Below are 72,089 nucleotides of genomic sequence, written 5' to 3' on the forward strand. Positions count from 1 at the left end.
TCGCCTCCTAACTGCCACCGTCCTCTTCTGCATACTGAACCTTGTGATCGGCCCAATATTCATCACTTCAAACTCCAAAACCCAAAACAAACATCAATATCAACAATTCGGTGAAAGCCACTCACCCCAACTCGTCCGAGTCCTGTCTCTATTAGATCGAGTCAGGTCATTCTATTTCTCTCTTTACAGAGCCTAAGACAATCATCATCATCATCAACAACAACAACAATTTGGTAAATGCGACTCACCCCAACTTGTCTCTCTACAAATCTAAACAGCCCTAACCATCATCGCTCTCCGTGGGCATAGTCGGAGAGGGCGGCGACGGTGTTCTTGAGAGCCATGGTGTAGGCCGAGTGTACCACCGTGAAGGCGTTGAGGATGATGGCGATGAAGTGGTGGGAGAAGGAGTGGAAGGGTAGAGGCTGAGGTCTTCTGCATTTAGAGAGAGAAAAGAGAAGCGGGTTTAACCCGCAAAAATGGGTATGACCCATTTTTATTATTGGACACATGTCATAACCACATGTGGCCACGTCATCAGGGAGGATGAACTTCATACTCCCTGCGTAGGATAGAAGTATTTTCCTTCCTAAGGTTGCGGAGGTTAGCGATGGTTATCATTATTCCTGTGAGGATTGGGTAATCTAAGGTTGATCACCTATTTCTATCGTACGGAGGACGTGGCGGTGGACGTGATCGGACAGAGGCGAGCCTCCATTCAGCAGCTAACATAGTTATGTTATTCTTCTTCGATGTCAGTAGAGCTCCACCAATGGAGGATGCAATAAGCCTGAGCACTGAGGACTGCGATGATGGGGTAAGTCTGTAAAGCCTACTGTTCCTTTCTTGAAAATGTTATAGACCAAAACAGTGATGACCGTTTTACAGAGCTGGATTATAGGACTATTGTTTATCCAACGTTGGCTTGTCCAGATAATGAATTGGGGCCGACTGTCACAACGGGGTATAAAATCTGCATATGTCTTGCATAAATCTCCAAATTGGTGTAGTGAATTCACAATTGAAGAAGAGATGAGGGTGGGATTCTGGTTTGGAAGAGCAGAGAGTGTAGGTAGTTTACATTGTATGGAAATCCATTGTATCAGCTTCTGCCGTGGAATGACAAGTGAATTCCAAACTAGGTTGTGCCAGTAGACAACTGGGGATGGTGGTGACAGTGTAAGCAGGGTGTGCTTAATTCATTGATTATTTCGCACTGGCTCCAGCATTCCAAACAATTTTGTCATCCATTGACGGTTGAGGTTGGAGGAAAGCAAGCTCAGGAATAACAGCAACAATTTGATGTGGGAATGCCCAGGAGTTGTCCTGTATGTAGTGGCTGACTCTGGTGTCCATTGAAGAACCCAGTGACTGAATGGTATAATCATTGAATTGATCAACTAGAGGTCCTCCATTGAGCCAATTGTCGGTCCAGAAGAAAGTTGAAGAACCATTGTTCACCTGATGTGTTACTAGCATCCTAGCTAGGGGACGCAATTGGGGTATTTTCCTCCAACTCCAGGAGCATGATTGGGGCACCTTCATAGTCCAAAAGCTGCAATCCTTAAAGAGATATGCCCTGCACCATTGAACCCATATCCGTTGATTGCATCCCATTTTCACTGGGAGAGGTATCAAGCTCGACATACTTTTAGGTACTAAAGACTCTCTGTCCACAAGGTCACACCATCAATGACCGTGGTTGGTACCATCAATGAAGTTACACAAAAAAAATTAGCCTGAAACCGACAAATTGAATCCACATTTTGGTTGGATTTTTGTTATTGCCCGTCTGGAGACATGTTCATAGAGCACCGCAAGTTTGTTACTTCATTTTCAGTTATATTTATTTGAAAGGTAAAGAGAATTCATTAAGTCTTTCACCATTGGATTTCAAATTAGCTTGCAACAGAATGTGTGCACTTTTTCCATCAAGTGAGAAATTATTGGCTAGTATGATGGATCTCTCCGGCATTAAGGAGAATTTTTTTTTAATTATTATTCACATTAAAAACAAGAAGAGCCAACATAAAAACAGAAACAAATATTGAGAAACTGACCAATAACTGTGGGAATTTGACAGGCAATCAGAAGCAAACATTTTAATACTGCAAACTCGAGATAGTTAGTTGAGGCTTCCAATAAACAAAACCTGAGAAGAGACTTTTACATTAAAAGTCATGAAAAAGTCCTTACAACACAATGTCCTTTGATTCGATGATCGATCGAGACTGCCTTCCATTATTGTATAAAGTTTTCTGTAGCATCAGAAGGTTATATACCACTCACTGTGCAAATTATTAAGATCAAAGGTTATGACCATGCATAGAACTATGCTTAGCTTAGTTCATCCCTTTCAGTACTCTCATTCAAAGTCAGGCTCAGTGGTGGAACGGATGACATTCTATTTTCTTCTTTGATTAGCATGGAAAATTAGAGAAAAATATAAGTAATATATATATATATAATATACAGCTGTCATGTTTTGACATATACCATGATCAACTTTAAAGCATGATATAATTTTATCTTTCCAATTCTACTCTGAACAAAGTTGTGTGATAAGGAAAAGTCGTGATAACATGGACTTGTTGGAATTGCTTTAAAATTCTACTATTTCATCGAATATTAGGCTACTTTTTTTCTTTTTCCTTTTTTTTTTTTTTTTTTTTTTTTTTTTTTTTTTTTTTTTAAACACCCTTTTTAGTTAACTAATAAAGGTTGAATAAGGTAGCAATCCAATCACCAAGCACTAAACAGTGCTGATTATATTCTCTTTTCATAATTAAAAAAACAAAAAAAAAACAAAAAACAAAAAAAAACAAAACAGTGGGACTGAAAATGGACTCTCCTTTGTTTTTTTCATGACATGCCACCACATCTTATTTTATATACAGCTGTCATGTTTTGACATATACCATGTGCGAGATGTATATATGGTAATGTTTTCAATTTTTACCATTTTATTTTTTCTGGAATTTTCAGAATTTCGAGGGTATTTTCATCTTTCCTCATTCTGTGTGCCGGATACCGTGGGGTGTACCAGGTGTGTCCCAGAGTTGATTGGGACATTTCTTTGAGTTCAGGACTCTTAGAAATGCAATGATTGTCATTTTTATAATTTTTTTCCGTTTTTTGGATCGGACGGTCCTGTGTGGGACCCGCTACTGGAATTGTCGCGTACGGGGGTATTGGTTGAGCCCATTTGCATCTTAAATATTTTATTTAATATGTTATATGTGGTTGGGAATTATTAAGTGTAAATATATATATTAGTGGTTGAAATTAAAAAGGAAAAAGATAATTTAAATGGTGGGACCCACTTTATTTTCAGAAAAAGGGTCAAAAGCCATTTTTGGCCACATTTTTTTCTCATTTCTCTCTCTCTCCACGGATTGCTCTCTCTCCCACTCTTTTCTTCTTTCTTTCTTTTTTCCTTTTGCTTTAAAGCTTTAAACTTTGATTTCTCCTTAACCTTTTGGAGTTTTTGGATGCCGTTTGTGGCAAATTGTAGAGCGCATCGTGATCTTTGATTTAATCGAAGCAAATGTGGTTTTGGTACACCCTAGGAATTTTGAATTCTAGGGCTTGGATTAGGCAATTTGGGGATTTTTGCAATTCTTGAGGTAGGGGTCTCTAATTCATGTTTTCTTGTACCTTTGTGAGTTAATTCCTTGTTAATTGTTGCTAGCATGTTTAATTGGTGTTGATTACCCCTAAAATGATTTAATTGTGGTGTACAAAGTTCATGATTATGTGTATAAGTTGATTTGTGTGAAAAACATGTTTAAGTATTGATTTTATATGCCTACTATGCCAAATTATGATCGTGTAAAATCATGTTATAATTTCCTTGGAATTTCTTGTAGAACATGCTATATAATTTAAGTTTGAATTAGTTGTAGAATAATGAATATTGACATGGCATGATGCATTTATGCACATGCATTGGGAAGGAAATGGGAATGATGTGATTTGAAATGAAAAAGGGGCTTTGGGAAAAAGATTTTGACAAAGTGATTTTGTGAAAATCCGGACACCAAGGGGGACCGAGGGTCCGTGACATTAACGTAGCCTAGAAGGAACTAGGGAAATCACCCTAGCGTGGTAGAGCTATTTGGGCCACAAATAACGCCGCGGGGTTACCAAGGGTTAGGGACAATAGGCAATCCTTCTCTCGTGTCGCTAAGGGGTCACCGAGGGATGGGTTATGTTAACGGTTTGAAAAGTGATGGATGGATGGTTTTGAAAATGGGGAGCGACATACATGGCATTGCATTTATGGTACGACATTGTTTGTTTTAAACTTGAAAATTTATGTTGTATCCTTTCCCGGTATAACATGACCCATATCCTCTATTCCTCCTTGTTTGGATTCACGGGGTCACAAGAGGTGTGTCTTAGACACCACATACTGAGCAATTTTGCTCACCCCTTATTTAACATTTTTCAGGGCTCGAAAAGAAAGTAGTGGACGCAGACCCTTCACAAGGCTAAGGAGGATTAGAAATCCATTTTTGCTACCTTTTATGTATTTTTGGATACCTTTTATTTATTTATTTATTTTTTTTTGTAAAGTCTCAAACCTTAGTAAAGTGTATTCATTTTGCGAACCATAGCCATGTATTGTAACTATAACTCCTGATGGTATTTTGAAGTAAAGTGAGACTGTGTAATTAATTCATGATGAATGAGAAATGAAGTATATTTTAACCAATTATAGATGCCTTTAAGTTGTATTACGTTATAAATTATTGACGTGAATTTGGAATTTGATTGCATAACAGGTCCAGTATAGGTTTGGTTCATAATGTGCACAGTTGGAGGCCATTCCAGAGAGTTCAGGGGTTTGAAGCCTTGTTTCGACCGGCTGAACCTTACCATCAGCCGACCGAAACCCCAAGTTCGGCAGACCGAACCCCCTTCACCAACCGACCGACAGGCTATTTTGGAGAGTCCTGTAATACCCTTAATTTAACAAGGATAATTCTGGAATTTATTTAATTATTTAAATTGTGTTTTATTGATTTAGTTGTGAATTTGTTGATTTCATTATGAATTATTTAAATGACTTGTTTTTGTTTGATTATTTTATTTAATTGTTTATTTAATTGGGTTTTAATTATTGGATGTAATTGTTTTCTTTAAATAGAATTATTATTTTTCTTGAAATTGATTTAATTGTTAAATGATTTAATTTAGTATAAATGGATTTTCTATAAATAGAGTTTTATGTTAGTAGGATTAATTAAGTGTTTTGGTTTTAGAAGTTATGTATGTAGCCGACATAATTAAGCTTTAATTAGGGTTCATATGGGCCGACTAAGGATTTAGTTTATGGTTTAAATTAAACTAGGGTTTTGTGTAAACTTATAAACCTATAAATATATCTGTATAAGGCTGTCAAGGGTTTAGAACCCTAACCACGTTGTGGAGACAGAAGAAACAGAGAGGAGGAAAACCAAAGGGGCGCCGGGAAAACTTAGAAGAAAGACGTTGAGATTTCTGAACTGAGTCTCATAGGCAAGTTTTATAACTAGCTCTACCTCTTTGACCTGTGTTCTTTGCATCCCTAACACAATCTCAGGATGAAATAAGGATTAAAACAAATCTGGTTCGCATGCTTGCATTGTTTAATAAACATATGTTTATGATTTGTTAAATTGTTTGTTTTACAGTGTTGTTGTTTTACTATTTTGTTTTACTTAATTCATGATTTTAATGATGTCAATTGATGGATTATGAATTTTAATAGTTCTAAAATATAATGGAAAATCTTAAAATTAATCTGGGACGCAGGGCTAGATACCTGAAACAGTATGTGTTCTTGTATGGATTTTAATCCACTTAGGAGCTGTTTTGTGTAACTCTTGTTCCAATTGAATTCAATTAATGAATGATGAATTTAAATTACTCTGGAATACCCTAGGACTTAGTTTTAAATCAACAAGAAACTTGGGTTGGAGGAACAAAGTTGCCGGAGTTGGAGAAGAAGTTGAACAGTATGTTTTCTTTTAGGTGGATGTTAATCGTTTTTAAATTATTTTGTTTAATTCTTGTTTCCACTGAATGTGATTATTAATCAAGGAAGTTAATTAACTTTTGAACACCCAAGGACTTAATTTTAATCAGCAAGGAATTTGGTTTGGAGGATCAACACAGCCGGACACCGCCGAAATTGGAAAAACGACGCACAGGGGAAGGAGCCTGCTGTATTTCAAGTAGAGCAGGCTCAATTAAAAAGTGGAGCAGGCTCTACTTGGTGATGGAGGTGGCTCCACTTTAGGTGGAGCCGGCTCCTTTGTGGGTTTTCATTTTTTTTGGTTTTCTGCGAGACTGCTAGCTACTGTGCTTGGGTTAATGGGTTTCCAGGGGCAACTGAGAGTGTAATTAGAGGTTCTCAGTGATGTTTAAATTCTACTAAAACTTCAGAAGGCATGAAAATACATATTATACTATAGAAGGTTAGTAGAAGGGACGTTATGAAACTGTTAAGAAAGTTTACATGGTTGCCTTGTGCGGATGATTCAAGTTGTTTAATTTTAATTTAGCAATTGAATTAGGAGTTTGATATGTAAATCATAGAACAGGGGTATGGGATTAAGCCTATTAACTAATATAAATTCAGTTAATACTTAATAAGGAACTAGTTGATGGTTACCAAAACAATTGTTTATGTCAACTTGTGGGATGTTGTGGAGTAATTACAAGTAAGCATGTAGATACTGTTAATGTTATTATTATGCTTATTGTGGGTTACAGGATGGTTATATTGATTCTCTGCATTTAAAATTTGTTAGAGAATCAGGTACTGGATGTATTGAACAAGCATGCTAGTTAAACATTCTTGTTATGCTTAAGATTGGGTATGTTGATATTGATATGTTATGTTGTCATATATATATTATCAATTCTGGATGGATGTTTTGTATGCACCGGTATGGGACGGTGACATACTAGGGGGATTAGCTTAAAAATGCTAAGTCCTACCTACTCTGGAATAAGGGATGGATTAACTACAAAAGTTAAGTCCTACCTGTCTTCTGTGTCAGATCAATAAATAATTGAGTGACACTTTGGTTTGGAATGGAATTTAAATATATTTTTATGATGCCACGATATGAGCCTGAGTCTCAGAGTCATTGGTTAGGGAGCGTATATGCATTGGGATGCATAGCTGGCTATGATGGTTGGATGTGTACCCTGCTAGGACTAGGTAGTCATGCCCACCTTTGGGTGCGTTTTCGCATGGTGCCTACTAGTCAGGTTGAGACGGGCCTGTAGTCCAGTGAGAGTCCTGTAGTGTGATTATATATATATATTTATCTACGGACTATTAGCTATTGTTGGATTGGTTAGGATGTACATGCGTATCAGGTCTTTGCTTGGGTAGTAGTAGTATAGAACTTGCATGTGGGCCTGACCCACTCATCATTTTTCAGGTATCGGACATTTCCAATTTAGAGCTTTTTCGTGCTGAGCAGAGACGATCTTTCATTCCACCGACGACGTAGGACTTCTTTCCAAATATTAGATCTGGATTTTATTTTCAGTTTTTACTTTCATTCAGTTTGGGATTTTTATTAGGGGTCCACTAGAGATGGATTCCCGAGTTGTTAAACCGATGGAGTTTTGGATTATCAGATTCTAAGTATTTAATTATAAAGGATTTTACTTTTAGTTTCTTCCAACTTAAACTTTATTTATTAAATTCATTTTGTCATCTGTGTTCGCTTTAAAATACTTTAATTGTTTTGATATTCCCTCGGGTTTGGGCCTGGGCCTGATCAACCCGTGTCTCGGATCCGAGGGGTATCACAAGTCCCGAGAGTAACCATTTTTCACAATTGTTTTAGTCGGCCGACCATGTAGGTCAGCCGACCGAAACTGCCTTGTCAGCCAGCCGACCAAGGGCCACCAGCCGGCTAACCCTTCCCTTTTGAACCTGTACACTTGCTCACTCTGTAACACTGTGTTTTTTGGAGTATTTTGGACCCTAGATTGACTCATGTGTCACGCATTGATGTAGAAAATGGCAATGTTGTCCTTAGTTGACCTCAGTTAATAGTTCAGACCCATAGGTCCGAGTCATTACAGAATTGGTATTAGAGCGTTTGGTTCGAATACCTTTCGGACAATGGGTAACGGCTTGCCTAGTAAGGTAGAGGGTTGACTTGTATTGATTACGTGTTTGTGTTTATGTATTTACCGTTTTATGAAGCATGTTTACTTGCTACTTGTTTATATGTTTACAGTTTTGAAGACATGCCTATTTGTTAAGTACTTACGTGATTTAAATGTTGAAACTTGTGTTACATGGCGATGCATGTAAAAGTATTTGAAAGTATGTTATACACGATAAGGTGAAAAGTATGTGATACATGATGATGGCAAGCAGTAGGCACGGTTGGTGTAATTTTCTTTTATAATAATGTGACAAGTAATGAACATGGTATTGTGGGCTCCATTAATTTTGTATGCATATATACATTTATATTCTTATGTATATATATACGGTTGGGCAGTGGGATGGTTGCTAGTATGGTAGAGTACTTGTCACGGTATAGATGGTTGTGTAAATTTTTTACTTGAGTAGATGTAACACCCCTATTTTCCAAAAGAATAAAATTTAAATTTAAAGTTTATTTTTGTGCCTTTTTTATTTATTTATTTTTTGTGTCTATTTGCTTAATTGATTTTGTGTCTATTTGTGTATGTGTTTAATTTTTTTTTTTATTTGATTTAATTGTTCATTGTGTATTTGAATTTGTCTTATTTGATTAATTAGTCCATTTAATTTAATTGAGGTTAGTTGCTTTATTTTTATTTTATCCGATTGGATGGGTTGGATTTCATGGGTACGGTTAATACTCATGATTTTATATTCATGTATTTATGGGGATATAAGTATTTTTGGGTTAATTTAATTATTAGGAATTATTAATAATTAAATTAGAATTAATTATTATTAAAAGAATATTATAATTTTAAGGTTTCACTTAATCTCACAAGTTAGCCGACTCAGTATGATTTTATTTTTCCCGTCTCCTCTCAGAATTAGAATTAGGTTTTCTTTAAGCCTATATAAATACAACAATAGGTCATCTTAGGGTTTTGAAAAATAAACACAAACCCTATTCATGTATATAAGGGTTTATTTTACAGAGAGCTTTTAGAGTGAAAACAGATAGAGGGTTTGAGGAAAACAGAGTAACCTAGGTGAGGGTTTCGGCTGCAGATTTGGGGTTGGACTTAGGGGAAGGGAAGGCAGAGCAGTAGGAGGTGGAGTTGACAGTACTCGGACGTCGTCGGAAAGCTTAGGAAGATGGCGACATGGATTTGAATCCAAAACTGTAAAGGCAAGTTTTATTCTGTCTCTCTCCCTTTGGCCCGTGTTCTGTGCATTCTTAGATATTCTCTAGGATCTTAAACGGATTATGCATGCTTAGTATAGATTAAATTAATTATCTGTATTTGTTGAAATTAAACTGAAATCGTTCTTGCAAGTTTGGTTTCACTTTTAAATCTTTGAGCATGTTGAAACTGTAATTGTTTTGATTGTTCTGTTAATACAAATTATGGTAAACAAAGGACTAGGTTAATAATTGGATATTAATGGAATATTACATGCTTAACAAATGATTAATTACTCGTCTATATGTCTTTAGCTTAAACTGTAATGGTTTCTGGAAGTTGAAATATGTTGCCGGTTGTTAAAATGTAATTAAATCAACAAGGGTTTTGTGGTTCTTTTTGATGCAAACTGGTTGGAATGAATAACTGGGATATTACTGGATGCATATTAGACTCTTAAGGTTAATATAAATGAAGAATGGAGGGGTTGGAATCAGCCGAAAACGAAGAAGACGAAGCAGAAACGGAACAAGGCTCAGAGAGGGAGAGCACCGGCTCCATAAAAGAGGGAGCCAGTTCTCTCAAAGTGCAGAGCCGGCTCTCGGGAGTCAAGAGTCAGCTCCAGCTCTCAAGAGCCTGCTCTCCCATGCAGGGAGGTGGCTCCAAGCACAAAGAGCCTGCTTCCAAAGTTTGGAGTAGGCTCTCTCTCAATTATAGTTTTCTGGATTTTTTTTTTTACGAACAATTTTGAGACTGTAGAAGTTGTGAACTGTTTGGATTAAGTCTGGGACTTCATAGAGTGATTAAAAATTTAATCTTGAGTGTTAATAAGACATTTAATTGATTAAAGTTTACTTCTAAGTCAACGGGACAAACAATATAAAATTATTGAACTTTCTAAGCTGCTAAAGGATAAGAAAGACTAAATTGCTAAATCTTGTTTTAAAATTTTAACGGGTAGTAGCGTGGACTCCAAACATGAGATTATGCTATATTAGAGCTGCATTTAATAAATTAAGGTCTTAGTACCCATGGATTTAATCGTAGGAAAGTATACAATGGTACAGTCGGTTAACGGATGAAAGGAGTTTAATTGCCTAATTTAATTTTAGCAATTTAACGGAATATGTATATATTTATAAATCTTATTTTGGTTGCATTCAAGGATCATTTAATTAACAAGCTTGATCTATGCATACCTTGGATGTTAATTGTTGAAATACTATATTCTTTTTCGCAATACATGGATTGGAGCTTGGGTGTTAATTGCTGTAATATTAAGCACTACCCTGAAATTATTTGGATTATGGTTTGGACTTAAATTGCCGAATTAATACTTAAGTTCTGTCAATCTAATTGGATGTTGGCCTGGAATTAATTATATATTTTCTGTCAATTACCTGGATGGATGCTGGACTTTAACTTGATGAACTATTAAACTTTGTCTCGTTAAGTTACGTGAATGGATTCTGGATTTGTAGTTGATGAACTGTTTACATTCTGCATTTATCAACTATTTGGATTATATGAACCTTGTATGATGTACTGTATAAAATGTTGCATCATTTACGGATCATTTGCATGTATGCACCAGTATGGGACGGTGGCATATGGAGGGACGTATTAGGTCACAACGCTAATTCCTACCCATTCATACATATGGAATGGATTAACTAAAACAGTTAAATCCTACATGGTTTCATGTCGTGTCAACTAAAACAGTTGAATGACATATTGGATGGTTGTTTATATTTCTGTAATAGGAAGGTTAGGGATTTTTATGACTGTAGAAGTCAGGTGTACGAGTGAGGGTTTCGAGGGGGAAAGGTATGACCTTAGGAGGTTAGTGTTTGTGACTTGGGTCACGATTTGGTACGGAGATTCTTTTGAACCGGTCGTGGTAGGTGTGACAGTAGTTGTTTGGGGTCATGAGTGTAGTCTATGGGTTGTAAAAGTCTATTTTAGAGACTGGTTGTCGATGAGTGATTCCTATTTCAGATAGCTACAGAAGTATGCGGGTAATTGACTCTCGGTGAGTTAATTGTATGGCTCGGCAGATGAGCGAGATTATAGGTTGTCACGGTTGTCGAGAGAGCCTCGTGGTAAAGTATTGTGATAAGTTTTAGCTGTGTAGTACAGGTTTAAGCGATAAGGCAGGTAGTATGGGGTCATTGAAGTGCTGGTCAGTTGCGGATGAAGTGATGGATGGTGGGTATTGTGTCCCAAATGGACGTGTTTTAGAATTTGGAAGCTGTGGACTGGGTTATATTTCATTTGCTTCTAGGGTATTAGGAGATAGTATTGGTTGTTTGAGGATCCGAAAAGATAGACTGATGATTAAAATAATTGGGACGAGGTTAATCTTATAGGTTTAGTTGGTAACCCCATTTGATTTTTGTCAGGGCCGGGGATGTTTTAAGGAAAGGGAATGAGGACAATAATGATGTTGAACTTAGGGTATAAAGTTTTCTTGTTTAGATGTGTAGACTGCTTAGAAAGAGTGGTTTGATGTTGTCAGTTAAGCGTTAATGACTGATTACATCATTAATAGTTTTTAAAAAAAAAAAAAAGAAGTTGGGTGTTGAGCATTTTGGGTTTCGTGCTTATTTTTCCTTGTAGGTGTGTCGGCATGACATTACCGTATGTAGGTTCTTTTTTAGTGCTAAGTAGTGGTTGTTGTGGGGAGTATCGAGAGCGGTGCTTACTTTATTGTGATGATGGTCTTATCTTATGGATGTTGGAAGAAGAATTGCTTGGTAGTGGTTTGATGATCTGGTGGGATGATAGTTTTGAACTGTTAATTTGGATGAGTAGCAGTGAAGGTGTTAAGGTGTAATGTTTAGTGATGATGAACATAACGGTTTAAGGTATGATTCGGATGTGGTTTAGGATTGTAAGTGTTGTCGTATGTTGTCAAGTAAGTGATGGAATTGTGCGTCAATTGAGGTAATTGTGGTCAGTTTAGTCTTTAGAACCAGAAAGAGAGGTGTTGCCATGTAGGCATCTTTTTATTTTGAAGAGTCAGTGGGTTGTTGTGACTGAGGTTATGAGTTTTGTGTGCACGGTGATAGAGGTAGTGTCGCCTGGGTAGGTAAAGATGAAGTAGATGGTAAAATGTCGTTTTATGGCGTAGAGATTGTTGGTTGGGAGTGACTGATTCTAGATAGAACGGGACGCGGTGTCCGAAGAGCAGTGATCATTTTAGTGTTGGTATGTTGTGGGCATTGACGCTCTTATATGATGGTTGTGCTGTGAGTTGTATCTTAATACTCGATGAATGAGTAGCATGGATCTGATTGATTTTGGTTAGCATGGGTATCGCGGTGTATCGTATGCGAGGTTTCTGTATTGATAGCGTATGATGGTTTGTTGGTGGCGAGGTCGCTTAGAATTGAGGTCGTAGTCTCGTATGTGTTTCTAGTTGGTTCTTCTCATTATATGTGGAGAGTTCAATTCATCTCGGGTGGGATTGGGTGTCCATGGTTGGATAATTGGTGTGCAATGAGTGATAGGGTATCGGGGGCATTCAGGTGCAAGTCGTCAGTCTCTTATTAGAGCGGGGTTCGTTACCCTTTCCGTTTATTCTAGTCCTGGCAAGGACATCGTTCGTCGTGAGTCTTGTTCTCTATTTAGGAGTTGTGTACATCCGTGGGTGGACGGACTTGTGTATGGTTTGTTATGTTGTTTGGGTTTATTGGTAAAGGTTTGGTTGAATAGGTCGACTTACTCCTACGGAGGGAGGTGTAGTCTTTGGGTTTTTGTAGCGCTTGTTTTAGGAGTGGTCTTGATCGGTGGAATATGAGGCACGAGTTGCCAAATAGGAATTGTGTTTTTGGTGTTTGGTACTAGCAGTGATGACTAGGGGATGTGTATTGAACGACGGTTTGAGGATGATTAGATGATGTGAAGTGAGTCGTGTACTCGGATGTTTCTATAGGCGTTTGATTCGAGCATTGTCTTGAGGTTTTAGGCATGAGATGGTCGTATTGTGTGTTTTGACGAGGTAAGAATTGAATCGAGTAATGTTATGAGTTGTTTACCTAGTGTAGGTGTTATGAGGAAATTAGAGAGCTTTAGTGCTGATTGATAACTATGATGTTTGGTGTTGTGTTGTTTTTAGTTTGTCACGAGTTGCATGATTGAGGAGTTATTGAGATTCTTGGAGCTGGTGTGTGACTGTATAGTTGTTGAGGTTATGTGGAACGGTGGATGGATAGTGAGTGGATCTCTTGGTTGTTTGGTGGACTGTGTGAGACTGTGTTTGAGGTTTGGACCTGAGGACAGGAACGGTGTCTGTGCTGAGATTGGATCGAGGACGAGAATGGCCTGGCCAACCATTTTTCTTGAAATCAGTCCCTCTTTAGCACGATATTGGATCAAGGGTTAATAATCGTTTTGAATTGTTAGTGACATGGAGGATACAGTTTTGTGAGTTGTGTTGTTGTGGCAGTGTAGATGCAGATGACTTGTCTCGGGTGACGAAGGGTGTTAAATGGTACTTAGTGTTTAATAAAGGGTTTACGGTACAATCGTTGATTATTGAAGATCTCATTTCGATGATTTGTCTCTTAGGTACAGGATAATACGCTTATTGATTTGGTGACTAATATTTATCCAGTCATTGGAGGACTCATTATTTAATCATTTTGAAGTTGTTAAATGTAATGATTGTTATATAGTGTAGTTAGTAGTCGTTAGTAAGGTATGTGGTGTTGTAGCTACGTACTAGATAGCAAGTGTTTGGTCTGTCAGGGATGTGTAGATTAGAGTTGAGATTGGTTGAAAGATTGACAGGATTCCTTGTCTGGGGATTTAGTGTGTCCTTTGAAGGATGTGTTGAGGCTAGATGTTGTTTTTTTGTGGTCAGGTGACTGTTCTTTTCTCGAGCTTTGAAGCCTTTTGTAACTGTATAGAGTAGACTGATGTTCGGTTTGAGTCAGGTGTAAAGTCTAGTTAGTCTTGTGTTATGAAGGAGAAAGAGATGGGTAACTGCATTGGGTTTTGGTGGCAGTAGCGTGTGATTACCTGGTGATATCTGGTGTCAAAGGTAATTATGTCGGTGAGATCATAGCCTTAGGGTTTTGTGAGCTATTCTCGGAAAGTGTGGGGCTGTGGACCTTTTTTTTTTAGAAGGGTAAATTTCGACGATGAAATCTCTTTAAGGAGGGTAAATTGTAATGTTTCCAATTTTTACATTTTTCATTTTCCGGAATTTTTAAAATTTTCGAGGTTGTTTTAATCTTTCCTCGTTTTACGTGCCGGACACCGTGGGGTATGTTGAGTGTGTCCGAAAATTGATTGGGGCATTTCTTTGAGTTCAGGACTCCTAGAAATGTAATAGTTGTCATTTTTGTATTTTTTTCCGTTTTTCGGACCGGACGGTCCCGTGTGGGACCCGCTACCGGCATTGTCGCGTATTGGGGTGTTGGTTGAGCCCATTTGAATCTACCCTGGTTTTTCAAGCCAGTGCGTCCTGTGATGAACCGAAGATTGACCCAATAGCTGATCCAGATGCGGAAGCAAGAAATAAGACAACGGTCTCCTAAGGCATAACACACCTCTAAGACACTTTGATAACCTTCCATTAGGTCATGGAACTCAATGAGAACTAACGCGGAAGCAAAAGATCAGAAAAATAACAATTAAGCCCCCAGGGGCAAATAGTCATTTTTGAAAATATGGATTCGGGTGTAACCGAGCACATCTTTAGAAAGACAATGAAAAACTAATCAAGATGGACTCAAGAATCGCATAATTCGGAGTACAGACAAAGGAGAAATGGTATGACGAAGAAAAACGAGCACTTAAGGCTAAAAGGGTAAACTGGTAATTATTCAGGAAGATCCGGGTGCAACCGAGAACACCGTTGGGAAAACAGCAAAAAATTAGTCAAGTTTTAAAAAAAGGTCACTCGATTTGGAGTTCGGACGAAAGAGAACGAGCGAAAACAACAATCGATGCCACGATGTCGAGACGGGGCACCACGAGCACCCACGAGCATCCTGACAAGCACCATGACATGCTAGGGAAAAAAAAAGATTCAGTTAGAACTGAGAGCCGAAATGAGGTCCAAAACGAACTTTTCTGAAAAAACACGAAGAAGAAACCCCCCCTAAAATTGAGTTTTCTATCCGATTGTCAAAAGGAAACGAAAAAAACACACTGTAAAATTTCCAAAATGCCCCTAAATCAGAAGAGGTCAAGAGGGCAAAAAACTGCTACAGGATCTGTCCACATCTGAGAGGAAAAACGGGCTATCAAACGAATTTTTCTAGAAAACCACGAAGAAGAAACCCTTCCCAAAATCAAATTTTCTACCCGGTTTCGCAGGAGAAAATGAAAAAAACACAATGTGAAATGGTCAAAATGCCCATAGATCAGTTAAGGCTTAAAAACTAAAAAAAAAAATGCAACTTTGCACCCAGTATGCATTTGATCCTAAATTCAATTCTAGGTTGAAACGAATGTGCACGCAAGTGTAATAAATGATTCTAAGCGTGCGGAAATGGTCCGCGGCTCCTGAGAAGCCCCGACTCAAAATCCAACCCCTTGACGGCCAAAAATGATAAAAATGAACATGGAATCAAAATTTTGAAATTCAAAAATATGAAATGGAGTCAGATTACCATTTAGCCCTTGGTCACACTTTATACATGATTAATGAGACTCTATGGAAGAATAAAATTGAAATTTCCACACCCGATGCAAAAGTAATGAAGCAATGACTTATGAATTTTTAAGGTTTTCATAACATTTCATGAAATCAAGAATTACATAAGATGCAATATAAATGTCATTGGCCTCTGGCCTCATCTCATACAAGTCAAATACATCGTAAATGGTGTATTTATGCACACATTACATATATGGAATCAAAAATATAAGTTTTGACATATAAGGCTACAAAATGACATTTCATGCTAACATTTGCATGAAATGGAAACTTAAAAGCTACAAGCCATCTAAGGAATGATGAGCATCACGAACCAAGTCTTCGTACTTGAAAAATGTCCCTGGTAACTTTGAAGTGAGTAATATAAAACTACTCGTAGGAGATGAGCATGCATAGACCTAACATTTTACAAATTTATCACCTTAAGGTGAAACATGTTAAAGGGGCTCATGCCACATAACGTTTATGTCAAAATGAGACTCAGGGAGCATCCTAAACTACTTTAAAGTATTTCTCGCATAAACCACATCATTCATGCAATTTAAATCACATAAGAGCACATAGTGTAACGCAACAAGACATAGTTATCCAAGTTTATCAACTTTTAACCTAGAATGCGATAACTACTGAAACGGTTCATGCCACCTAGAATCTAAGTCAAGATGCTTACATAGGATCATTCCGAAGTCATGTCAACATGAAGTAACATGAATCAAGATATCTATGAAATTGAACAAGGTTGGGACATTCCACACGATACGACAAGATTTAAATCTTCAACAAATACAACTTGAAATTTAAAGAGGGAAATCAAGAGCAAAACATGATGTCTATGTAATTTAAACAAGGTTGGATCATCCCATATAACACGAAAAGTTTTAAATCTTCAAAGAATGCAACACTTAAAATTTAAAAAGTGAAATCAAGGCAAAGCATAAAGTCTATCCAATTAAACAAGGTTAGAATTTTACATATAACACGAAAATGTTTTAAATCTTTAAGGAACATAACACTTGAAATTTAAAGAATGAAATCAAAGATGAAGTATAAAATCTATGCAATGAAACATGGTTGGAATATTCCATAAAACACGAAAAGGTTCTTAAATCTTAAAGGAATATCACTTGAAATTTAAGGAGTGAAATCAAACAATGTGGATACTCGGATATCGCTTGAATTAAAACCGTACTCTTGGGAACACTTTAGGGCTACTAACCCATGGGTATCTTCTCCTAGTGCGCACTCTAAGATAGGGAGCTCTCAATATCTCTCGTACTAGAACCAAGTCATAGCCATGTCAAATCTTGATTGATATCACCGAGTTTCCAAAATCAACAAGTTATGCAAGTCATGATAGTATCAAGATACAAGTAATACATTAAACACATTTCATGTACAACCAAGATTTTGGAAAAACACAAGTCATGCCCTAAGTTCTCAACTATGATGGCATGTGAAATGTCAAGAAATCATAGTATGCATCTACATAGACCACAAACTAGGATTTAAAACACAAGGAATCCATTGATGTAAATATACCACAAGTATAAGATTAATGATTTAATTATTTACTAAGCAATACATGGATAATTAAATCATTTCGAGACAATTGTGCTAGTTCATTAAATATATTAATGAAATCAAGTTACAAGAAGTCTAAATACATGGTAAAAAATTAAAAGCCCCTTGAAATACAAGTTACAACCATATGAATTAAGTTCCATACAAAGAAAATAATTAAAAATAAGTTTCAAAACTTATCCGATTGTTCTCAATTTGATACACATGAAGGAACTTGTCAAAGAAATCATGAATACTAAGTTAGAAACTTAATCAAGCTCATAGAACCATTGAATAGGTTTTAATTAATTATTTTAATTAAAATCTCTAGATTTTAAAACTCATCAAAATGGTCTCAAATTAAAGTATGTTATAAGACATGTCAAGACTTGGTTTAATAGCCTAATACAAGTGATTTACATGCAAGCTACAACCATGATAATTAAACCTTCATATAAAAATAATAATAAATGAAAGGTTCCAAAACCTAATCAAATATTCCCGATTTAATATATGTGAAAGTATATGGCATGCACATCAATAATATCAAGTCAGAAATCCAATAGAGTAAATAGTACACTTGGAATAAATTAATAAATTAAAGTAATTAATTATCTCTAGATTTTAAAATATCTTCGAATACTCTCAATTTCACAAATGTTGAAGAGTATGCTAGGGCCTAGTATAATATGACATCACATATTGATTTCAAACTAGATAAGGCCACATGAATTAAATTTTCATTCAAGAAAAATATTAAATAAAAGGTTCAATACTTGTCCAAATGCTCTCAATTTAATATATGTCAATGAACATATCAAAGTGTAATTTAATAGCATGCCACAAGTTTAAACTAAGCTATAACCAACCGGGAGAATTAAATCTCATACAAGAAAATAAATAAATAAAGTTTATAGATTTAATACAAAGGCATGGGATTAAGTTGTATAAGCATGGAATACACTCAATATAACCAAGAAAAATGCTCCAAATCCGACGATACCGCAGGGTTATATCGGGGACAACGAGAGGAACAACTTTAACCTTTGAGGTACCATGAAAATCCAATCCCGAACTCGAAATTCGAACTCAAAAATGGTCGGAAATGGATTCTAATAAGAGGGAAAGGTGCGCGTCGTCAAGGCCTTCGATAAACGCTAAGGTACTACGACATTTTACACGAGGGAGAAAGGTGGAAAAGAAAAAAAGAAGGTGGCAGCCATGGCTGCCAAGGATGGCTGGCCGAGAGAGAGGGGGGGGGCGGAAGATGATGAAAATTGATTTTTGACTTTAAGTCATTCTATTTATAGTAAAACCTTAAAAGTGCCCTAAAAGGGCTCCGTCTGGTCCGGAAAAGTTAAATTTGAGCAGATGCTCTCAAACGGCAAAACTCCGTGAATGAAAAAGAACCAAAATGAAAAAATATAAATAACGGAAGAAACAGCGTTGAAAACCGAGTCCCGAGCAGAGAGATATGCCCCAAACAAGTTCGGTGATAACTAGGGTCAGAAATCCTGAAACTGAGAAAAAAAACGACCAGAAGGAAATTCTAAGAGTACACGACTAGACGAAATGTGAAAATGAATCCCGTACGAGGATCCAGGCTCAAAACGAGCTATTTTGTAATAACTTTCGTTAATTGCACAATGGCCCTTACAAAAAGGGTTAACTGTAAAATTGGCCCAGAATGAAAATATCTTTTGGAAGATATTTTCTTAAAAACCCCTGAAATAAAATATCTTCAAAAGATATTTATGAAAAATATCCCAAGAAAAGAAAATGTTTCTGAAGAATTATGCATCTTTGCCTCTATGGACATCGGGAGCAACCAGAGTATTTTTCAACAAAAGTAGAGATACATATTTCATGAAAACCACTTAGGATGAAGGTACATGAAGTCAAAAACCAACTCCGGGCACAAAAAGTGAGGTTGTGCCAAAAAGTAACAAACGGGGAAAAAGACAAAAAGTGAATAGTGTCCAAAAAATGAAAATATGGAAATGGCTCGATTCTTAAAGGAAGTTGTCAATCTAAACGAAAGAGTCTCGGAAACCATTTCCAAGCACTCAAGACGACACCCAGTGACGAGAAACAGAACTCGAAAAAGAAAATTAAACGAAAAAAATGTATCCATAAAATATGAGAAAAAATAAATGAGGGAAAATGACCGGGTCATTACAACCAACCCTCCTTAAAGGAATTTCGTCCCCGAAATTAGGAACATACTGGAAAAGAACAAAACAAGGACAGAGCACAAGGTCAGACCAAAGGACAACTCATAAAGCACTGAAGGACAACTCCAGATGTCTCAAGATCAACTGAAGGAACGCGAAACCACGAACCGAGACAACACCTCATAAGAATCAGCAAGTTAACTCAACGTCAACCACCGAGAGAATCCCAAGATAATGAAACGTTGAAACATGATAAAAGAAGAGAGTGACAAGGCAGCACGAACAACGACCAGAACCCGCCCACAACGTACTCACATGTGTGGTAACAATGACAGTGCCTAGCGCCCGCCCACATTTACTCGTCAGTAAGGTAGCATCGACAGCAACTAGCACTCGCCCACAACATACAATTTGGTACAATATCATGACAGTACAAGGCACCAGTTCATAACCTGCCCCCAACTAGGTCAACTCAAAAAAACTTATCGATACGGATGACGTCAATGTCGAAAACAATCATTACCAAAAGCACTACGTAAACTAGGCATTTTGTGAGAGTAGGGTATGGTCCTGTAACGACCCGAACCCGTGGGTCTGAACCATTAACCAGATCCTCACCCTGACCCGAGGTCAACTAGGTGATACTTTCCACTTCTCATGTCCAAAAATCGTCATAAGGCTCACTCCGGGGCTCAACATACCTTAGAACACAATCTTGCAATAAGGTTCAAACATTACAGGTCAAAAGGAAATGATCAGCCAGTTGATGGGCCTTCATCAGTCGGCTGACAAGGTAGGATCGGCCGGTTGACCTATAGGGTCGGTCCGCTGAAATGATGGGGGAAAATGAAAGCTCTCGGGACTTTCACTGTACAAGCATCGGTCAGCTGATGAAGGAGTTTCGGTCAGCCGAACCTGGAGTTTCGGTCTGCTGATGGAGAGGGTCAACCGGCTGAAACAAGGCCCTGAACCCAAAATTCACTGGAATGGCCACTGACTGTGTTTGCTACCAACCAAACTCAATCTGGACCTGTTATGCACATCATAACCGAATTCACGGCAATAATATGAATTATAATGCGATTAAATGGCATCAACAATTTATCTAAACATGGCCTCTTTTACCATGCATTACAATATGCTTTCATAATTCATAATACACAATGCGTGTTATCAAAAGTTATAATTACATTCTAAAATGAATACATTCATAAGTTACAGATTTACAAAAGGATGAGCTAAACTCAAAAGGTGACTAAATAGATTTCTAGTCCTCTTTATGCTTAAGAGGGATCGGCATCCACTATTTCCTTTCCCGACCTTGAAAATTGTTAAATAAAATAGGTGAGCAAATTGCTCAGTAGGTGGTGTCTAAGACACAACTCTTGTAGCCCCGTGAATCTAAGCAATGAATAGGACAATAGGGAACGGGGTCATGCAAAGCCGGAAAAAATACATTATCAATTCCAATTGCAAAATAAATAAATGTCGTGCCATGAATGCAATGTAGTGCATGTCACTCCCCATTTTCAGGAAAAAAATAAAATAAAAAAAAAAAAAAAAAAAACATTCATCACTTCACAAACTGTTAATATAACCCGCCCTTTGGTGACTCCGTAGCGACACGAGAGAAGAGTTGGCTACTTTCCCTGACCCTTGGTACCTACGTGGCGTCATTTGGAGCCTAGCTAGCTCAACCATGCCAGGGCAATCTCCCTAGTTCTCTCTAGGTTACATTAACACACCGGCCCTTTGGTGACTCTGCGAAAACTGGGTTTTCTCAAAACCATTTTTCTCAAAATTTCTCCCCAAAACCCCTTTTTATTTTCATGTCAAAACATTTTCCCTTTTTCCTTAATGCCCAATGCCATGGATGCATGCTACATATTTCCCCAATAGTATGAGAATGGAAGAAATTTAAGCTTCATAATTTAACATGCTTCTTCATAGAAACTTCTAGGAGAATATCATAAACATCATGGCATGAAAAATTAACAAATTAAGCATGTTCTTTCATACATTTCAATTTAATACACATACTCACATACTTCACATATACAATCAAGTCAATTTTAAATGCAATCAACACAATTTAGCATGCTAGGACACTAATCAAGTAAGAGTAATTCACAAAGGTACAAGATTTGTGGGAATTAGAGACCCCTACCTCAATCTAGGCAAAAACCCCCAATTTCTTCTCAAACCCTAGGATTTAGAGATCCCCCAAATGGTGGCCAAATGAAGATTGGCTCCGATCAACTTTTAGATCTCTTCGTGAGCTTTAATTGCCGCAAATGGCTCTCAAAATTTCCAAGAATTGAAGAAGAAATCAAAAAGTGAAGATTGAAGCCCAAAAGAGAAAAAGAAAAGTCTAGAATGAGGAGGAGAGAGAGATTAGTGGGAGAGAAGAGAAAATGGAGACCAAAATGTGGTCTCATGGACTTAAATGGTCTAAGGGTGGGTCCTACCATCTTTTAATTTTTTTTTTCTTTTTCTTTTACTTTTATTTTACACCACACACATACATATATACACTTTTAATTCACAATCACTTAAAACACAATAATTAAAATAAATATGATGCAAGTGAGTCCAACTAAAGCCCTCGTACTCGCCAATTCCGGTAGTGGGTCCCATACGGACTGTCCGACCCGAAAAACTGAAAAAATGCCAAAATGACCACCTTTGTATTTCAAAGAGTCCTAAACTCAATGAAATGTTCCAACCAACTCTCAAACACAACCGGTACACTCTGCAGTATCCGGTACGTAAAACGGTAAAAGACGAAAATACCCTTGCAACAATAAAAATTCCAGAATAGTAAAAAATGCCAAAAATTGGAAACATCATAGTCCAATGATGTCCGGCTGGACCATCTTGGCCAATTCCTAAACTCTGACAATAATGTCATAAGCACCGCTGCGCTTAAGGCTTTAAATCCTTAACGCTAAAAAAACTGACAACTCCAAGTTTCAAAACACCCAACCAACAAAACAGGCAAGAAGATTCCCGACATGGGTCCTTTCAGAATGAATTTCTCTTATCCAAGGAAGAAACTCGCAAAACAAGAATGCATCCAAGGGATGCGATAGATCCTAAGGGACAATGTCAAAACCAGTCATGGAAGTAAACAGCTAGCATACAACATAGCAACAGATTACCTACTCACACAAGTAGTAAGATCACATAAAGCATGTCAGTGTATACATGAGAAGAACGTAAAACATAACGATATGCTGCATATAATCATGTTAAGATGAACAAACGTATATAATGTACTCACACAGACGAGCATATACTATATGCTAAGATAACAAGTATATACCATGTGCTAAGGCAAACGAGCATATATCATACGCTAAGATAATCAAGGTAAGCTTCTAAACAAGTTGCTACATAAGCAAACAAACATGTTATCAAATCAAAACATGTTATCAAGAAGCACGTAAATACACGGTACGACAATACATGTGAATGAAAAACGTAAGGTATGACGACATACGTCGCATACGGTAATGCTAACATAAGCATGCAGACATGATATCACACTAGGACATGACAGTAACCCAGACCATGTTATCATAAAGTATATATGTACACATAAAGCATGCTTAACAAGTAATAGATGTCTCAAAACACCTGAGCATGTGAACATGTTATCATACAAGACATGTTATCAAGATACAAAAGACATATCAAAGCAAAACAACGTGAGCATGATATACACCCAAAACCTGTCATCCAAGGTATTCAAACTAGGACATTCTGATACCACCTGAGACGACCTTAGTTTTTTAAGCCAGTGCATTCTGTGATGAACCGAAGATTGACCGATAGCAGATCTAGATACGGAAGCAAGAAACAAGACAACGGTCTCCCAAGCCACAACACACCTCTAAGACACTTTGATGACCTTCCATGAGGTCATGAAACTTAATGAGAACTGACGCAGAAGTAAAAGATCAGAAAATTAACAATTAAGCCCCCAGGGGCAAAATAGTCATTTTTAAAAATATGGATTTGGGTGCCACCGAACACACCGCTAGAATGACAATGAAAAACTAATCAAGATGGGCTCAAGAATCGCATGATTCGGAGTCCGGACGAAGAAGAAACGATATGACGAAGAAAAATAAGCACTTAAGGCTAAAAGGGTAAACTGGTAATTATCCAAAAAAATTCGGGTGCAACCGAGCACACCGTTGGAAAAACAGCAATAAATTAGTCAAGTTTAAAAAAAAGCTCACTCGATTTGGAGTCCAAATGAAGGAGAATGAGCGAAAACAACAATCAATGTTACGACATCGAGACGGGGCACCACGAGCAACCTAACAAACACCATGACATGCTAGATAAAAAAAAGATTCAGCCAGAACTAAGAGCCGAAACGAGGTCTAAAACAAAATTTTCTGGAAAAACACGAAGAAGAGCCTCCCCTAAAATCGAGTTTTCTACCCAACTATGCGGAAGGAAACGAAAAAAATACATTGCGAAATCCCTAAAATGCCCCTAGATTAGAAGAGGTCAAGAGGGCAAAAAACTACTACAGGATCTGTCCACATTTGAGAGTAAAAACGGACTATCAAACGAAATTTTCTAGAAAAACACGAAGAAGAAACCCCTCCCAAAATCAAATTTTCTACCCTGCATCGCGAGAGAAAATGAAAAAAAAAAAAAAACACACTGTGAAATGGCCAAAATGCCTCTAGATCAGTTAAAGCTTAAAAATTCAAAAAAATGCAACTTTGCACCAAGTATGCATTTGACCCAAAATGCATTTCTAGATTGAAACAACTGTGCACGCAAGTGTAATAAATGATTCTAATTGCGCAGGAATGGTCCGTGGCTTCCGAGAAGCCCCGACTCAAAATCCAACCCCCGATGGCCAAAAATGATAAAAATGAACTTGGAATCGAAATTTTGAAATCCAAAAATATGAAATGGAGTCAAATTACTGTTTAGCCCATGGGCATACTTCATACATGATTAATGAGACTCTATGGAAGAATAAAATTGAAATTCCTACACCCGATGCAAAAGTAATGAAACAATGACTTATGAATTTTTAAGGTTTTCATAACATTTCATGAAATCAAGAATTACATAAGATGTAATATAAATGTCATTGGCCTCTGGCCTCATCTCACACAAGTCAAATACATCGTAAATGGTATATTTATGCACACATTACATATATGGAATCAAAAATACAAGTTTTGACATATAAGCTACAAAATGACATTTCATGCTAACATTTGCATGAAATGGAAACTGAAAAGCTACAAGCCATCCAAGGAATGATGAGCATTACGAACCAAGTCTTCGTACCAGAAAAATGTCCTCGATAACTTTGGGGTGAGTAACATATAACTACTCGTAGGAGATGCGCATGCATAGACCTAGCATTTTACAAATTTATCACCTTAAGGTGAAACATATTAAAGGGGCTCATGCTATAATACCCCATATTTTTAAAGAGTTTGTTTAAATTAATTTTGTATTGGGTTAATTATGTAATGTGTAGATTTATTCACCTATTAATTTTGTATGCTAAATTATTAAATTAATTTTATTTATTTGTGCATGTAATATTAATTGTATGTTCTTTATATTATAATGTTAGTTTATATATTTTATTGGTTGAGTTTTATATTAATTAATATTAGTTAATTAAAGTAGTACATTTGTATTGTAGTGTATTATTACGTAAAGAATAAATGTCATGACTTCAATTAGATATTAGGTTGAAAGATAGGATTGCATGTACTGTTATATAATGTTATGTCAAATAGGTTGACTTAGATTGCATTGCATTAAATTTTTTATGTCAAATAGCTTGACTTAAATTGCATTTTATTAAATTAGATTAGGTAGGAATGTTTTGATAGTTAATATAAAGTTAGATATTTGTAATATTTATATTATATTAGTTTGTATAAATATTAGTTAGCTTTGGTTGATAAGAACGGAAGTTAGAAAAATTAGAATATTAGTGAGCTATTTTAGAAGAGTGAAAGGAAAAGAGGGAGAAGGAAGCTTGGACCGGTGTTGGTTATTTTACCCGACTATGCGCAACCGACAAATTTGTTACAAATATTTAACGCAAGTTATTATCTACTTTTCCCCTTTGAATCCATAAATTAATTATTTAATTTATTTCGGTTATTTTGGAGCACAGAAAGCATGCTAGGATTTTAATAAATTATCATTTTTAGTTTATTAAATTATTAAAATATTAATTATTTAATTTGTTAGATATTATTTTATTAGCCTATGTAATTAATTATAGCTAAATATAATTATTTAAGGCTTTTGGGATTTTTTTTTTAAATTTTCTGAAATTTTTCGGGAATTTTCTGTAATTTCCGGTAAGTTTCCGGCCACTGGCAGTGGGGAAGACGACCAGAGTAATCCGGTGTGATGCGGCGCACTGTAGTTAGTGTACTCACGGATCAGCAGCTCTTAGATGGGTAGTTGGTCATCAAATCAATTCGGTGTAGCACTATACACAATATTATGGTGCGCGCAAATCAGGAGCCGTTGGATTAATGGATGATCATTAGATGAATCCGGTATAGCGCGCCCACAGAGACGCGGTGCAACTAACCAACCAGCACTAGCCACATCAGCAGGGAATTGGTGCGCGCGCGTGACAGACTCTAGACGCGCGTGGAGGTGCATGTAAGCGCGTGTGTGAGTGGGGAAAAGGTGGTAGCGCGTAGGGAGGCTTTGGGCGGCACGTGGGGGCGCGTGTGAGGCCTTTGCAGCTACTGGAAAAGTCCAGAATACCCATAGGGACTGTTTTGTAATTTCCAGAACCTTAAACTTTCATTTTTGAGCCTATGGTTGGTATTTACGAGTTTAACGGGACATTAAATTATTATTTTATTACCCGTTAATTATGATTATGTCCGATTAATATTTCAAAATATTAATTGTATCGTTTACAATACGGATCTCTATTAAACAGATGTAATTAATTTAATGACATTGTTAATTATTAATTGTGTTATTATTTTATTAAATGATATTAATCATTAATGTTAAATTAAATGATTATATGATTTTATTCATATAAATTGTCCATTATACATTATGGGATTAATTATGTTGTTAATGATATATAAATTATTATTATTATTATTATTATGCTGTGTGCATTTCTAGTAGTAAGTGGACTGCTTAATAAATTAAGTCGCATTTATATTATATTGATGTGTTACCATATAGAACCATGTGAACTGACTAATAAGTTTAGACTCATTTATACCTTACGCATTCGTTGCCATAGGCAGATGTATGACTGTCGGGGTATGTGGTTTAATATTATTGGCATGTGTTGCCTAAGTGATATACTTAGTATATTCATTAGTACCTTGAGATGTGTTCCCACTGTGTAGGACTTATAGTATGTGTTATTAGTACGGTGCACTGTGTATTAATAGCTGATTTCCCAGGTTGGAAAATGAGACACTTAACCACCTCATGTGAGTCTAAGTGATCACCGTCTATTCTGGTTGAGGTCTTATTATACATTGTGTAATTTCATTAGGGTGTATACAGATATAGTATACTTCCGAATAATAATGATTAATTTATTTGATTCTCTGATTTGGGTCATAGTAGAGAGGACTTGCTCGTGGGTTTGACCCACCATTGTTGTTATTTTAGGACCCTGTCAGTACCTGTTTCAAGGTTGAGGCTTAGTAGTGTGGGACCACCATCCGAACTCATCTACTCTTATGGTCTTATTCAGGGTAGAAGTTTTATGTATTATTTGGATTTCAATTTTATTTACTTCCGACGTTGAACTTTCAGGTTTATTTTTAGGGATCCTTGACATAGGATTTCCAAGTTGTATAAAGGAGTATTGTATTTAATAAAGGATGGATGGATATTTTATTATTTAGTTTTCCGTTCCTGTCTAAGTTCTTCTATTATTATCATTTTGTATTCCATGCTTGTATATTATCAATTGTTTTTTATATCTCTCGTTTTTTGTGTATAAGCCTGATCAACTAATGCGTGGAAATGGTGGGGTATCACACATGTCACCTAACGGCTATGTCAAAATGAGACTCAGGGAGCATCCTAAGCTACCTTAGAGTATTTCTATCATAAATCACATCATTCATGCAATTTAAACCACATAGAAGCACATAGTGTAACGCAACAAGACATAGTTATCCAAAGTTATCAACTTTTAACCTAGAATGCGATAACTACTGAAATGGTTCATGCCACCTAGAATCTAAGTCAAGATGCTTACATAGGATCATTCTTAAGTCGTGTCAACATGAAGTAACATGAATCGAGATATCTATGAAATTGAACAAGGTTGGGACATTGCACACGACACGACAAGATTTAAATCTTCAAGAAATACAACTTGAAATTTAAAGAGGGAAATCAAGAGCAAAGCATGATGTCTATGTAATTTGAACAAGGTTGGATCATCCCATAAAACACGAAAAGTTTTAAATCTTCAAAGAATGCAACACTTAAAATTTAAAGAATGAAATCAAGGCAAAGAATAAAGTCTATGCGATTAAACAAGGTTAGAATATTCCATAAGGAATGCAACACTTGAAATTTAAAGAATGAAATCAAAGATGAAGCATAAAATCTATGCAATGAAATATGGTTGGAATATTCCAAGACTTAGTTTAATAGCCTAATACAAGTGATTTTCATGCAAGCTACAACCATGATAATTAAACCTTCATAAAAATAAATAAATAAATAAAAGGTTTCAAAACCTAATCAAATATTCTCAATTTAATATATGTAAAATTATATGGCATGCACATCAATAATATCAAGTCGAAAATCTAATGAAGTGAATGGTACACTTGGAATAAATTAATTAATCAAATTAATTAATTATCTCTAGATTTTAAAATATCTTCGAATACTCTCAATTTCACAAATGTTGAAGAGTATGCTAGGGCCTAATAAAATATGACATCACATATTGATTTCAAGCAAGATAAGGCTACATGAATTAAATTTTCATTCAAGAAAAATATTAAATAAAAGGTTCAATACTTGTCCAAATGCTCTTAATTTAATATATGTCAATAAATATATCAAGGTATAATTTAATAGCATGTCACAAGTTTAAACTAAGCTATAACCAACCGGGAAAATTAAATCTCATACAAGAAAATAAATAAATAAATTTTTTAGATTTAATACAAAGGCATGTGATTAAGTTGTATAAGCATGGACTACACTCAATATAACCAAGATATAAACCTAAGACATCCCCTACCTCAATTTGAGATGAAATCTCAAATCCCCACTGAAGGAAAAATGCTTCGAATCCGACGATACCGCGGGGTTATGTCGGGGACAACGAGAGTAACAACTTTAACCTTTGAGGTACCATGAAAATCCAAACCCGAACTTGTAACTCGAAGTCAAAAATGGTTGGAAATTCATTCTAACCTTTGAGGTGCGCGTCGTCAAGGCCTTCGATAAACGCTAAGGCACTACAACATTTTACACGAGGGAAGAAGGTGGAAAAGAAGAAAAGAAGGTGGCAGCCATGGCTGCCAAGGATGGCCAGCCAAGAGAGGGGTGGAAGATGATGAAAAGTGATTTTTGACTTTAAGTCATTTTATTTATAGTAAAACCCTAAAAGTGCTCCCCGAAAGGGCCCCGTAGGGTTCAAAAAAAATGGAATTTGAGTAGACGCACTCAAACGGCAAAACTCTGTGAACAAAAAACAACCAAAATGAGAAAATATGAACAACGGAAGAAACGGTATAGAAAATTGACTCCCGAACAGAGAGATATGCCCCAAACAAGTTCGGTGGCAACCGGGGTCAAAAACCCTGAAACCGGGGAAAAACGACCAGAAAGAAATTTTAAGAGTACACAACTCGACGAAATGTGAAAATGAATCTTGTACGAGGATCCAGGCTCAAAACAAGGTATTTTGCAATAACTTTCGTTAATTGCACAATGACTCCTACAAAAAGGGTTAACTGCAAAACTGACCAGAATGAAAATATCTTCTAAAAGATAATTTCTTAAAAACCCCTGAAATAAAACATTTTCAAAAGATATTTATGAAAAACATCCCAAGAAGAGAAAATGTTTCTGAATAACTATGCATCCGTGTCCCTGTGGACATCGGGAGCAACTAGAGTACTTTTTTACAAAAGTAAAGATACGTATTTCATGGAAACCACTTAGGATGAAGGTACATGAAGTCAAAAATCAACTCCAAGCACAAAAAGTGAGGTTGTGCCAAAAAGTGACAAACGGGGAAAAAGATGAAAAGTGAATAGTGTCCAAAAAGTGAAAATGTGAAAATGGCTCGGTCCTTAAAGGAAGTTGTCAATCCAAATGAAAGAGTCTCGAAAACCATTTTCAAGTACTCAAGATGACACCCAGTGACGAGAAACAGAACTCGGAAAAAAAAATTAAACGGAAAAACTTTATCCTTAAAATTTGAGAAAAAGGAAAGAAAGGAAAATGACCGAGTCATTACACCATTTGCATCTCATATATTTTATTTAATGTGTTATATGTGGTTGAGAATTATTAAGTGTAAATATATATATTAGTGGTTGAAATTAAAAAGGAAATAGATAATTTAAATGGTGGGACCCACTTTATTTTTAGAAAAAAGGCCAAAAGCCGTTTTTGCCAAAATTTTTTTCTCATTTCTCTCTCTCTCTCCACGGATTGCTCTCTTTCCCACTCTTTTCTTCTCTCTTTCTTTTTCCTTTTGCTTTAAAGCTTTAAACTTTTATTTCTCCTTAACCTTTTGGAGTTTTTGGATGCCGTTTACGGCAAATTGTAGATCGCGTCGAGATCTTCAATTTGATCGGAGCAAATGTGGTTTTAGTGCACCCAAGGAATTTCAAATTCTAGGGCTTGGATTAGGCAATTTTGGGGTTTTTGTAATTCTTGAGGTAGGGGTCTCTAATTCATGTTTTCTTGTACCTTTGTGAGTTAATTCCTTATTAATTGTTGTTAGCATGTTTAATTGGTGTTGATTACCCCTAAAATGATTTAATTGTGGTGTTCAAAGTTCATGATTATGTGTATAAGTTGATTTGTATGAAAAACATGTTTAAGTGTTGATTTTATATACCTACTATGCCAAATTATGTAAAATCATGTTATAATTTCCTTGGAATTTCTTGTAGAACATGCTATATAATTTAAGTTTGAATTAGTTATAGAATAATAAATATTGACATGGCATGATGCATTCATGAATAAGCATTAGGAAGGAAATAGGAATGATGTGATTTGAAATGAAAAAGAGGCTTTGGGAAAAAGATTTTGACAAAGTGATTTTGTGAAAACCTGAACGCTAAGGAGGTACCGAAGGTCCGTGGCGTTAACGTAGCCTAGAGGGAACTGGGGAAATCACCCTAGTGTGGTTGAGCTATCTGGGCCCCAAATGACGCCGCGGGGTTACCAAGGGTCAGGGACAGTAGCCAATCCTTCTCTCGTGTTGCCAAGGGGTCACCGAGGGACGGGTTATGTTAACGGTTTGAAAAGTGATTGATGGATGGTTTTGAAAGTGGGGAGCGACATACATAGCATTGCATTCATGGTACGGCATTGTTTGTTTTAAACTTGAAAATTTATGTTATATTCTTTCCCGGTATAACATGACCCCTATCCTCTATTCCTATTCATTATTTGGATTCACGGGGTCATAAGAAGTGTGTCTTAGGCACCACCTACTGAGCAATTTTGCTCACCCCTTATTTAACATTTTTCAGGGCTCGAAGAGGAAGTAGTAGACGCAGACCCTTCACAAGGCTAAGGAGGATTAGAAATCCATTTTTGCTACCTTTTTGTGTATTTTTGGATTCACTTTTTTTTTGTTTTTTTTTTTTTTGTAAAGTCTTAAACCTTAGTAAAGTGTATTCATTTTGCGAACCATGGCCATGTATAGTAACTATAACTCCTGATGGTATTTTGAAGTAAAGTGAGACTATGTAATTAATTTATGATGAATGAGAAATGAAGTATATTTTAACCAACTATAGATGCCTTTGAGCTGTATTACGTTATAAACTATTGCCATGAATTCGGAATTTGATTGCATAACAGGTCCAATATAGGTTTGGTTCATAATGTGCATAGTTAGAGGCCATTCCAGAGAGTTCAGGGGTGTGAAGCCTTGCTTCGGCCTGATGAACCTCACTATCAGCCGACCAAAACCCCAGGTTCGGCCGACCGAATCCCCTTCACCTGCCGACCGATAGGCTATTTTGGAGAGTCCCGAGAGCAACCATTTTTCACAATCATTTCAGCCGGCCGACTATGTAGGTCAGTCGACCAAAACTGCCTCGTCAGCCGGCCGACCAAGGGCCACCAGCCTGCTGACCCTTCCCTTTTGAACCTGTACACTTGCTCACTTTGTAAAACTGTGTTCTTGGAGCATTTTGGACCCTGGACTGACTCATGTGTCATGCATTGACGTAGGAAATGACAATGTTGTCCTTAGTTGAACTCGGGTTCAGTTAAGGATCCGGTTAACGGTTCGGACCCATGGGTCCGGGTCGTTACATATATAATGTGTAATTCCCGAATTTCGTTGTCAAAATAAGTCCGATCAAGTTGTAAAATTTTGGTTCAAAATTTCAAATTTCAAGATCGGAAGCGGATTTGAAAAAGTTCAAGTGATCATACTTCGATACACTCCGGGATGATGAGAACAATGCTTTAAAGAGGTAAGAGAGTGTGTGAGTACATTTGGGAGGTTTAAACTTAGGTTTTTAGGAAGACTTTACATTCTGCCCAACTTGAATTAGTTCAAGTATCTTGGAACAGGTTCAACTTCTGAGACTTTGAGGGTTTTTCAAGTCTAGCCAACTTGAACCGGTTCAACCATCCTGAGCCGGTTCAAGTGTCAAAGGTGTTTTTCGAATTTCACTACTGGCCAACTTGAACCGGTTCAAGTGTTAATGTTACTTTTCTTCGAAAAATCTACTGGCCAACTTGAACCGATTTAAGAACCCTGAACCAGTTCAAGGTCTTCAAATCTTTTTCGTAACTTACTTTCCTGCAGATCTTCAGATCTTTTGAACCGACTTTTTCGAATCAGGTGGTCTATTATCCTTTCTTAGGTAGACTTCCTTTATATTGTGCATACACGAAATTAACTTGGTTTCCAAACTTCTATATAATCTCTCTTTTACTCAACATTGACATACGACTTTTTGGAACAAAAATTCATTATTTTGAAAGAACCTTTTTGAGAGATAATTTTCAGAAAATCAAATCTGATTTTTCTGTTTTTGTTTTGAGAGCACACACATATATACAAGAGTGATTTAGAAGTGTTGTTCTCTATCTCATCGGAATTGAAGCAAAATTGAAGATTCAAAAATTCCAATAAGAAGATTTATTTCTTCTACAACAAATTCATATTCGAAGAAGAAGAATTTTCAATCAAACTTTGAAGGGATCAAGACACTTGCAGAGTGTTGTTGATCTACCAGCAATCCTTCTACAAGATTTAAGACATAGGTCTTTGTTTATATTTGGCCACACACACAGAAACTTTAATTAATACTTTAACTACTTGACTTGTTTGCAGTCTTAATTTATGTTGCAATTTCTACTAGTAGTAGATTTTATGGAACTTAGAATATTAATTTTATGAAATATTTATTTCTTTATTTTTTATTTTTTCACACTTGGCTGCACTCGCATGGGGGTTTATTGCTTTCTCATTGCATAGTCCGGTGAGTTTATATTAATGGTTCAAAAACGTTGTTTTGATTGAAGAGGTTGATTGGAAAAAGGTCCCACGAAGAAATCAAGCATGTGCAGCTACAAACAGATAACAACCGGTATGCCTTGGAAGTACACCGTAGTCTTTGTTTATACATACATATATATATATATATATATATATATATATAAACTAACTAATTAATTAGTTGACTTGTTTACAGCTAGTCTTTGATTATATTTTCTTTAGTTGTGATCTTTTGTCAAATTTTGTAAAGTTATGGTAGTATTGGCACTAAAATTAACTTGTATAATGTGCAATAATTTTTCTATTTTATAATTCTCTCATTGTCTTTTACTCGTAGTTTTTCCTAGTCTGGTGCATGCAATCACATTCGGGGTTGCTGTTTCCACATGCATGGTGATGGTATCTAGTCAGCATATGATTTTTTATATTTTTTAATTTATTCCAACTACTCCTTGTCTGTATTATTTGATACACACATCTATATTTAGATACATCTATATACAATTCCTCAACAACTCTTGAAATGTCTGGTTCATGGTCTTTGTTTTTTATTTTGTTCTTCTTATTGTTTTTTAATATACATATCTGTCTATATATTATTCTTCAACTACTCTGGACACCACCGGTTCATGGTCTTAATTTGTTTATTTATTTAATTAATTATTAAGAAAGTGTTGGCACCAAAACTTGGCAGCCACTTCAGCAGCGACGTGGACCAATGGAAAGCCGATAAGGGTTGAGCTTGTCCAAGAATGGATCGGCCAGTTTGAAAATATTAGGAGCAAATATAGAAAGATATATTTCAGCCACCTAATGATATGGCAGTTGCTGAAATATAGCAACTCACATTTGACTTTTTTCAAAATGGGCTGTTAACAGAAAAGGAAAAGGCTAGAGTTTGGACGAAACTCAATAACTAAATTCCTATAAAATAGGAAGTTTAGTTTGATGAAAGAAGGAAAGCTTTGAAGACATGTATAGAAGGTTGGCAGCATGAAGTGAACAAATCTAATTGTGACAAGTGGCCTTGACATGGCGCTAAAGGATGGGTCACTTGGGATAGAACACGGCTGCCAAGTTTATAAAAGGAAGTTGCTAGAACTTAGCAACTTTTCAGCAACTTTCTAGCAACGTTTTAGCAATATCTCGGCAACTTACATGTGATTAAATCGAGGAAGGTTGTTTTTACAGAGATTTCCTACTGAAACAAAACAAGAAAGGAAGCAGAATAACAATAGGATTTGACTGAGTTCAAATTGTGAAGAAAAAGAATCAAAGAAGGAGAGATTTTCCAAGCAATAACTTAGGAAAATAAGTTGAGATAGAACTTCTATAAATAGAAGTATTGTATTCCTATTCCAATTCGTCCAGCACCACCACAAAACATGCATTTCAACTAAAATGTTTTCAATTGACTCTACGTCATTTTTTCCTATCAATTTCTTTATTTCAATTTAATGGCAATTGATTAAATCATTGTCAACTATTTCAATTCAGCCATTTACTTTCTTTCAATTTCAATTATGCCAATTTTAATTACGCAATTTTAGTTAGGCTTTCAATTCAATGGCAATTGATTAAATTCTTGCCATTGAATTGTAGTGACAATTGATTAAATTCTTGTCATTACTTGGCTGATGGCAATTGATTAAATTCTTACTATCACGTTTCAGTGGCGATCGATTAAATTCTTGCCATTGTGTTTAGCTGATGGCGATTGATTAAGTTCTCGCCATCACGTTCGGCCGGCGATCGATTAAGTTCTTGCCGCCTGTCTTCACTCGGCCATTCCATCTATTCAAACATTCATCAGCCGTTACATTTCTTTAGACACTCTAAAAAGTCCTTACTACAAACAAGGCATAAAAGAAACCTTGCTGGGAGTTCTTACTAGTCTCTCTCCCACACAATCGCCTGAGAGTCAGCCATCGAAAAAAGGGATAGGCTGGTGTTCAATTACATATTTTGGGTATTTTGTACAAATACTCTGGCACGCCCGCGAAGAGTCCATTGACCGGCGTAGGGAACAAAAACCGCGCGAACACGTTTTGGCAGGCCCGGTGGGACCACTACTAGAGTGTTATAAAAGAGGCAAATATGCCGCGGCTCACAAAAAATTCTAAGGCCGTGGCTACTGATGAAAATATGTCCCAACTCTCAGCCTTTATTTTGAACAAGCCGACTCAAGCTAGCAGCTCCAACAATCAGGAATCGGCTTCTCAGCCGAATCTATCACAAGCTGTTCGGCCAGAGAGGGCCATTGAAACATCACAGCCATGGCCACCAGTAGTGACGCTTCAACCAGGTGCAACATCAAGTCAACCGGTTCATACGCTACTCACCTGGGCAGAAAGCTATCCTCAGCCTACGTTGGCAGGTTCTAATCAGCCACCAGTAGTAGGTTCGCAGCCACAGGTAATTCTACCAAACCCTTCTCGGATGCCTTTGAACTCGGGGGGCAATCAGATCAGGTGGAGGCCACCGAACCCACTGTATACTCATGTGCCGCAACAGGTAGGGCTCAGGGGGCAGAATATGGCTAATTAGCCACATGATTGGCCGAATTGCTATCTACCAGTTTTTAATCAGGTACCACCAATATTAAATCAGCCACCTCAAGTCATGTTAGATAGAAGACAATTAGCTGATTTACTCACAGAAGAATATGGCCTGGAACTTAGAGGTGCCGGTCGACCAATTTATAGAACTCCTTATCCAGAAGTGGTAGACCAAGTTGAGTTCCCTAGAGGATATAAAGTCCCTGACTTTGTAACCTTTAGTGGAGAGGGGAATCAATCGACCGTGGAACACAATGCCCGATTCACGGTTCAATGTGGAGAGGCCAGTGTTAGCCCGTGGTTGAAATTGAGACTTTTTCCTAACTCTTTGACAGGGGCAGCTTTTTCATGGTATATTCGTCTACCTCCTAACTCTGTTTTTAATTGGCCACAGATGGAGGAATTATTCCACAATCAGTTCTACCGTGCGGAGACAGAACCTACTCTGGCCGATTTATCCAGGCTAAGTCAATTGCCTAGCGAATCGGTCGAGACATTCATTGCAAGATTCAGGAGAGCAAGATTAAGATGTCGTGTACCTCTTCCAGAACAGGAGTACATTCGTTTGGCTTTGAACGGCCTTGATTTTGAACTTCGGAAGAGGTTTGAAGGAGTTCCATTTCGTGACATGTATGACCTGGTCGAGAAAGCTACCAGGTATGAGTTGGTTCTCAAAGAGGAGAAAGAACGAAAAAATTGCTCTAAAGGTACGTACTATAGGGACCCCAACTATGAAGTTTATTCAACTGATATGGTCGAAGAGGAAGATTTTGAAGCTAATTTGGCCGAAGTCATTCTAAAAAAACCTTATGTATGTGATGCTTTAACAAAACCAAATGTATCCACCAGTGGTACTCAGCCATCGACTTCATCGGCCAGGAAGGGTACGGCTGATACTGGTAAGGTTTATACGTTTGATCTGGCCAAACAGAACAAATTTTTAATCATTTGTTGGCCGACAAATAAATCGTTCTGCCAAAAGGACACAATATACCATCTACCAATGATTTAAAAGGAAGAGAGTTCTGCAAATTTCATAATTCATGGAATCATACTACTAACAATTGTTATGTATTTAGAAATGTATTGCAGAAATCTATCGATGAAGGTGTATTGAAATTCCCTGAAAAGAAGCCAGATGTAATGGGGGTCGATGGCGATCCATTTCCTAATATTGTCAGTACCAATGTAATCAGCCTGGCAATTGAAAAAGCTGCTGATAATGGTAGACAGGAAAGATTACCAAAAGTTCTTGGTAGTTCATCGGCCAGTAATGATGAGCAGAAAGTTAAGGACTTGGAAACTCAGTTAAGAGAAGCTCAAATTGCCCTCATCAACCATGGTTGTTGTCCAAATTGCAAAGGCCAAAGGAATGACTCAGACAAGAGGGGCTATTTCCAATCAACCAGAAAACGCAGTGTCCATGAAAGGTTAGGCCATCAGCCTAGACAGAATCACGAAGAAATCAATTGATCAATATTTAGAGAAAATGGGCCGAGGGCAGTGAGAATCATTCGGTCATCGGTGGTTGATAGAGTCCTGCCAGAACAACATTTTTATCCTAGTTTCAAAAGGAAACCAACAATTCAGTTAGAAATATGGGTTCAAAAAGGAGAAGAATCTAGTCGTGTAAGAACGGTTAGACCTCCTTTGGTTGACCATGGCAGATGGACTCGAGTAAGTCACCCAAAGTTTCCTAAGCAGCCTCCTACAAGTACCCAAAAAAGGAGGATGCAAAGGAAAAATGCAGAACTCAAAAGGAAGGAAGACAAGATCGACCATGATCAACTAGAAAGGAAAAATGAACCAGTGGTGGCTGAAGACATGGAGGTCGCTACATCCTTTGAGAATAAGGCATGCTTTTATGAAGAAAAAGATGATCAGCCCGACCAGGATCCAAAGCATGCGGCCAAGTACAGAATTCGTTTTGGTTCTCTCCCGGATAAGGTAAATTGTAACATGGTATTTGTTTTGCCTTCTGTGTTTGAAGCAAGGATAGAACCAACGGTGAACAGGGATGTTGAGTCAGCCAAGCAGGAGGAAAAGGCTGAATCTTCAGAAATTAAGAACGATTCGACAAGTTCATCGGCCGGGATAGGATTGATCTCTCAGGATCAGCCATCTAAGGCCGATAAAATCATTTTTGAAAAACCACCTTTGTCCATGACACAGCAGTTGAGGCCGTTGTATGTTAAAGTATGGGTTGAGGGTCAGCCAATCAATAGGGTTTTGGTTGACAATGGTTCGGTGGTGAATGTCATTCCATCAACTACTTTGAAGAAATTGGGTAAAACCATGGATGATGTAGTTCCAACCGACGTGGCCATCAGTGGTTTTAATGGAGGATGTAGTAACACCAAAGGTATTCTACCTTTGGAAATTACTATTGGCGGTAAGACATCCTTTACGGCTTTCTTTATCATTGATTCAACCGCGGCCTATAATCTCCTTTTAGGCCGAGATTGGATTCATCCTAACATGTGCATCCCATCAACCTTGCATCAAATGTTGATTTTTTGGGATGGAAATGAGGTAAAAATTGTTGAGGCCGATAACAAACCCTTTTATAGCTAGAGTGTATTCGGCTGAGGCTGCACTTTATAATGAAACTGTTGTACCTATCAAATTTGTTGGCATTAACAGGATGGGACGACCAGCAGCGGCAACAATGAAGAAGAATTTAATTAATGCTGATATTAAAGAATTATTGTCAGAAGCAGCTCGGCCGAAAATTGATATTTTCAGGTCGACCATCAAGGACATTGAAGATGTTACTGATGGATCACAAAACCAATGAAGAAAAGAAGCGGCAAGCTTTCAGGGCCACTTGCATCAGACTGAAAGCATATCTGGCTGAGAAGAGATTGGCCAGAGAAGAACAGCTATATGAAGAGGTATCGGCCAGCACGGCCGATATAATTGAAGAAGGTTTCGAAAAGCTGGATGCAATCCAACTTGAAGATTTGGAGTCAGCCCCTTCCAGGATGGAAGATAATAAAGCAGAGGTGCAAGATCCTTTATTGAAAATAAATGTTGGTACTAAAAAAGATAATCGGCCATTATTTGTTAGTGCTTTGTTTGAGCCTAAATTCCAAGCCGATTTGATTAAATTATTAAATGAATATAAGGATTACTTTGCTTGGAGTTATGAAGAGATGCCTGGCCTGTCTAGAAAATTGGTAGAACATAGATTACCGATCAAGAAAGATTTTCAGCCATATAAACAACCACCAAGAAGGATGTCTTCGGAAGTAATGCTCAAAATTAAAGAAGAAATTGAAAGACTTCTTAAGGCAGGATTTATTCGAACAGTTAGGTATGTTGAATGGTTGTCTAATGTTGTTCCTGTAATGAAGAAGAATGGTAAACTTAGAGTTTGTGTGGATTTTCGCAATTTAAATAATGCCACTCCAAAAGATGAATATCCAATGCCTGTGGCCGATCAACTTATTGATTCGGCCGATAAGCATGAAATATTGTCTTTTATGGACGGCCATTCAGGTTATAATCAAATCTATTTAGCCGAGGAAGATGTTCATAAAACGGCTTTTAGATGTCCTGGGTCAATTGGTACTTTTGAGTGGATTGTGATGCCATTTGGCCTAAAAAATGCCGGTGCTACTTATCAAAGGGCAATGAATTCTATCTTTCATGATATGATTGGCCGATTCATGGAAATTTATATAGATGATGTAGTTGTGAAATCATCGGCCAAGAGACAGCATTTGGAACACTTGAAAAGGGCCTTTGAAAGGATGAGGATTCACAAATTGAAAATGAACCCATTGAAGTGTGCATTTGGAGTTTCAGCCGGGAATTTCTTGGGGTTCTTGGTACACAAACGAGGTATTAAAGTTGATCAGAACAAGGTCAAAGCTATTATAAATGCTAGGGCCCCAGCCAACAAAAAACAAGTGCAAAGGTTCCTCGGCCAGGTAGGTTTTCTTAGAAGATTTATTTCTAACCATGCTGGCCGAGTGCATGTCTTTTCGACTTTAGTGAAATTAAAGTCACATGAGAAATTCCATTGGGATGAATCCCATCAGAAAGCCTTTGACAAAATAAAAGAGTATTTGGCAAACCCCCCGGTTGTAATGCCTCCAAGAAAGAAGTGGTCGTTAAAGCTTTATTTATCGGCCGCAGAAGAATCAATTGGTAGTATGCTCGCACAAGACAATGAACATGGAAAGGAGCAGGCTGTCTACTACCTGAGTAGAATACTGACTGATGTAGAATGCAGATATTCCTCAATTGAGAAGCTTTGTTTATCTTTGTACTATTCGGCCATGAAGTTGAGAGTATACATGCGGCCTGTTGATGTTTACATTCTTTGTCAGACTAACGTGATCAAGTATATGCTATCAAGGCCATTGATCACTGGCCGAATAGGTAAGTGGGCTTTGGCTTTGATGGAATTCAATTTTATCTACGTCTCACAAAAATCAGTAAAAGGAAGGGTTCTGGCTGATTTTTTGGCCGATCATCCTTCAACTGATATTGATCCATGGGTTTATGATGAATTGGAGTCATCAGCTATATTCTTGACTCCTTGGATTTTGATGTTTGATGGATCAAGCACGGCTGATGGAGCAGGAGCAGGTATTGTTATTATTTCGCCAGCTGGTAGAAAGGCTTCATTCTCCTTCTTTTTAGATTTTAAATGTTCAAATAACCAGGCCGAATATGAAGCGCTTATAATCGGCCTGGAGATTTTAATTGAAATGGCTGTTAGAGATGTAAAAATTTTGGGAGATTCAAACTTAGTCCTTAGCCAAATTTCTGAAGATTTTAAGTGCCTAAGTTGGCAATTAAGGCCGTTTCATTCTCTGGCCACTTCATTAATCAATCAATTTGATAATGTTCAACTTAAGTTTTGGCCGAGAGGGCAGAATAAGGAGGCCAATAGCATGGCCCAAGCAGCCTCAGGAATAAGAGTACCAGTCGGAATAGAAGAGCAGTTGATAAAGATAACACGAAGATCTTTGCCATCGGCTGAATTGAGAAATACTATGTTTGATACTTGGACAATTGATATAGAAGATTTGGCCGACGATGACTGGAGGATACCATTTATAATGTTCCTTCGAAATCCAAACATCAAGGCTGATAGAAGTATTAAAAGAAAAGCGATCAACTTTGTGCTTCTAGATGGGGATCTATACAGAAAAGGGTTAGAAGATGGGCTCCTACTACAATGCATAAGCAAGGAGGAATCACTTCAGGTTATGGCCGAGGTACATGAGGGCAGCTGTGGGACTCACCAAGCTGGGATTAAAATGAGATGGCTGATTCGCAGGTATGGATATTATTGGCCGAGAATGAGAAAAGATTGCATAGATTACTCAAAAGGTTGTCAAGTTTGTCAAAGACACGGGCCGATTCAAAATGTACCAGCAAAAGAATTACAGCTAATAATCAAACTTTGGCCATTCAGAGGTTGGGGCCTTGACCTTATTGGTAAAATTAATCCACCATCAAGTGAAGGCCATCACTGGGTGATTGTTGCCACAGATTATTTTACTAAATGGGTTGAGGCCAAGGCTTGCAAAGCGGTTGATCAGCAAACAGTGATTAATTTCATGGAGCAAAACATCATCCACAGATTTGGGATTCCAGAAACACTTGTTTCAGACAATGTAACAGTATTTAGAGCAACTGATGTATTACAATTCGGCCACAACATGAATATTCATATGTCAGCCTCTACGCCATACTATGCTCAAGCAAATGGCCAGGCCGAATCTTCAAATAAGATTCTAATTGAGATCATTGAAAAAATGATCAAAGATAAGCCAAGAAGGTGGCATGAGACTTTGTCTGAAGCCTTATGGGCCTATAGGAACTCAAAAAGAACAGGCACAGGAGTTACACCATACATGTTAACTTATGGTCATGATGCTGTTCTGCCTATGGAGATGAAGGTTAAATCTGCCAGAGTTGCTTTTCAAAATAATCTAACTCCAGCTGATTATACTCAAGCAATGTTGGTAGAATTGGAAGATTTGGATGAATTTAGAAGGGATGCCTTGGATCATATCATAACTCACAAGAAGAAAGTGATGAGGATCTACAACAAGAGGGTAAAACCTAAGTCTTTTGCTGAAGAAGATTTGGTTTGGAAAGTTGTTTTGCCAGTGGGTAAAGTCGATAGGAAATATGGGAAGTGGTCCCAAAAATGGGAAGGGCCATACTTAGTCCATCAAGTCTTAAGTGGAGGAGCATATAGGCTGAAATATTTCAGTGGCCGATTACATGACTATCCCATTAATGGCAAGTACCTCAAGAGGTACGTACCGGCAATCTTTGAAAGGGAAAATTAGTGTTAGCCAGTACTTATGGCTGGCCATGTGTACCTTTATGTAATAAAAATCGGCCTATTTTTCTAGGCTGATTTGGTTATTTTAATAAATTCTTTCTCGCTAGAATGTCGATGCTTGTTTGGAGTAACAAAAAAGGCCATTTATTCATTGAAGTGTAAAAGATTACATCATTTAAAGATCATACACTAAGATGGCCACAAAAGGAAGCTAATATAAAAAAAAAAAAATTCATATGTTTGCAAATTTTTCCTTGAAATCGGCCCAAATAACTAAGGACCGATTGAAGGCCACCATGGCCTGCCTCTTTGACTCTTCCAATTGAGGTAATTCTCCACGAAGATTTGCATGCTCGTGAGCAAGGTCTTGAGCTTCAAACTGCAATGTGGCAGCTTCAGCAGACAAGATGGCCTTACGAGCATGGATCTGGTCGATCTCTTTCTGAAGGACATGTTCTCTTTCCTCAAGGCCGATGAACTCTGTATTCACTCTTTCAAAGGAGGAAGCTTGAATTAACAATTGGTTAGCAAGGGTATCCTTCCTGTTTTTACTCTTGTTGAATTGGTTGATTGCTTCATTGGCTTGGAAAATATCATCGGTCAGAGTTGGTAACTAGCCTTTAAAGGTAGCAATAGTGGCTTAAAGATCAACCGGAAAGTCTGGGTACTGGCTGAGTGTAGAAAGCACTGTTGTGAGCTCACTTTCAAAATTAGGAAGATCAGCAGCATCCCTTTTCAAGATCTCAAGTAAAGATTTTTTGGTCTCTTTTAAGGATTGTATAGGGATATTGGTTGAAGTGACTGGGGTGGCTCCAGAAGATTCACTTTCTTTCTCTTCGGTCACTGAAGCCACCACATCCTTAAAAAAATTGCTCAAGGCCAATAGAGATGAAGCAGGAACTTTTTGTGGAGGAAATAAAGGAATAATTTGAGTTTTCTCATACACAACCTGACAAAATGAGGAAAGATTAGATCTTAAGTTTTTTTTTTTTTTTTTTTTTTTTTTTTTTTTTTTTTTTTTTGGGACATGAGATAGTCAATACCTTAGATGATTCGGCTATGTCTGTCACTAAGAGTGGCTGATGACTGGTTTCTGGAGGAGGAAATTCTGGCTGAACCGCTGTGCTATCTCCCTGGGATGAAGTTTTAGCAGGAGTGACTTGAACATTGAAGGGCACCTCAATGGGATCATGAAAATCCTTCAGAGGGCTGAAATTTCTAACTGGGCTATAGACCAAGTCAAGAAGAGAAGATTGCTGCAAAAGAGAAGAAATTAGGGACCATATTAATTGAAAAGTTTGGAAATTTCAAGTACAATTATCTTTACCTCTTTTTCATCTGAGGAATGATCAGAAGAAGTGTCAGCCACATTAATTACGGGATCATCGGCCACGTCTTCTGTAGGATGAAGGCTTTCTAGATTTTCTTCCACTTCCTGTTTCTTACGTGTGCTCAATCTTGTTCTTTTTAAAGTGCCATGAGCAGTTGATTTCTTTCTTTTTCCCTGGAGATGGAAGCTTTATTAAAGTTTGTCTCGGCCAATAATAGTTGTGGCCGAGAATTAGAAATCAATATTGGCTAAGTATTTTAACAATTGAGCCGATATGATTGTCTTTGTGTGTTAATAGATAAAATAAAAAAATAAAAAAATAAAAAAAATAAAAAAAATACTTTTACCTTTGGAGGAATTGGAGGAACATCAGGGATGATGGCTGATTCAGTTATTGAAGGCTGAGGAGGTTGGCTGGAGGAAATCTCATCATCTTGGGGCTCAACGTCTTCTGGATTAAGCGAGGCTGATAAAGTTCCACTGTCTGAATCTGCGGAAAAAAAAAAAAGAAAAAAAAAGGGGGGTAAGAGAATTTCAATTAAAAGTTTATATATATATATATATATATATATATATATATATAAAGGAAGATCGTACCCTTGAGGAGGCTGACAGTGGCTTTGGCCTTAGCTTTTCTCTCTTTATTGGTCCTTATTGGAGCATCTGTTGGCTGAGAGAAAGGGAGTTTCTTGGCCGTTTGTTTTTTATCTTTGGGAGGATCTTTTTGAGGCATCTTCTTTGGGGTAACGGCCCGGGAAATTACGAATGCCCCTTCAAAGGCCACAGATATGAACTTGAAAGATTCCAATATTTTAACAACAAGGGACTGGCTATCAGCCGTCCTTGTAGAAGTAATGTAAGAAGACCACCATTGATCAAAACTAGAATCTGAGGCTGGGTTTTTTATGAAGGGTTGGAATTGGAATCCGACTTGTAGATTTGAGAACCGGGAGGACACGTTCTTTACATAGGAGTCATCTGGAAATACCACACGCCTATGGAAGTTTTTGTTTAAAGAGAAATAAGGGGGCATGGGGATCATTTGAGTCAGACCAAATTGCCTAGCAAGTTGGTTTGGATTGTAGAACTCAACTCCAACTTTTGAGTTTACTGTGCCTAGAGGGCCAGTGTTGAAGTGAAGGTCTCTTGAAAGTAAGAAACTAGCCCACATGGCCGAATGCTTATCAGCTGATTTTTTGGTAGACACTCCTTGAGGAGGAGTCAGCCATCGAGGTACTTGTGAGCAATGAGAAAAATGGAAGGAATTGGCTGATAGTCCTCTGTTCACAACCGGAGTAAAAGAAATTGAAGCAATCTCCAAACGAATGGGATTTAGGTACGGCTGATGCGTAACTTACAGAAAGTAATGGGTCATTGGCCGAAGGCCTTACCACAGGTCCGAGTTCAGGAAAGTACACTTGAAGCCAAATTTGAAATAACCAGAGGGGACCACCATAGCGTCCGAAGTTGGAGGTAAGCAAGTCATAAATCCCTCTATATAAATGAGAAAGCACCAAGGGGGCAAGAGCAAGGTGTTTACCTCTTGAAAGGGCAACGGCCACATGAATGTAATCCTTTGTGACTTAAAAGGCCGGTACGCATAGAAGAAACTTGTTCAGCCACGCCAACAAGAAGGCAATATGTTCAGCATCATTCACAGGGACGCGAGGATCCATGGTGGAAGTTAAGTATTTGCCATAAGAGGATTCAGATGATTTGGTTCCAGTTTGCTTTGAAGGGAAGATGAAAGGAGAATCCTTTTCTACCATTAAGGTACTTACATCAATCCCAAAGGGTTTAAGGCCGGTTAGATAGCACACGTCTTGAATGGTTGGAGCCATCATGCCACATTTCAAGTGTAAGGAGTTGGTGGAGGTCGACCAATTAAACATGGCTGCTATCATCAAGGCTCTGTCTTGGGCGATGTTAGTTTTACTTAGCTGAATGGCATCATATATGCCACAATCCTTCCATATTTCTCCCTTCACAGCTCCAACTCGGTCGACCCAATTGATCCAAGCATCATTTGGGCTATGCCATGTTCTAAAATGAAAGTGTGGCAAACTGCCATTTTCATTAGGAGGGAAGGTTTGAAGGAATGGAAGAACGTCGGCCAAAGGATAGAAAGGTGAGATTGATGAAGGAGTTTCATCAAGGAAAGCAGGACCTAAGCCTTTGAAGTCAGTACGAAGATCGATAAGGGTATTGAGACAATATTTGTAAGGAGATAGAGTTTTTAGGGATTTTTCTATGATGTTGCCATGAGTTGAAGGATCGGTAGGTTGAGGGATAGAGGTGGAATCAGTTGATTTAGTTTTCTTAGGAGCCATAGAGGACGTCAGGAACGATTTCGCCGAGAAAGAATTTCAGAGATAGAAAGTTTAAGGAAAGAAGAATGATTTTAGGGATTAGAGGGTATCAAGCTAAATACTTGTTGGATGTAATAGCGGATTAGTGTAGTAGCCGCTTTAATTGGGAAAGATAACCATTAAAACAGGTGGTTGGGAAAAGGATTTATTACTAAAATTTGAATTACAATTTTAGGCCGATTCAAATTCCAAACGCTTCGTATCATAAGTGATAAAAGCCTTTGAAATTCAGGGGGCATTTGTTGGCACCAAAACTTGGCAGCCACTTCAGCAGCGACATGGACCAATGGGAAGCCGATAAGGGTTGAGCATGTCCAAGAATGGATCGGCCAGTTTGAAAATATTAGGAGCAAATATAGAAAGATATATTTCAGCCACCTAATGATATGGCAGTTGCTGAAATATAGCAACTCACATTTGACTTTTTTCAAAATGGGCTGTTAATAGAAAAGGAAAAGGCTAGAGTTTGGATGAAACTCAATAACTAAATTCCTATAAAATAGGAAGTTTAGTTTGATGAAAGAAGGAAAGCTTTGAAGACATGTATATAAGGTTGGCAGCATGAAGTGAACAAATCTAATTGTGACAAGTGGCCTTGACATGGCGCTAAAGGATGGGTCACTTGGGATAGAACACGGCTGCCAAGTTTATAAAAGGAAGTTGCTAGAACTTAGCAACTTTTCAGCAACTTTCTAGCAATATCTCGGCAACTTACATGTGATTAAATCGAGGAAGGTTGTTTATACAGAGATTTCCTACTGAAACAAAACAAGAAAGGAAGCAGAATAACAATAGGATTTGACTGAGTTCAAATTGTGAAGAAAAAGAATCAAAGAAGGAGAGATTTTCTAGCAATAACTTAGGAAAATAAGTTGAGATAGAACTTCTATAAATAGAAGTATTGTATTCCTATTCCAATTCGTCCAGCACCACCACAAAACATGCATTTCAACTAAAATGTTTTCAATTGACTCTACGTCATTTTTTCCTATCAATTTCTTTATTTCAATTTAATGGCAATTGATTAGATCATTGTCAACTATTTCAATTCAGCCATTTACTTTCTTTCAATTTCAATTATGCCAATTTTAATTACGCAATTTTAGTTAGGCTTTCAATTCAATGGCAATTGATTAAATTCTTGCCATTGAATCGTAGTGACAATTGATTAAATTCTTGTCATTACTTGGCTGATAGCAATTGATTAAATTCTTGCTATCACGTTTCAGTGGCGATCGATTAAATTCTTGCCATTGTGTTTAGCTGATGGCGATTGATTAAGTTCTCGCCATCACGTTCGGCCGGCGATCGATTAAGTTCTTGCCGCCTGTCTTCACTCGGCCATTCCATCCATTCAAACATTCATCAGCCGTTACATTTCTTTAGACACTCTAAAAAGTCCTTGCTACAAACAAGGCATAAAAGAAACATTGCTGGGAGTTCTTACTAGTCTCTCTCCCACACAATCGCCTGAGAGTCAGCCATCGGAAAAAGGGATAGGCTGGTGTTCAATTACATATTTTGGGTATTTTGTACAAATACTCTGGCACGCCCGCGAAGAGTCCATCGACCGGCGTAGGGAACAAAAACCGCGCGAACAGAAAGTACCTAAGGATCTTGAGTTATGTGTTCATATTCTCTCTTTCATTTTTGTTGTGAAATTTGCATTCACCAATCACATGGAACATCAAAAATTTGTGTGAAAAAAAAAAAAAAAAAAAAAAAAAAAAAAAAAAAAGAAGACGACGACAACAGCAAGAACAATAACAATACATTACGACATATCCTAATACACAACTTACAACTGGAATCAGGAAAGTACGGCTAATAGAGCAACCCACTGGAGATCATTGTCTGAAGATTAAAAGGTGGAGCAAATTGTTTGTAATAACTTTATGTTTAATTCTTGTGCTCATAAATTTTGACTCAACAAGGCCATTTAATCCCCAAAAAAAATGTGTTTAGTACTTATTGTCATTGGTGAATTGTTACCATCATTCAGTTTGTTTTTACATTGAAGGCAACAAGAGGCAACATAAAAACAAAAACAGATATCCTGCAACGCCTGCTTGGCACTCTCAAGCCCTGCAAACATCATTCCACTTCACATTTGGCTTCCCTCTGTCTCCGCCTCGATCCATTCTTAGGCTTTGTCTTCCGCCGCGTGGCTACTGCAGCATCCCCATTGGAGGGAGAACCAGTCCCTCCAATCAAGAACAGCCCGAATCTCTTCGGCCCTCCTCTAGTACTCAGTGCTTAATCTTTGGGTTCTTCTCATACTTCAAATGGGTCTTAAAGCGCCTGCTTCACACACAATATGAATGTGAGCATTCGTATAAACAATTAATATAAACATACAATATAGCCTGCTCCTTAAAATTGCCATACATCTTCTTCTAATGACGAAAACGACACAGAAATCAAACCTTAAAAATACCCAAAATGCAATCATATCATTAAAGCTTCTTCAATTCATTGACAGTTGATGAAAAGTGATTTCCCAATTACTCAACAACTCAAACGCTCATTTTTTGTTGTTTCGATGGTTTCTACAAATTTAAGGTGGTTTGAAGCAAATCAATCCTTCAACTCAACCAGATACAAGCAACCCAATACGACAAATTCAAGACGTTCAATTGAGACTTCCAATCTTGAGAAAATCTTACTACTTAAAAAGCTAGAAAAACACCTAACAACATAATAATTTTTTATTCGATGTTTAATTTGACTCTGACCAAATTTTAGAGTGCTTTCAATTTGATCGGAATCTGAAAACCCAAAACTGGAAAACGCTAAAAAGCTAAACAAAACTAAAATCAGCAATCAAACAGTTGAAGAGAAGAGAAATTGAGGGTAACAGACCTTGTACTAGCGTTTTGCGATGAGAGAGAGAGGGGTTCAATTGGGAACCTTGACTGAGAAACGAGAGACGCAGTAAATTTCCAAGTGGGAACCATGACTCTGAAACGAGAGACGCAATTGGGAACCACGGTTTCAATTTTTACGTTTCATTAGTCAAAGTTAAATTTGTCAATAAATATTTTTATAAATACTTAACTACCACTAAGTCATATATTTCTTCTCACCAGTTCAGAAGATGAAAGTGCCTCTATAATATTGTTTTTCCATTTACACTAGCATCAATTTTTACTTCTTCTTCTTGTTCTTTGTCGTTTTTTTATTATCCAATTCTTTTACTCATTCTTTTATGACTGTAGCCTTATTGCAGCCTTTTACCAATTTAGTCTTAGTTTGTTTCGACCTAAAATATTTTTCTTCAAAAATATATTTTTTTTAAGTAAAATAATTTTTTTACTTTTCGGTGAACAAACAAGACCATATTTATGTTACGTGAATGAGAAAATAGCATAAGAACTTTATATAACGGTGAAGTCCATCCCTTTCAATACACTCAACCTGAATCACATTGATGAAATATGGAGGAATGATAGTAAATAGAGGAAAGGTCAAATCAAATACTCTTAAATTCTTACCATAGCAACAATTGTCACAACAAACAGGACTTTATTATACATACTAATAGAGAGAGAAAAATAAACTACATCCTCTGTCTACTTGATCTAGAAGAGCAAAGCATCACTGTGTTTGCCGAAAATGCCATCACCATAGGTAGATTTGATCATATCCCAAAGCAGAGGAAATTGCCAGGATGCAAACAAGATCACGGGTGCAGTAGAAAAAACACTTATAGGAGTAAGAATCCACGATTTCTTTTGTCCAAAAATAAGGTAGAGGGTGGCTCCAAAAGCTATCATCATAGATACTATAGAGACAAATAGAGTTATGAGACCAAAAATTAATCTTTTGGGTAGAGTGGATAGAAAATCAATCTCTGCATAACGCGAAGTGAGAATTGACAAGAACATTAACAAAGAGGAAGCAGATGAAAAAAGAGCTAGCGCATCGGATATGATAAAGATTATAAATGCTTTATCTTTGGAAAAAATTGGAAGGCCGTTAATGTTATCACTTCCACCTGGTACTGTAATGACAGCGGCAAATACTATTGTAACAACTAGAGCTGCGACAATTGTGCATGAGTTAGCCGTGTCTTTTAACCATTTCTCTCCTTCTTTCATCAAGTCTCTATGTGTCTCAGAAAATATCATGGCAGGTGTCTTTCTTCCAATTTCCCACTTGCTCCCATAAAAAATTGAAATTTTTTCTACTTCCTGCAATAAATTGGATGATTTTCGATTAGAATGCACATTTGATTTGTTCCAAAAATAGAGAGTTAAAAATATGAGTTGGTGTAAAAAAAATTTTGAATTTAATATATCATTTTTGCCCAAAAGAAAGGAATTTATGTATTCTTCTTTTTGTTTCATTTATCAATAAATAAATAAATTTAAACTAAATTTCTTTACCGTCCGCTCATCCAGGGACCAGGGAACATATATAAAGTTCCATTACAGGGTTGAGGTGCCCAAGGCTAACATGTCTCGGATCTTTATTTGTGAAAATAAAATAAAATTTTTAGGTTCTATGTTATGTACTTCTATATGAAATTGGAGTCTTAAAATTAAAATTGGTGAAATTGCAAAAAAAAAAATTAACTTTAATTTTCTATAAATTTAAAATAAACTTTTCTCCAATTACTCCAAAGTTCAATTATAAGGATTCAATGTTATACAGCCAAACATAAGTATAATCCAGCTGGTTGTAATGCCTCCAAGTTGTAAAAGCTCTGCAATTTTAAATGCGGCAACCACAATAGAAAGAAGTATTAAATTGAAATTGATACTTCATAATTAAAATTGAAAAAAATTTAGTTCTAAGCCTGATATGATTAAATTTAGGAAGATAAATTTTGTAATTATATATATATATATATGATATGATTAATCGAACATAGAATTTTTTATTTTTTTTCAGACCAAAATGTTAGAGAGAATTTTAGAAAATTTGTGGTGAACCCACATCCACATCCAAAATGTTAGAGGACAATTTTTTAATTCAGAAAAATAATTTTCAATTCATTGTAGTTGCTAAAAGAAGTCCTATCTTTATTTAGATGGCACAACCTATTTACAACTCAATCAGAAAATGTACAGGGTCCTAACTTTACAGACATGTTTAGTAAATGAGAAAATAAAGAAAATTACTATCACAAGTCATATTTTTAAGAGGCATAAAAATATTACCTTAAACCATTGTAGTTCAAGTTGCATTTGTAGAGCTGCACCAGCTGCATCAATTTTGAGTTTGCTACTTTGCTCACTTTTTAAACATGCAACTAGATCCAAGCTAGTGTTGAGCGATGAATCAGGCCATGTTAAAAGAGAATGGATAATAGACTTGTCAGAAAGTTGATAAATGAGTTTAAATACGTTTCTCTGACGGTTCAAAATTGCAATATAAAATAAATTTTGTTCCTCCTCGTTTGTGGTATATATTGTTTCAGGAAATACTGAAATAATCTCTTTAACAACTTCCGGAATCCCCAAAGTTGTTGCGGCTATTAGTGATGCTCTGATTATATCTCCGACTTCTGAGAAATCAAATTTTTCATATTCCATGCACAGTTGTTTGACAAGCTGAAGTGCGTGCTCATTTTTCCATTTTATCTCTCGAACTCGCTTGATCCATGGCACTGCTTAAGTCGAAGAATTTATTAAGAATGAAGTATTTGGTGTAAATGATTTATAGTAAATATCATTAAACGTAAAAAGTTGCTACTATCAATTTATCGGTTCCTTACCTAGCATTTCAGCCACTTTCCAAAATAAGCAGAGCAACTTTTGCTTCATTGTATCTACAAAATAATATATATAAAACAAAATTAAAAATAAAATTACTTCACTGCACTCTTACAACCAGGGCGACTCAATCTAATTGGGGGCCTTAGGCAAAAAATAAAAAGTGACCTTTTCAAACAATATAAATAAAATTAGTCACAACTCAAAAACAAAATATACAAATATATAAAAAAAAAAATACACACAAATTTATAATAACAAAAGTTAATAAAATTAAAGAAAAAGAACTGTTGAACCTAATTTAGAAAATTCAAATTCAATACTTCTACAAATTTTTCAATAGAATAAAAATGCGTTCATAACAATTGTAAACACTTATAATGAGAGTGGGAGGAGAGACTTGTTGAAAAGAAGAAGATAAAACATAAAAACATACTAATAATAAAATAAAAAGAATATGGAAAGCTTTTGCCATTTTTCCGAACAACGACATTAAATAGATATTTAATATTTTACTATTGGCTTAACTTACACAAAAATGTTTTTAGTGCCGGCATAAAAAAAGTGAATGAGAGGGAAAGAGAAATTAAGAAAGATTTTTGGGCCTAATATTAAATTTCTATATCGGTTAGGATTTCTTGTAAATCATGAATGAAAGTAGAAAAAGAAAAAGCAAAAAAAACATCATACAAGAATGTAAATCTTTGGTGGCCTATTAAATTTATGTATGAAGTTATTTTAGAATATAAATATTTGAAGTTACTATATAAATATTTGAGACCTAATATAAAATCGGAATGAATGAAAAGAGAGAGAAAAGAGAAAAAATAATTATTTTAGGATATAAATATTTAAGACCTAATATAAAATCGAAACGAGCGGAGAGAGAAAAAAGTTATTTTAGGATATAAATCTTTAAAACCTAATATAAATTTTTTATATTTATTAGAATTTAACAATATTAAAAAACAATTATAATATAACTTAATATAAAAAAAATAAAAAAAAATCTAAAATTTTGGAGTTTTTTATTGACCGGGTCGCCTAAGGCCCAAGCCGGGCTTACAACAAAACTTGCGTATGTCAACCAAAAAAGAAAATTAACTACCCTTAATTTTAACTTGATAATTTCAATGCAACCACTAATTCCACCATCTATTAAATTTTAGGTGACATGCGTAACACTTAACTGGTTGTGGTAGATATATATATACATATATAGTTTCTAACAACAATTGTTTGTCTGATATTTCATATGATATAAAAAATAAAAAATAAATAATTGTCGACCCATCCATGTTTCTATTCCTATAGTCAGTACTGCGCCTTTTCCACTCCCATACTATGACCGGGATCCCCCATATCATTAGCCTGAGGCTGCATTCATTTATGAAACTTGACACGTGGGAAGGACTGACCCTCCTGTTCTTTAGTCAGAAACCGCAGGAAAGACATCTTTTGTAGGATTTCCCTTTATCTGATGTTGGAATAGGTTTTCCGCCCTAAATCTAGGGCATACAGACCACAGGAGCAAATTTATATGATATAAAAAATAATAAATAAATAATAACAGACAAACAATTGTTATTAGAAACTATATATGTATGTGTGTGTGTATATATATATATCTCAAATATAGAGCGAAAAATAATTAATAGACTGTAAACAGACCATAAATGCAGCAATTTATAGGATTCTCAATGTCTCCACCGCTCCAGTGCCATGTAGGCTCTTCCAACTTTGCCGGAACATCTAGAAAAGAAAATAGTGGGCAGTGAAATAGGTGAGTGAGTACTACTTTCTTTATAAAATAAAAATTAAAATTAAAATTAAAAACTTTCTAAAAGACACAGTTCAGTAGTACAAAAGAACAAGTGGCAAATTATAATTTTGTATATTAAGTCTATCTCTCTTTTATTTTGGTTTCATTTATGAAACCTTCAGGAAAAATAATTTAATAAGAAAAAAAGAAAAGCGGAGAAAAGTGGAATATTTTGGTTTCCCGTCTAATTTTGTATCACATTTGTGGTTGCAGTCCGTAATTCTCTTGTTATTCTATGTGGGGCTTGAAAACTTCTTAATTAGTTCATTAATTCGTTCCCAAAGAAAGGCTCCAGATGATAAACTCAAGAAAATATTTTACCCTTTTTTGGTCATCGAGTTTAGTGAATTGTTGACTTTCAAATTTAGTTTAATGGCATCTAAAAATTTCTATTGTGCCTATAGAAAATTTCTATTGCTATCGATATGCATGCCTAGGCCCAACAAGAGAAAAAAATAATAATAATAAATCAAGAAGAGAGGGAAAGGATAGACTTAGACGAACAAAAGTAGATCAAGCTTTGGCCAAAGTTGAATTTTTTTCCACTTCGAAATGCAGAATTTTCCATAGAAATTGCTTGCAATAGAGAGAGCTGCAGTTCCTCCCTTGCAAATGCACCATAGCGCTTAACCAACAGTAGAGCAATGTCTGTTAAAGAGAGAGAAAAGAAAAGGTTAACTACAAATTAAGGAACTATTCTTTTTTATTGCATTTTCTGTTCCTATAAAATAAAATACTACTCACCGTATAGACCATGTAATATCAAACCAATAACAACATCACCCCCATCTTCGTCATCCTCAAATGGCCTATGATTAATGACATCTCCGGTGACGTCCATTAAGTAAAGGACCATATTTCTGTGGCCAAGGTAAGCAGCTAGCTGGAGAGGTAGATTCCCGTAATCGTCTTTAACATTGGGCAGACTTTGGTCCTTGGCCACTAACAACTTTGCTGCCTCAAGGTTGTCGGATGATACTGCTAAATGAAGACTTGTCTGGCATTTGTGATTAGTTACAGTCAAATCCTCATCTGATGACATAAAATCCAATAGATTCTTAACAAAATGGTTTCTCTTCTGAGACCTAATTGCTACCATCAGTATTGTTTCCCCCTGTCCCGTGATGTCCGCATGGACTGCATCTTGTTCTTGTTCCAAGAATTCTTTGGCTTTGTCCCATTCACTTCTCAGTGTAGCTCTATGCAGCGGCCGGTAAAAGCCTAAATCTTTATCTTGGGCGGCTTTGTTTTTCACTGCCATTCAAATTAAACAAACATAAAAATTTGTACTCTCATAAAGTGTGGCGTATAAAAAATAAATAAAATAAAGCATTATCATAAATTAGAAGGAAATAAATAAATAATAATAATAATAAAATTATAATAAACTATCTATCTATGTGGTGTGCAAGAGATTGAGCTTACTCGTTTCACTTCTTTTGTAGGAACTCTTTTGAGTAAAGACTTTTTGTAATTTATTCCACATATCATGGGCAGTTTCCGAGTTCACCACACATGCAACAAGATCTTTTTGATCCATCGTCCCCATTATCCAGCTTTGCAGTAGGCCGTCCGTTCTTTTCCATGCCTCTCGCCTATTATCGTTCTTCCATGTTTCGTCTGGTCTAGGAACTGTGCCAGTTATGAAACCTTTCAGGCCTTGTGTCTTAATAAGACGTCGCATCAATTTTGCCCACAAAGAGTAGTTTTCTCTAGAGAGCTTGACGGGAACATAGTCCCCCACGTTAACCTCTACTGGGTATGGGTATTCTACACAAGATTAATTAAAGCACATCAGTTTTCCACTGTCGTGTTATCAAAATGAATTAATTAGTCTATATGTATTTACCCATTTACACATTAATCAGGGAGAAATTTTATTGGACTACAATAATTAATTAACTAGATTATCAATCCAACACACCCACTGAAAATTCTTTATTTTAATGAACTATGCGATGACCCAAGTAACCTTACCAATTAGAGTTTTAGAATTGGACAATTTGTCTAACTTTGTCCACATATCACTGGCAGATTGCAAATCCAAAACACTTGGAAGGAAGCTTTCATTGATTGTCCTTATTATCCAACTTTGCAACAACGCATCTGTTCTTTTCCACGCCAAGGAATCTATTCTTGGGATATGATGATGTTGTGGAAAAATGAAACCAATCAATCCTTGATTCGCAATAAGACGAACCATCAGACATCTCCACTCACGATAGTTGCCATAGGAAAGCTTGAAGGGAACAAAGTCACACGCGTTCACCTCTATTGGGTATGGGTACACTGCAATTAAATTAAAAGAGGAAGAGTTTAAGTCACTGATGGAATTAACATTGGAATATAATTAAGCAAAGACCTTACGTACCCATATTAGTTTCATGCATGATAATTAACCTTTCCCATATATCTTTTGATGTTTCAAGCAGTACCAAGTCTCGCCGGATGTCTACATTGATCGTTTCCTTGATCCATCTTTGCAACTTCTCGTCTGATTTTCTCCATTCATCATTGCTGCTGCTGTTGTCATCAGAAAGTGTTTGTTTTGAAGCCTCTCCATTGATGAAACCAAGCATGCCCTGACTCTCAATAAAATGAAGCATCAGTGTTTTCCAACTGGAGTAGTTATCGGTACTACTAGAGAGCTTGATGGGAACAATGTCCGTGACATTGATATCTATTGGGTACTCTGCAAATTAAAAAGAGAGGAGAGTTTGAGAATTAATTTAAACAATTAATCATTGAAGCTAGCTATCTAAGTTAAAGTACGCACTACATATATTTGTAAATTAATGTAAATTAAAACATCCAAATAATTAAGTGATGAGCTTACCCATTTTTCTCTCACCCAGGATAACCAACTGTGACCAAATATCTTTAGCAGTTTTCCAGCACTCAACACTTGGAAGAACATCTTCATTGATGGTTTGCTTTATCCATCTTTGCAAGAGCTCGTCGGATCTTTTCCAGTCCTGATAATCCTGGTTCTCTATCTCCTTCGTGCGAAAGTAGAAGCTATCGTCATCATCATCAACTGGTACTCTGATCGTTTCAGGTGGTGCTGAAACCTCACCGCTTATGAAACCAAACATGCCTTGATTCTCAATAAGACCAAGCATCAATGACTTCCACCTAAAATAGTTATCTAATTTAGAGAGCTTGATTTGAACAAAATCCCTCACGTTGATCTCTGCTGGGTGTGGGTACTCTGCAAAAAGAGGTTAAGTTGGAGAAAAATTAATCAATTAATGATGGATATGCTAGGTTGAAGTACTCATACTTATATGTAAATTAATTAACTATATATGTATGTAATCATTCACATAATTAATTAAGTCACGACCATAAATACCTATTTTTGTTTCATGCAGGGTAATTAACTTTGACCACATATCTTGAGCAGTTTTCAAGCACACCACATGCGGAAGAACTTCTTCACTAATCGTCGCTCTTATCCATCTTTGTAACAATTCATCCGATCTTTTCCAGTCCTCGTAATCCTGGTCCTCGATCTCCTTTGTGCCCTTGGGAGAGTTAACATCATCGTCATTTGGTATTGTGATCTTTTCCGGTGGTGCCACAACTTCACCATTGATGAAACCAACCAAACCTTGCCGCTTAAAAAAAAGAAGCATCTTCTTTCTCCACACAAAGTAGTTTTGTTTAGAGAGAATGACTTTAACAAAACGCCTCACGTTAACCTCTTCTGGATATGGGTACTTCTTTACAGAAGACAATATTTCAGAGTCTGAGGAAGATGCCATATTAATATTGGAAGGCAAAGACGGGGAGTATGTGAAAGTTTAAGAGGCGGAACTCTTAGGTGTACTAGAGCTTGAATGTAGAGTTTCTCCCTCTCTAAACTGCTATACATGTAAATATAGAGATGGAGTATATCTCACATTATTCAGTTACATGAAACCGGTCCCATTGATGATTGATCATTTGTGAAACCAATTAGCAAGTAACAAAGGAAGAAAAATATGGGTTTGGGAAAGATTCCGCAATATAAACAGATGCGTTGTGATGGATGTATAATTAAGGAAAGATTACTAAATTAACGCACTATTGAGATAGGCTCTGCAGATTACGATAAGGATTACAGATTGAGATAGGCTTTACAGATTACGATAAGGATTAAAGATTGTGATAAGGATTAAAGATTACGACGAAGATTAAGTCTACAGATTACAATAAGGTAATTCTACGTGACATCTTAACCTAAACCCTATAAAAAAGGCGGGGGATCAACGTTTTGAGGTACGCAATAAACCCTAACTCAATTTCTCGATTTCTCCAGGGAGATTATCATTCACACTGACTTGTTCGTCGGAACCTACTCCACCGGTAACACACCGGTGTTCGTAGGATCACTTTTTCTTCTCTTTATTCAGGAAGTCAGATCAGATCCAAATTGCGTAGAATCCATCATCAACAGTTGGCGCCGTCTGTGGGAACGATTTTAGTTCTCTAAATAAAGTATGGTTCGATTGCGATCTGGTCTGGTTGCTGGCGAATACGAAGCGTTGCAAACTTCTGATCAAAGGGACTTGACGAGGCAACCCCCCGCATTCCCAAACGATCAGGAACGCGTCACAGCGTTGGAACAACAGGTTTAAACCCTAAATAAGGGAATGAACCAATTAGTCCAGAAAAATTCAATGATTTTACAACGCTTAGCCGCCCTTAATGAGGTAGAGAATAATGAAGTACCCAAGAATGACTCCCGTAGGATTGACAACGAAGCTGAGCTTAGTCAAATAGGGGGTCAACAGAGAAGCCATCACCATCGGTCTCTTGAACTGAATAATACCAGGCTCCGTGCAGGTACCTCTAGTTGTGTTGGTGACAAGATTGAAGACGTCACTTATTTCAATCTGTAGATGCAAGATCTAAGAACTAGGGTCAAAGACGTCATACAAGCAATGAAAGGGAAGGGCCAGGCCACAGTGAACGATCTGGTACAGAAGACCAACCTAGCATTTAGCCTCGCTGTTATGTTATGAGTTGTCCTCTACCTAGCAAATTTAATATGCCAAATCTTGAGAGCTTCGATGGGACGCGGGACCCTCTCGATTATTTGGAGACCTACAGCCGACTCTTGAGAGCTTCGATGGGATGCGGGACCCTCTCGATCATTTGGAGACCTACAAAGCTCTTATGTATTTGCAAGTCGTACCAGATGAGATTATGTGCAGGGCTTTCCCTACCACACTAAAGGGTTGGGCTCGTCCTTGGTTCAATAAATTAAAGCCAGGCTCCATTGAAATCTTTAATGAGTTAAGCAAACAATTCATTGGACACTTCATCGCTGGGCAGAGGCATAGGAGACAGCAACACACTTATTGAATGTGAAACAGCAGAAGGGAAAGCCTCTCCGTGGTTACATAAGTCGTTTTAACGCTGATATGCTGCAGGTAGAAGAGGTGGATGACAAGGTTGCCCTCACAGCCTTTATGGGAGGACTACAGACTTCTAAGTTCCTATTTTCCTTATCAAAAGAAGCCCCTACAAGCATGACAGAGTTGATGGTTAGAGCATGGAAGCACATGAACGCTGAGGATGCTATGAATGCACGAAAAAACAAAGATGGTGAAGATAAGAGGTCGGAGAAGAAGGGGTCCAAAGGCCAGTATACTTCGTGAGCAGAGCACTTAGGGGTGCGGAGGAAAGATATCCAAGGATGGAACAGTTGGCCTTTGCTTTAATTGTGTCCGCTAGGAAACTAAGACCATACTTTCAAGCGCATACGATAGTGGTCCTAACAAATCAACCCCTTCGACAGGTCCTACACAAGCCAGAAAGCTCTGGTCGACTAATGAAGTGGTTAGTAGAGTTAGAAGTGTTCGACATTCAGTATAAGCCAAGAACAGCAGTAAAGGCTCAGGTGTTGGCTGATTTCTTAGCTGAGTTTACCCCTCCAGAAGAGGAGAAACAACCCCAATTTTTGACAGAACCAGGTTTAAGTAAGCAGATGGGCCCAGAAGTAGTCTGGGACTTGTTCGTGGATGGGTCATCTAATGTTCAGGTTAGCGGAGCCGGGCTTGTTCTTGTCTCCCCAGAGGGAGAAAGTATACAGTACCCATTTCGGTTTGGTTTCAACGCAACCAACAACAAAGCAGAGTACGAAGCCTTGATAGCGGGATTAAAAGTGGCAAATGCCCTAGGGGTTGAACAATTACACCGACTCCGAGCTGGTCGCTGGACAAGTTCAAGCGGAATATGAGGCATGAGACGAGAAGATGAAGAGTTACCTACAAAAGGTGAAGGAATTAAAGAATCACTTCCAAAGATTCTCAATTCATCAAATACCACGAGAAGAGAATGGGAAAGCAGACGCTTTAGCCCGGCTAGCTACTGCATTGAACCTGAGATCAATAAGAATATATCACTGGAATATTTAGACGAACCATCTATATCTCAGGAGAGACAAATTGAAGTGCAACAAGCGATATTGAGTGTGGAATGGGCAGATCCTATCATCAGATATATCAAGGATGGGGTGCTACCAACAGACCGAGCAGAAGCTCGAAAGGTCAAGATGCGGGCAGCTAGGTATACGCTTATCAAAGGGGTGCTCAACAAGAGAAGTTTCTCCATGCCGTATTTACGATATGTTTCTAGCGAGAAAGCTGACTACATTTTAAGAGAGATCCACCTAGGAGTTTGTGGAAACCATGCTGGGGGTAGGTCACTTGCCAACAAAGCCATCCGACTAGGATACTATTAGCCCACCATGCAGAAAGATGTACTTGACTTCGTTCAAAAGTGCGACAAGCGTCAACGATTTGCCAACATCTCAAGACAACCGTCAAAGGAGATGACTCCCATGTCAAGACTATACCTCTTTCCCCCTTAAAAGAATGAAGGGTCAGCTTCATCTTCTTCCCTCGTAAAAAGATGAGGGGTTAACTACTTCCCTTGTTAAAGGGTGAGATGAGTGAAGCTCATAGTAATCTACTTCCCTCGTAAAAAGATGAGGGGTTAACTACTTCCCTTGTTAAAGGGTGAGCTGAGTGAAGCTCATAGTAATCTACTTCCTCTGTTAAAGGGTGACCTGGGTGAAGCTCGTATTAATCTACTTCCCCTGTTAAAAGGTGACCTGGGTGAAGCTCGTATTAATCTACTTCCCTTGTTAAAGGGTGAGATGAGTGAAACTCATAGTAATCTACTTCCCTCATTAAAAGGTGAGCTGGGTGAAGCTCATAGTAATCTACTTCCCCTGTTAAAGGGTGAGCTGAGTGAAGCTCGTATTCATCTACTTACCTTATTACGAGTTACGTGAAACTCGCCTTAATCTACTTTCCATATTAAAGGGACGAGCCGACTAAAGATGTCAATAAAATCAAGTATAAAATAACGGTAGCATGCCAGCAGGGCAGCTTGCCAAATAAAGGCAGCATGCCAGCAGAGCAGCTTGCCAAATAACGGCAGCATGCCAGTAGGACAGCTTACCAAATAAAGGCAGTATGCCAGCAGGGCAGCTTGTCAAATAAAGGCAGTATGCCAGCAAAGCAGCTTGCCAAATAACGGCAGTATGCCAGCAGGGCAGCTTGCCAAATAAAGGCAGCATGCCAGCAGGACAGCTTGCCAAATAACGGCAGCATGCCAGTAGGACAGCTTACCAAATAAAGGCAGCATGCCAGCAGGGCAGCTTGCCAAATAACAGCAGCATGCCAGCAGGGCAGCTTGCCAAATAAAGGCAGCATGCCAGCAGGGCAGCTTGCCAAATAAAAGCAACATGCCTGCCAGGGCAACTTGACAAATAACGGCAGCATGCCAGCAGGACAGCTTGGCACGGCAGCATGGCATGGCAGCTTGCCACATAACGGTAGACTACCAACATGGCAGCTTGCCACATATACGAGCTGCCAATGTGGCACTACGACAAATATACAAGCTTGCCAATATACGACAAATATACGAGCTTGCCACGTATACGAGCTGCCAATGTAATACTATGACCTCCGACTGTATTCGAGAAATGACAATATAAGTCAGGCTAATGGACAAGGCTCTGCAATTCTAACTATATATTATTGTGTGATATTTTGGAATTAACGTTCCGGTGGTTTGACAAGCAATCTTCCGAAACGGGGGGCAACTGATAGATGTATAATTTAAATATCCATAATTAAGGAAAGATTACTAAATTAACGCACTATTGAGATAGGCTCTGCAGATTACGATAAGGATTACAGATTGAGATAGGATTTACAGATTACGATAAGGATTAAAGATTGTGATAAGGATTAAAGATTACGATGAGGATTAAGTCTACAAATTACAATAAGGTAATTCTACGTGACATCTTAACCTAAGCCCTATAAAAAAGGGGGAGGGATCAACGTTTTGAAGTACGCAATAAACCCTAACTCAATTTCTCGATTTCTCCAGGGAAATTATCATTCACACTGACTTATTCGTCGGAGTCTACTCCACGGTAACACACCGGTGTTCGTAGGATCACTTTTTCTTCTATTTATTTAGGAAGTTAGATCAGATCCAAGTTGCACAGAATCCATCATCAACACGTTGTGTTTTATGATCCGAATTTTGTTTGGGTCCTGATAGTGCATGTTGTGACAGATAGAATTTGTACGAGTTTTAACTCATTCGCTTGCCCGTCTTTTATATGGGTCCTGATCGTCCTGATCGTGCATATGGATGTTAGAATTTATATTATTTGGGTACAGAAAATACTCAAAGCCAAATTAAAAAGTAAAAGAGACAAACGGTGTATTCGGATTAAGAGTTTGAGAGACTTGTCGATTATCTCTATTTCTTGGTAGAATACTATTTGTAAAATCTGAACGTAGGTTGTAAGTCAAACAACGTTAATCTCTTTATTTTGCATGACTTGTGTTTTTCATTTCCTATCTATATTTTATTGTGTTTGTGCTTTGTTCTCGTTTGACACACCATTTTGTTCAGTGTAAAAAAAAATTTAAAAAATTAATTTGATAGTGATAAGTAGTTCAAATGAGTTTGACATTTTAATAAGAAACAAGGAAACGGTGAATGTTTTTATTAAGTTCACTGATTATGTGATCGTTGTCTCTGTGTACTGCCTCTTGTTGGTAGAAGATAAAATGCGTAATTTTCACTAGTGAAGCCTTCCTCAATATATATTTTAGGGGCTCAAATTACACAGAAAGTATGCTTTTATATTTTCTTTATTTCTATTTTTGCCAAGTGCGAATGATATTTAAATATTTTTTATTGTTAGTTCAGGATCGATGCTTATCAAAAAGAAATAAGAAATTTTTTATATTTTTTTTGATTGGTTAATAAGCAAAAAAAAAAAATATTAAAAGGGCTATACATTACAATTTTTATTCTTAGATATTCATGACAGAATTTTATTATAGTTTTGCATTAGATTATGGCATTGGCACCGGGTAAAGTTTGTAGCTTTAAATAAAGAATTCTAGGTATATTAGCATCTTTATTTGATTTGATGAAGTTGGGGTCCCTTATCTCGTTCAGAAATTTAAGTATATAAATTAAATTGTCAAATATTTTAAAATTTTGTAAAAGAATATTAAAAAGATATATATATATATATATAAAATTGTGATGATTGTCTGGCTAAAGATTTCATGAAGAGTATTTTATATCTCCAAAATTACTTATGGTTGAAAACTTCAGGTCTAACCGAAAAAAAAAAAAAAAAAAAAAAAAAGGTGCAAGGCAAAATGCATGGAATTTAGACTTTATGCCATCATTGGATTTTGATTTTCAAGCTACTATAATTTTATTTATTATTTTTTTTTTTTAATTTGAGAAGAGTTTATACTAATAATAAAGTGTTACTTCGTATAATCACCTGCATGCGAATCCAGGGATGGGCTCAAACCCACCCCAAAATAGAAAAAAAAAATGTTCTAGGGGCTATGAATTGGTGGGACTGGTCGGGGACCCCATCAAACATGTTTGTTGTCGTGTGTATGTGTGTGTGAATGAGTGTTCTTCTTTAGCTCACTGTAAATTGGCAAAATTAATGTAAACAAACAACACAACAAACAAAGTCTCTCTTCCTTCTTTTCTCTCTCTAAAGAGCTGTCTTTCTCTCTCCTCTCTCTCAAGGATTTTGTCTTCTATTGTAGTCAAGATGTGTTAGCCCCCACCCTTTTAAAATAGAGTGAAGGTACAGTGTAATTAACGGCGACAGAGATCAATTATTTATGGAAGGGGAAGGGAATTATCAAGTAATACAGGGGATACAGCAATAATTGTACTCATTAATCAGTGCCGTTTCTTATTCATAGATGATCAAAAAAGTTTTAAAAGCCTGTGTGAACAAAAAAAAAAAAAAGGTTAGGGAAATGTTGATGATCATGTCGAGACCCCTTCCTCAGGTAGACTCGATTTCGAAATCTGAATAAACAGAAAAATTAGAGACAAGAAATAATAAATTGGTCGTAAAGGGAATCTTTCTGTTTGGAAAGTTCGTAAAACCAAACTACATTAGTTGAAAGTGAGCTGTGTTTTTCAATTTTATGACATATAGCCGTACAACTGTCATGTTCAATAAGTGATTTTAAAAGTTGAAAGTGAACTGTCATGAACTTATTTATGATTTGTACAACTGTCATGTTTAATAAGTAGAAACTTTTTAACTCTTTATTTACCTGACAAAACGTGATACAATTTTTTCCACAGAGTCGTAGGAAAAAGACGAGACTCGCTGGAAAAGGCCGATTAGGATAATTGACAAAAGATATTTTCATTGTTCTAAAAAGGATAAGGATGTTTTGTTTCAAAAATCGTGAGTCACGGTCTGTTTTTGGAACAAAGGAAATACCTATTTATTTGGCTAGATGTGCTGAGAGCATCTGAACGGTATGTTAAAATATTTTTTATGTAAAATATATAATATCACTTATAATGTGTAAATTTTTTTTTTTTCAATAGTTTGTTAAGATATATTATCATATTATTAATATGTAAAAGAGTGGTGTATTTTATATAACCTTTTTACACGGTCAGATTAACATTTTTTTTTTTTTCATTCCTCTTTCTCATCCTATTAAAGAATCAACTATATATTAAATAAGTTTATAAAAGTTATATGGGTCCTGATATGACAAATAATTGATTGTTATTGAAAGATATATTTTTACACAAAAGACATAAAATAATGGTTGGAGCTAAAATTAAATAATTTAAATTTTTTGTGTAAATTCATCATGACATATCAGATTTACATAAAAATAAAAAAAAATAAAAAAATACAGAACAATTGGAGATACTCTGAGCATCTAAAATTCAAGAATGTAGTTAGAGATAGCATCAACACCTATCATTGACTTACAAACATAAAAACATTTTTAAATTATTACAGAAAAGTATAAGTAACATCTATTTGTTTTCTCATTAATTTAAATAATTTGTATCCATATTCTTTTAGAAATAAATGAGATGACTCCCATGTCAAGACCATACCTCTTTCCCCCTTAAAAGAATGAAGGGTCAGCTTCATCTTCTTCCCTCGTAAAAAGATGAGGGGTTAACTACTTCCCTTGTTAAAGGGTGAGCTGAGTGAAGCTCATAGTAATCTACTTCCCTCGTAAAAAGATGAGGGGTTAACTACTTCCCTTGTTAAAGGGTGAGCTGAGTGAAGCTCATAGTAATCTACTTCCTCTGTTAAAGGGTGACCTGGGTGAAGCTCGTATTAATCTACTTCCCCTGTTAAAGGGTGACCTGGGTGAAGCTCGTATTAATCTACTTCTCCTGTTAAAGGGTGACCTGGGTGAAGCTCGTATTAATCTACTTCCCTTGTTAAAGGGTGAGATGAGTGAAACTCATAGTAATCTACTTCACTCATTAAAAGGTGAGCTGGGTGAAGCTCATAGTAATCTACTTCCCCTGTTAAAGGGTGAGCTGAGTGAAGCTCGTATTCATCTACTTACCTTATTACGAGTTACGTGAAACTCGTCTTAATCTACTTTCCTTATTAAAGGGACGAGCCGACTAAAGATGTCAATAAAATCAAGTATAAAATAACGGTAGCATGCCAGCAGGGCAGCTTGCCAAATAACGGTAGCATGCCAGTAGGACAGCTTACCAAATAAAGGCAGTATGCCAGCAGGGCAGCTTGCCAAATAACGGCAGTATGCCAGCAGAGCAGCTTGCCAAATAACGGCAGTATGCCAGCAGGGCAGCTTGCCAAATAAAGGCAGCATGCCAGCAGGACAGCTTGCCAAATAACGGCCGCATGCCAGTAGGACAGCTTACCAAATAAAGGCAGCATGCCAGCAGGGCAGCTTGCCAAATAAAGGCAGCATGCCAGCAGGGCAGCTTGCCAAATAACAGCAGCATGCCAGCAGGGCAGCTTGCCAAATAAAGGCAACATGCCAGCAGGGCAGCTTGCCAAATAAAAGCAACATGCCTGCCAGGGCAACTTGACAAATAACGGCAGCATGCCAGCAGGACAGCTTGCCACGGTAGCATGGCATGGCAGCTTGCCACATAACGGTAGACTACCAACATGGCAGCTTGCCACATATACGAGCTGCCAATGTGGCACTACGACAAATATACAAGCTTGCCAATATACGACAAATATACGAGCTTGCCACGTATACGAGCTGCTAATGTGATACTATGACCTCTGACTGTATTCGAGAAATGACAATATAAGTCAGGCTAATGGACAAGGCTCTGCAATTCTAACTATATATTATTGTGTGATATTTTGGAATTAACGTTCCGGTGGTTTGACAAGCAATCTTCCGAAACGGGGGGCAACTGATAGATGTATAATTTAAATATCCATAATTAAGGAAAGATTACTAAATTAACGCACTATTGAGATAGGCTCTGCAGATTACGATAAGGATTACAGATTGAGATAGGATTTACAGATTACGATAATGATTAAAGATTGTGATAAGTATTAAAGATTACGATAAGGATTAAGTTTACAAATTACAATAAGGTAATTCTACGTGACATCTTAACCTAAGCCCTATAAAAAAGGGGGAGGGATCAACGTTTTGAGGTACGCAATAAATCCTAACTCAATTTCTCGATTTCTCCAGGGAAATTATCATTCACACTGACTTATTCGTCGGAGTCTACTCCACAGTAACACACCGGTGTTCGTAGGATCACTTTTTCTTCTCTTTATTTAGGAAGTTAGATCAGATCCAAGTTGCGCAGAATCCATCATCAACACATTGTGTTTTGTGATCCGAATTTTGTTTGGGTCCTGATAGTGCATGTTGTGACAGATAGAATTTGTACGAGTTTTAACTCATTCGCTTGCCCGTCTTTTATATGGGTCCTGATCGTCCTGATCGTGCATATGGATGTTAGAATTTATATTATTTGGGTACAGAAAATACTCAAAGCCAAATTAAAAAGTAAAAGAGACAAACGGTGTATTCGGATTAAGAGTTTGAGAGACTTGTCGATTATCTCTATTTCTTGGTAGAATACTATTTGTAAAATCTGAACGTAGGTTGTAAGTCAAACAACGTTAATCTCTTTATTTTGCATGACTTGTGTTTTTCATTTCCTATCTATATTTTATTGTGTTTGTGCTTTGTTCTCGTTTGACACACCATTTCGTTCAGTGTAAAAAAATTTTTTAAAAATTAATTTGATAGTGATAAGTAGTTCAAATGAGTTTGACATTTTAATAAGAAACAAGGAAACGGTGAATGTTTTTATTAAGTTCACTGATTATGTGATCGTTGTCTCTGTGTACTGCCTCTTGTTGGTAGAAGATAAAATGCGTCCTTCCTCAATATATATTTTAGGGGCTCAAATTACACAGAAAGTATGCTTTTATATTTTCTTTATTTCTATTTTTGCCAAGTGCGAACGATATTTAAATATTTTTTATTGTTAGTTCAGGATCGATGCTTATCGAAAAGAAATAAGAAATTTTTTATATTTTTTTTGATTGGTTAATAAGCAAAAAAAAAAAAATATTAAAAGGGCTATACATTACAATTTTTATTCTTAGATATTCATGACAGAATTTTATTATAGTTTTGCATTAGATTATGGCATTGGCACCGGGTAAAGTTTGTAGCTTTAAATAAATAATTCTAGGTATATTAGCATCTTTATTTGATTTGATGAAGTTGGGGTCCCTTATCTCGTTCAGAAATTTAAGTATATAAATTAAATTGTCAAATATTTTAAAATTTTGTAAAAGAATATTAAAAAGATATATATATATATATATATATAAAATTGTGATAATTGTCTGGCTAAAGATTTCATGAAGAGTATTTTATATCTCCAAAATTACTTATGGTTGAAAACTTCAGGGTAACCGAAAAAAAAAAAAGGTGCAAGGCAAAATGCATGGAATTTAGACTTTATGCCATCATTGGATTTTGATTTTCAAGCTACTATAATTTTATTTATTATTATTATTTTTTAATTTGAGAAGAGTTTATACTAATAATAAAGTGCTACTTCGTATAATCACCTGCATGCGAATCCAGGGATGGGCTCAAACCCACCCCAAAATAGAAAAAAAAAAAAATGTTCTAGGGGCTATGAATTGGTGGGACTGGTCGGGGACCCCATCAAACATGTTTGTTGTCGTGTGTATGTGTGTGTGAATGAGTGTTCTTCTTTAGCTCACTGTAAATTGGCAAAATTAATGTAAACAAACAACACAACAAAAAAAGTCTCTCTTCCTTCTTTTCTCTCTCTAAAGAGCTGTCTTTCTCTCTCCTCTCTCCCAAGGATTTTGTCTTCTATTGTAGTTAAGATGTGTTAGCCCCCACCCTTTTAAAATAGAGTGAAGGTACAGTGTAATTAACGGCGACAGAGATCAATTATTTATGGAAGGGGAAGGGAATTATCAAGTAATACAGGGGATACAGCAATAATTGTACTCATTAATCAGTGCCGTTTCTTATTCATAGATGATCAAAAAAGTTTTAAAAGCCTGTGTGAACAAAAAAAAAAAAAGGTTAGGGAAATGTTGATGATCATGTCGAGACCCCTTCCTCAGGTAGACTCGATTTCGAAATCTGAATAAACAGAAAAATTAGAGACAAGAAATAATAAATTGGTTGTAAAGGGAATCTTTCTGTTTGGAAAGTTCGTAAAACCAAACTACATGAGTTGAAAGTGAGCTGTGTTTTTCAATTTTATGACATATAGCCGTACAACTGTCATGTTCAATAAGTGATTTTAAAAGTTGAAAGTGAACTGTCATGAACTTATTTATGATTTGTACAACTGTCATGTTTAATAAGTAGAAACTTTTTAACTCTTTATTTACCTGACAAAACGTGATACAATTTTTTCCACACAAAGTCGTAGGAAAAAGACGAGACTCGCCGGAAAAGGCCGATTAGGATAATTGACAAAAGATATTTTCTTTGTTCTAAAAAGGATAAGGATGTTTTGTTTCAAAAATCGTGAGTCACGGTCTGTTTTTGGAACAAAGGAAATACCTATTTATTTGGTTAGATGTGCTGAGAGCATCTGAACGGTATGTTAAAATATTTTTTATGTAAAATATATAATATCACTTATAATGTGTAAATTTTTTTTTTTTCAATAGTTTGTTAAGATATATTATTATATTATTAATGTGTAAAAGAGTGGTGTATTTTATATAACCTTTTTACACGGTCAGATCAATATTTTTTTTTTTTTTCATTCCTCTTTCTCATCCTATTAAAGAATCAACCATATATTAAATAAGTTTATAAAAATTATATGGGTCCTGATATGACAAATGATTGATTGTTATTGAAAGATATATTTTTACGCAAAAGATATAAAATAATCGTTGGAGCTAAAATTAAATAATTTAAATTTTTTGTGTAAATTCATCATGACATATCAGATTTACATAAAAATAAATAAAAAAAAAAAAATACAGAACAATTGGAGATACTCTGAGCATCTAAAATTCAAGAATGTTGTTAGAGATAGCATCAACACCTATCATTGACTTACAAACATAAAAACATTTTTAAATTATTACAGAAAAGTATAAGTAACATCTATTCGTTTTCTCATTAATTTAAATAATTTGTATCCATATTCTTTTAGAAATAAATTTTTTATCAATGCTAAGATAGACGGCTAAAATTGTCTGGGACCATGGATGAGGTCGTGGTCTAAGGACTATTAATAATTTTTTCAAAACCAAAATATGGTAGGAATAAGAATATTATAAGCATTTCACTTAATTTAGAACATTACATCAGCATAAATTATTGTCACTTGGACAAAGATATCTCTATCTAGAAAATATTGATGAAGCACGTTAAAAAAATTTATATGGCTCTCAAACTTATCAGGACGATGTTGATTGAAAAGAGGTTATCATATTAGATTCCCACCAATATATATATATATATATATATATATATCTTTTGTTTTCTATAAAGACCTCAATTGAAGTTGAAGTTGAGATTAAGTTTATTGAGCAGAACATATAAAATAACTTATTAAAAATTAATAAGTAAGTGTAAATATTTTACAACAATCAAACACAAAAAAATAAAAAAATATTTTTAAACAAATATTTCACATCCAAACAAATAGAGAGAGAGAGAAAAAAAAAAAAAAAATGTATAATACACGAGGGGCATCCAGGATTACAAGGGGTTTTTTCCACGCAAAGTAGTTTTGTTTAGAGAGGATGACAATAACAAAAAGCCTCACCTTAATCTCTTCTGGATATGGATACTTATTTATAGAAAACAATATTTCAGAGTTTCAAGAAGAAGCCATATATTAATATTTGAAGGGGAGTATGTGAAAGTTACACACGTTGAATTTGGGGTACTAGATCTTGAATGTAGAGTTACTCCCTCTCTAAAATGTTGTGTGTGTGTGTGTGTGTGTATATCACATTACTCAGTTACATCTCACATTACTCGGTTACATGAACCAAGCAAAGATCGGTCCCCTTGACGATTGATCGTTTGTGAAACCAATTAACATCATCAAAGGAAGAAAGAGATGGGTTTGCAAAAGATTGAGCAATATAATGGATGATCAAAATGAGTTGTGCACCTGGTCAATTCAAATTCAAGATAAAGTGTGGAATTTAAAAGTGGCTATGGACATACTTTACCAAAATAGTACAATTATTCTAAAGTGTGGGCCACAATACATAACACGGGAGAAAATAGTGATTGATTGAAAATCAGAATAGTAAAAGCAGTTCAGTCTATTTTGTTATGGATATTTGATCTGGATCACTCATTTTCTTTGGATGCCATTTTAGTCTATTTTGTATTCCATCATAACTACTTACCTTTGATTACGTATCAGGGCTACCCATCATCAAAGAAAGAAAAAGCGTCAGAATTGTCTTTTAAGAGGGGCGTAGACCGCGTAGTGTAATTGATTTTAAAAAAAAAATCAGCTTAACAAAATAAATATACATTGTTCATATTAAAATAAAAAAAAAATCACAGCAAACACATATCAATGTTCTCGCTAAACAAAAATATTAAATACATGAATAATTTTTTAATTACAAAAAGTGTATCAAAGATGAGGAGGAGTGAGGAGTTTTACTTAAAATATATTTTATATTATATGATATTTCTAGAAAATAGTGATTCCTAGGACTTTGGTTGGTGAATGACAAAATCACTCTATCCTTTCACTAATTTTTTATTTTTTTATTTTTTTTTAGGGGAACATATTTGAACTTTCAAAAATATATACATATAATGGTATAAAAAAATCAGAATTTCCGGAGCCCCTCTAGACACATGGTCCCTCCACCCCTGATTACATATCATGATGTTTATCTTAATTACACACCATGATGAAAAAGTAAAAGTAAGGAAAATGATAAAACTAAAATTTGTTATAAAATTAGCAATTAACATATAAAATAAAATTGTGTTCGTGCATTTCATGCCTGTCTATAACTCTCCAACAATCACCTGATACATATATTTTTTTATATCTTTTATGCAACATTGATTTTCCTATTTCTATGGTAGGTTTCACTAAAATTTATTCATAAATAGCCACTGACCATCGGATGCCTACTCAATTAGATATAATTCTTCAAGCCTCATATTGTTTTAAGGATAACAGTACCCTTTCTTTGTCATCTGTTTTACACTCTTTTTATTTTTTATTTTTTATTTTTGTGTGTGTGTTGAGTTTGTTATCCGAATTTTATTTTCGTCTTTATCATTTTGTGACTGATAAAATTTGTGCGACTTCTTAACTCATTCTCTTTGTTTCGAATTTGTTTCTATTCTACTCTGGTTTATATGTATGTTAGAATTTAAATTCTTTGGTAGAGAGAATATTCAAAGCCAAATTAAAGAGTGAAAAGAGAAAAAGGATGTACTGAGAGTAAGAATTTGAAAGACCTGTTATCTTTATTTATGTGAAATATGAACAGTGGTTATAAGTTAAATGGTCAAGTGTATAAAACATCTTTAAAATATGTTTACATTGCATATAACACCTTAAAGTTTTAATTTGGTGTAAAGAG

The 72,089-nt window shown here is 36.4% G+C and overlaps 2 protein-coding genes and 1 long non-coding RNA gene across 4 annotated transcripts; 1 reads left to right on the forward strand and 2 right to left on the reverse strand.

The window, feature by feature from the left end:
• The first annotated feature begins 38,840 nt into the window (after positions 1-38,840).
• Positions 38,841-42,383, forward strand: LOC132314258 (uncharacterized). The gene is made up of 2 exons (XM_059813141.1): positions 38,841-40,799; positions 40,953-42,383. The coding sequence occupies exons 1-2, from the start codon at positions 38,841-38,843 to the stop codon at positions 42,381-42,383; spliced, it is 3,390 nt and encodes a 1,129-aa protein (XP_059669124.1).
• A 5,406-nt stretch (positions 42,384-47,789) lies between these two features.
• Positions 47,790-49,207, reverse strand: LOC132314904 (uncharacterized). The gene is made up of 2 exons (XR_009483540.1): positions 48,941-49,207; positions 47,790-48,379 (listed from the first exon to the last, which is right to left on the reverse strand). It is a non-coding gene; the product is annotated as an uncharacterized LOC132314904 (long non-coding RNA).
• A 327-nt stretch (positions 49,208-49,534) lies between these two features.
• On the reverse strand, positions 49,535-57,708 carry LOC132311840 (uncharacterized). 2 transcript variants are annotated; one of them, XM_059809964.1, is made up of 11 exons: positions 56,976-57,708; positions 56,457-56,831; positions 55,992-56,312; positions 55,598-55,909; positions 55,046-55,390; positions 54,365-54,874; positions 54,125-54,268; positions 53,470-53,550; positions 51,801-51,854; positions 51,244-51,692; positions 49,535-50,271 (listed from the first exon to the last, which is right to left on the reverse strand). In XM_059809964.1, exons 1-11 carry the CDS (start codon positions 57,385-57,387, stop codon positions 49,660-49,662), a joined length of 3,615 nt encoding a protein of 1,204 aa, XP_059665947.1. In that variant the 5' UTR covers positions 57,388-57,708; the 3' UTR covers positions 49,535-49,659. The 2 variants fall into 2 exon arrangements, with proteins under 2 accessions (XP_059665947.1, XP_059665948.1); XM_059809965.1 differs by lacking the exons at positions 49,535-50,271; positions 51,244-51,692; positions 51,801-51,854 and adding an exon at positions 52,978-53,306.
• Positions 57,709-72,089: the final 14,381 nt, after the last annotated feature.

Source organism: Cornus florida, unplaced genomic scaffold (assembly GCF_030987335.1).
Source record: "Cornus florida cultivar Cherokee Brave unplaced genomic scaffold, ASM3098733v1 CherokeeBrave_3.0.0_Hap2_Chr06, whole genome shotgun sequence".
Lineage (NCBI taxonomy): Eukaryota > Viridiplantae > Streptophyta > Magnoliopsida > Cornales > Cornaceae > Cornus > Cornus florida.

Bases quoted from the DNA above. Each gene is read 5' to 3' on its own strand.
- LOC132314258 (XM_059813141.1), top strand. From the start codon at position 38,841: ATGGATCACAAAACCAATGAAGAAAAGAAGCGGCAAGCTTTCAGGGCC. The intron at 40,800-40,952 runs GTAAAAATTTTG...CCGAGAGGGCAG, and splicing joins TTGAAATGGCTGTTAGAGAT to AATAAGGAGGCCAATAGCAT.
- LOC132311840 (XM_059809964.1), bottom strand. From the start codon at position 57,387: ATGGCATCTTCCTCAGACTCTGAAATATTGTCTTCTGTAAAGAAGTAC. The intron at 55,910-55,991 runs GTACGTAAGGTC...ATTTAATTGCAG, and splicing joins CATGCATGAAACTAATATGG to TGTACCCATACCCAATAGAG. The intron at 51,855-53,469 runs GTCTGTTTACAG...ATTATTTTGTAG, and splicing joins TATAAATTGCTGCATTTATG to ATACAATGAAGCAAAAGTTG.